Genomic DNA, 72,089 nt, shown 5'->3' with positions numbered 1-72,089 from the left:
TTAATGACATGCTCAGGTACACCCAAAAATTCAGTGTCAGAACTGAGCTTAAAACCAGTCTCCTAATTCCCACTTCATGCCTTGTCGACTTAATCACAGATCCACAATCCAAGTCACTTAGGCCAAAAATTTCAAATTTCCATACCTAAAGTTGGGCACCCAAATCCATCATTAGGCACTTACACCTTTCAATAATGTGGAGACCACATATTATGTGCTGAAATATGGACTTGTAGAAAAATATTAGATGCCCATCTCTGAAAATCTGGTCCTAACATTTCTGAACCTGTTTCCAAATCTTTAAAAATAGAGATGACAATCCGTACCCACTCCCCATGGAGTGAACATCACTGGTGAAATCCTGCCCCATTTAGAGAAATGGGAATTTTGCCATTGGCTTCAATGGAGCCAGGATTTCACCCCTTATATGCCTATTCAATAATATTAATAATAATATTGTCTCCCATTTTAAAACCAGGTTAACTCAGAGAGGATAAATGATTTGTCTGAGAGAACAGTGGTGTAGAGATAATCTTCATCACACAAACACAACATAATCAAAACTGTCAAAAGATTAAACAAACCAAAACTGTACAATTATCCTAACAACTGTGACTGGAAATTTATCTTGAAAAGCTTAACGGTCCCTGTGGCCACAGAAGCTGAGGAGTGATTGTTCTGTGTTACGGCGGTGTTGCCCAACAACCCAACTTTGTGCAAACTGACATACTTGGCTGAATTATCCTGCGAACTGTTTAATTCAAGCAAACAAACAAAAACAAAATGAAAACCAAAAAATGACTTGTCCTGACCCAAGCTAGATTGCCTAGAGTGCAACACTGATCAGAATATTTCTCACCAAAATGAAATGTGTATTTCTTGGGCTTTTTGGCAGTGAGAAAAAAAAGATTTAAATTTTTCAGCTGCTAATGTCATTCTGTCTTCTCAGTCAGTCATAGTTAATTGTTGTCCCCCTTTCTTCTTCCTGCCTCCCTTTGATTTTTTTGCATCGACTCTTATAACATGAGTAAAGTATCTTCTCTTAGTTCTCTTTAATTGTTGTTGCTTAGATAATGTAACTAAAGCAAAGTTTCAGTACATCTTCTGCATATTGATATTTTGGACACGAGCATGTACCGTCACAGATTGGCTACCATCTAGAGCCAGTGATGATCAGCAACAGACTGAGCAAATTCAAAATATTGGACCATATCTTCAACTAGTGTCAATCAGCATAGCTTCATAGGACATCCATGGAGATATGCTGTTTTAAACAAGCTGAGGATCTGATCATGTGACTTTTCCCGCATTCTTTTCCTGCTCCATACTAGGAAATTAGAAACTGCAAATCTTTCTAAACATGCTTAGGGATGTAGAAAGCCCTTTCAAAAGAAAAAAAAATGCTTCTTCTTAAATGCAGCATAAAGACAGATTCTAAACCCCAACCCTTTTGCCCCCTCATTGTCACATTCCATTCCCAGGCCTGGCTGATGAGGTGGTCTGAGAACTATTCTGGCTGGGACAGAACACATTGCTGAATAGGGACGAGAAAGGGAATGTGGTTTCCTGAAAGGTTTCCAGAAAGTATATGGGAATGGAACTCTTGAAAGAGACATGGAGCTGGAAGCACTTCCCTTCTAAGAAAAACTTCCAATTTGTTCCCTGGGCCAAACGTAATAACAGCTCTGACATTATTATTACAAAGAGGGGGAAAGTCATTCATTCAGCTAGTTGCAGTAATTTCTGTGTTTATAAAACACCTACTTTTAGACCTGAAAGTCATGTGGTTTTAACATACAAGCCCACACAAAAGAGACGGTTGTTAGGGAGATCTCAACCAGTAGTTATCACTGAGTCTTGCTGAGGGTGCCAGGAATGCTTTTGGCAGGAAAAAAACTCTGAATTTAAAAACATTTTTTTTTAATTTTTGGCCCTCTCCCACCACCCACTCTCTTCAGACTTATGCAGAATACAATTCCTTGGATTTTCTACCATATGTCACAAGCTTTGCTGTTTACCGATCATGAACCAGTGCTCCACATATGAGGAAAGACCTCTGGTGAGTTCAGGACACCTGGCAGTGAGGCTTGGGAAATCTCCAGATCAGTAGGATTTTTCCACAGTTGCAGGGTTCACACACACACACACACACACACTGAAAATGTCATATTTTATAACAAACTGACAGAAGTATTTACAACCCCTCACAGTGTAAACACATTGACCCGCCTGGGCAACCACTGTTGTTGGAAACACACAGTAATGGAGTTCTGCTCAATAATCTGTGTGCAACTGCTACAAGAGTGAGAAGAGGAAGTACAAAGGAAGAAATAAGGAGCAATCGAAGTGAAGACCCAGGTTCTTTCTCTCATCTCCCAAGCAAGTCTGGACTGGGAATACTGTAGACTCCTGCTGACAGAACAAGAGCAACTGTTCTGGATAGAGAATTGCTGGGGACACAACAAAGGAGAAAATAAAGGCTTAAAAAAGGTGTATGTTTAATAAGGACTTGTCTACACAGGACAATTATACTATCTTCATCAAATCTCTTCAGAAACTGACATTGTTAAGCTAAATCAATTTGAGACACTCTTAAACCCACTTGTGCCCCCATAAGGGATACTCACCAATTTTGCTACAACAGTTTCTAAACGTATTTAGTTAAATCAGAACAAGGTTATGTGTAGACTAGGCTCAGACTCGCTGACTTTCTGCCCACATGTTTTCCAGCCTGTGACAGAGAGGGATGTATCACAAACAGGCAGAGCCAGACAATAATTGCATAAGACGAACGAGGTTCTCCTAAAAGCAGCAAAGAATCCTGTGGCACCTTATAAACTAACAGACGTTTTGGAGCATGAGCTTTCGTGGGTGAATACCCACTTCTTCAGATGCATGTGGTGGAAATTTCCAGGGGCAGGTATATATATGCTAGCAAGCAAGCTAGAGATAACGAGGTCAGTTCAATCAGGGAGGATGAGGCCCTGTTCTAGCAGTTGAGGTGTGAAAACCAAGAGAGGAGAAACTGGTTCTGTAGTTGGCAAGCCATCACAGTCTTTGTTCAATCCTGAGTTGATGGTGTCAAATTTGCAGATGAACTGAAGCTCAGCAGTTTCTCTTTGAAGTCTGGTCCTGAAGTTTTTTTGCTGCAGGATGGCCACCTTAAGGTCTGCAATAGTGTGACCAAGGAGGTTGAAGTGCTCTCCTACAGGTTTTTGTATATTGCCATTCCTAATGTCTGATTTGTGTCCATTTTTCCTTTTCCGTAGAGACTGTCCAGCTTGGCCGATGTACATAGCAGAGGGGCATTGCTGGCATATGATGGCATATATTACATTGGTGGATGTGCAGGTGAATGAACCGGTGATGGTGTGGCTGATCTGGTTAGGTCCTGTGATGGTGTCGCTGGTGTAGATATGTGGGCAGAGTTGGCATCGAGGTTTGTTGCATGGATTGGTTCCTGAGCTAGAGTTATTATGGTGCAGTGTGCAGTTACTGGTGAGAATATGTTTCAGGTTGGCAGGTTGTCTGTGGGCAAGGACTGGCCTGCCACCCAAGGCCTGTGAAAGTGTGGGATCATTGTCCAGGATGGGTTGTAGATCCTTGATGATGCGTTGGAGGGGTTTTAGCTGGGGGCTGTATGTGATGGCCAGTGGAGTCCTGTTGGTTTCTTTCTTGGGTTTGTCTTGCAGTAGGAGGCCTCTGGGTACACATCTGGCTCTGTTGATCTGTTTCCTTATTTCCTCGTGCGGGTATTGTAGTTTTGAGAATGCTTGGTGGAGATTTTGTAGGTGTTGGTCTCTGTCTGAGGGGTTAGAGCAGATGCGGTTGTACCTCAATGCTTGGCTGTAGACAATGGATCGTGTGATGCGTCCGGGATGGAAGCTGGAGGCATGAAGGTAGGCATAGCGGTCGGTAGGTTTTCGATATAGGGTGGTGTTAATGTGACCATCACTTATTCTCCTAGAGAGGACAACAGTTCCCAGCAAAAATAGGGCCAGTTTCTGGCACCCTTCCTCACATAATGCAATTGATTTACATGGGACTACTACAGGACTAAGTTCTCAACATGAGTTTAGGAGGTAGAAGCTCATTCACAGAGAATAAAACAAACAAAATTAATGTCTAACAGCCATAAACAGAGAGTGATCATTCTCCAAATCTGTCAGTAAATATCTGTCAATCAATGAATGCAATGATTTTCGAAGATGAAGAAACTTCAAGTAAAATATGTACCTTGTATGTCTTCTGTTCACATTTCTGTGACCAATTTTGTACCTATTATTTAACCTATATATTTTTATTTGCATTTTAAAGAGTATTAGAGAATGAGCATAAACTGACTCCTTGATCCTGATGCAGCAGCCCTTTGCTCATAAGAGTAGTCCTACTGACGTTAATGGCTTCATCCCACTTATTACAGTTGGTTTCATTGACTCCCATGGGATTACTCACATGAATAAACATTGGAATTGGGTCTTTTGTCACTCTAATTGTATATGCCTGTTCCTGCAGCATTTCCAAACTGGTCAAAAGCAGACCTTCACACAAATTCAGTCTGGTTTTCAGATCCAAGAGGTATGATTCAGTCTGAATACTTCTCAGAAAATACACCATATCTTGCAGGGGTGAGCTGGGGCCGGTTCCCACAGGTTCCCAAGAACCGGTTGCTAAAATTAGACCTCCATGGAGAACCAGTTGTTAAAGGGCCAGGAAATGGGCAAAGAACTCTGGTCCGTGGGCCGGACCATCCTGTTGCTCCCAGGATTCCCAGATGGGGAGGTTGAGGCTCCCCGACCCTTCCCCCACTTCCCACCAGCTGCAGCGTGGCCAACCACTAGCATCAGCTGGGCAGCTCAGCTGCGCTCCAGAGTCATCCTGCTGCTGCTTTTTGAGAGGCCTGGCAAGATGTGGGGGGTCTGCTGCAAGCTCCAGGGCTGGCCAGAGAGGAGGGGAGGGGGCAAGTGGGTCAATTGGCATGGGCCCTGCAGGGGCCCCTGGCCCCACGAGGATGTCTCCCCTGGGCCCTCCCCCACTTCCCCCACCACTAAGAGCCGCAGCATGGCCAGCAGCTGGGCAGCTCAGCTGAGCTCTGGGCTGCCGGCAAGGTAAGGGAGCTGCAAGTTCCAGGGCCGCGGGGGGGGGGGGGCAAAGTGGGGCAATTTGCCCCGCGCCCCTAGCCCCATGAGGATGTCTCCCCGCAGCCCCCTCCCCACCCCCGCAGAGCTGCAGCGTGGCCAGCAGCTGGGCAGCTCAGCTGAGCTCCTGAGTCCTCCCACTGCTTTGAGCTGCCGGCAAGGTAAGGGGGGGAGGGGGCTGCAAGCTCCAGGGCTGCCGGGGGGGCAAGTGGGGCAATTTGCCCCCGGCCCTGCAGGAACCCCCGGCCCTATAAATATGTCTCCCCCTCCCCCAGCCCCTCCCCTTAAATCAGAACTTTTTATAGGGAACCGGTTGTTAAGATTTTGGTGGCTCATCACTGCATATCTTAGATATCTATTTGAATCAGACCCCACAAAGCTTCCAGAGTTCTCTCATCACTAAGGGCTAGACTCTGTCAGCATTACTCATAGTGCTTTATTCCACAAGTAGTCCCATTGCAATCTGTCTCTAAAAGAAAACCCACTACAATAAATTAAAAGTGCAAGGAAAAATATAACAATTCTAAATGTAAACACTATTCCAAAACACAGAAGTAGCAAAGGCCAGTGATATAATATCATAGCGTCTTGTTCATTAAGGGTATGGCTAGACTTAGAGGTGAGGATGTAATTCCCAATTTGAGGAGACATACCTAAGTGCTAAACATAGAATGTAGCCTGGAGGGGCTAATCACCCCCAAGAACATAGCTATCTGAGACTCTAGGAACGTATTCCAGGCAGCTAGCTTAGCCCCTCCTGCTGCTCACACTGCCACCAATGCACTTTATTTTCAGCTCACTATCTGGATCAGAGCTAGTGTGGATATGTCTCCTTGGGCTGAGAATCACACCCTCAACTCGCAGTGTAGACATACTCTGAGAGATCAAGAAAACTATCACTCCACAAAATACGTCAACCACAGTTCTTCCACCAGATGAAGTGGGCTCCGCAAATAAGCCTAGTACCTGCAGTTGATCTAGTCCAGTGAAGAGGATGGCAAATACGATATTGTTTTCAGGTCCATTATATAAAGTCTCTACATTTACCTTTATTTATTTTTTCTGCTGAAAAGATACTGGAACTGGATATTGTAACATAGCACCTTATTACCATCCTCAGTTTTATTAGAATGGTGGTTCGCCTGGATGGCGGCACAAGTAGTGAAAGATTTACAGATCAGACCGGCATGAAATTGACCTTCTGAATGGCCAGTTACTTTTAGCAACCCTGTAGGCTTCTTGCAGGATCTCATAAAACCAGCATGTGTGACCATAAACATACAAATGCCATGAGCTCAGTCGAGGAAGTTGCCACTCAGACCTTCTCCCTCTACACCCAAGAAAGTTGTCTTAATGCAACCTTCATAACTGCAGAGCTGCATAATTGCAGGCCCTGCTCTGAAATTCTGACAGCTCAGTCTGTGCACAGACTAGAGAAAGGGAGCCAGAAAACAGCTGATCAATAATCGTAAAATATAAGGGCAAATGACTGAACAGAAGCTAATTAAACTGAGTTAGGAAATTAAGTTATCCACTTTGGCCCCTATTGTTCTGCTACCATAACACTTATCTGCAAATATTCCATATAGGCCTCATTGATCTCAGTACATGCACTCACACAGGCAGAGCTCAGAAGGGAATTAGTGATAAGCCACTGCTGGGTAGTCAGAGTACCTGTCACTTATATAAAGAAGAAGTTCAGATAGTTCAGCCCATTGAACCTGGTAGAAACCTAGTTACAGTGGTCCTAAAAGGCATCTCTCAGATTTTCGGCTCCCAGCATTAGCTAATGCAGCTTTTTCAATGTTCCTGCAGAGAAAGACAGTGATGATAGCCAAGTAGCCCCACCCTTTACTGTGAGTCTCTGCTTTCTTGTAGAAGAGGAAATGCATGCTAAAGCAGCAAGTAAGGTTCAGTCCTTAACAATTGCTAACCATACACATTTTTGCTCCATGTTATAGAAGTCCTTAGGGTGCAATTCACTCACGTGTGGAGAACACACGTAAGACCCTCTGCCACAATTAAGTCTCATGACTGGGCTACAAAGAATGGTTCAATCATGGAAGAGGATCCCTGCACTGCCTATGTACTAGGGGTCTCCACTCCATTCCCATAAGGCTGCCACAAAGAGGACTGTTGGAGGTAGAGGAAGGATGACCTTAAGGCACAATTCCCTGTCTGCAAAACAGTGATATCATTTCCCCACTTCATAGGGATGTGGTCAGGTTTCATTTACTAAAGTCTGTGAGGAACTCAAATACTACCATGTTGGGGCCACGGAAGAACCTAAATGGAGGTGGGTCAGGGATGAGGCACTTGTGGACCTAATGGCCCACAACCCTGCACAGAAGAGCAGTGGCTGTTACCTGCACATAGGTTGCAATAGCAACTGCAGGAGGACTGCTTTGCTGCCTTGCATTTTGCCTCTGGGTTAAGTCCAGCCCCACCAAACCTGGATAGTTCTCCACTTAGAGCCTAATTACCTGAGATTTGCCAGCAGGGGAGAGAGGTGACTTTCAAACAGCATAGGGATTTTCAAATTAATTAGGCATGCAAGTTCATGCACAAATATGGAGTTTAATTTACACTGGCCCACTACAATTTTGCATATGCAAGTTGGGTAACAACTTCTCAGCGTATGCGCAATGTGCCTCAGGTGGCACATGACCAGGATTCATCACTGAATTTGGTCTGCTGGTTGGATCATTAGCATCCCCAGCCCAGGCTGGGTACTGACAGGGAGTGCGACGTGAACGCTGAGCCATACTTACACATACAAGTAGACAATTAGGAAAAAATGTCCCCCAATTATCCATTTGGAATATGCAATCATGGTAAGTATATGTGAAAATTTGACTCTCAGTTCAATATGCGTTTTGTAGGCACAATTGTGAGCCTAATTTGTTGGAAAATCAGGCCCTACATTTCTAATTAAAGTGAGTTTTAAAATAGTCATTTCACTAAGAGAGAACAGTTAGAGGCAAATCAGTATTACAGTTTACAGGGGCCCAAGTCTTATCTTTTTAGCTGGCTTATGCCCTGGGCTAGTATATATTTTAAAACTGCTTTTTGTCCTACTCTAATACAGATTTATCCATGAAAATGAATGCTTGATATTAAGCAGTGTTTTGCAACATAGAAAGCCAGATCCTCAACTGATGTCTATCAGGGATACTGCATTGAACTCAGTGGAGATATGCTAATTTACACCAGTGGATGATCTGGTCCTAAAGTTCTTTTTCTGACTGTAAAATCAGATTAATGCAAACTGATTTATACTCTTCCTTGAACTCCTATGTAATTAAGAGCCAAAATGACATTACTTTTCATCAAATCAGCTTCAAAAATTGCTAAGCTTAAGTCTGCTCTTATGAGATTTCCAGCCAAATTTTTGTGGACTATGATGTTTAGTTACTGTGGTTTGGTTCATTAGCTAAATGAACCCCAACACCAATCTTTTGGAAGTTCACTGATCACCACTAGTGAAAAACCATGGAGCCCTTGCTCAAGCTAGTCCAAATTCCCTGAAGCACTGTTTTCAGGTGGGGAGAACTGTCTTCACATACACCTGTTATTGTCAGATAGGACAATGGTGAACACATTGTTACTCTACCTCAAATCATCTGAGAATTCTGTCACTCTACCTGGTCCATGTACCCACTGAACTTTTAAAGCAAACACACAGGAACTATTTGTGTTTTTGTTGATTATGACAGGGTTTATAATAAATCTCTTTGGAAACACTTCAGAACAGGTATCAGACAGAAAGAACATTTAGTGTGCAAGTTTTGCCAAGGAATTGTGCCAGTTTTTACCTGTTGCAGCTGTTGGGAAATGGACCTGTACTTGCTAGAAATCTACTTGTACTTGCATGTCAGGAGTGGGAGTGTGAGCAGGTGTTTGCAAATCACAGTAATGTTGCTAACAATACTTGATATCACTTTTAAAAATAATAACAATAATGGCTGGTATCTAAAATATCTGGCAGCCTAAAAATATCTCCTTATTTTGGATTGTCTGAGAGCAATAATCAGAGCAGCCCTGCAAAATGAAAACATGTGGTACTAATTCCAGTATGCCACATGATGTGACTTCCCTTTAAAGCCAGTTAATGTTTGACGTCTCTCAATACTCCTTCTTGCCTCCAGTCAGGAGAGAAGGAAAGGGGTGGTATGCAGAGCCCTGAAGACACTAATTGTGCTCAATCAGCCCTTTGTCTTTTGTGACTGGCTTTATCCAGGGGCAACAGTCTCTTTCCATTACTAATAAAAATGACCCCCACTAGGGGTGATGAAGAAACAATAAAACTAATCATTAAGGAGACCTGCTGAGAAGTGAATTCCAGTCCCAGGTCAGATCTAATTGCAGCTGGACAGTGAACCAGTGCCCCGGTCATTTATTTTAGCTACTTCACATCTATTTTTATGTATTTGTTTCTTTCTCTCTCTCCATAAAGAAAGAAATAAAAATACATATATCAATGAAAAAGATACAGACAGAGATAAAAACAACCGCCTCCACTTTCACATGTCACGCAGACTTTCTAAAATATTCACTATTTGGCCAAGATCAATCATAGAAAACTTCAAACAAAATATAACTTTCCAAAATGTTACAAGCAGCTAAAAACAGGAGGTTATCATGAAAGTCATGCTATGATACCTACCAGGAAATACAGTGCACAGGGGGAGAGCGAGCACACATACACACAAGGATCCATATGTAGAGCTGCTGAGATTTTCAAAGCAGTCTAGAGATTTAGATGCATATCTGTGATTAATTTTAATGGAAAAGTATTATTTCCAATTTCAATATGTATATACCAGTATATATACACATACACACACCAATGCCCATATGTATTGTTCATTTACATAAAAAGAATATTTTAGGCCTTTCTCTCTTCACCACTCTTCCCTCTCCCTGTCCATCACTATCAGAACCTAATCAGACTACTCTCCCTTTTTTCCCCAACTTCTTCCTTAACTGTCCCCACGACTCTTTCGTCTAGACTCCCAACCAGCTACCTAGCCTTTAATATTTCCTTCTAGAATCCAAACAAGACCCCTTTGCAACTGATTGAACACAGTGACCCTCTCTCTTCAAACCCAAACAAAATTTTTCCTAGCACTCTTTTAGGGGAAGAGTCACTCTGCATCCTGTTCAGATATTAGGGTCATGGGACAGTATAAGATCATAGACAGACATAGATTTACCATCATGGGCAGGTTCTTAAAATTGAAACAATCGTTTAATGACTTACTGAGTCCCTCAGTGAGTGTTTGTAACAAGTTGAGTAACTGTTTTATAAATAAAAGATCTCAGCTTGGCAGCTAACTGTGAGTCAACCCAATCCTCCTCTGGTTTTTTTCCCCTCTATGGCTTTTATGACTTGTCCGATCTGGATATTGAGCTCTTTCTTGCAAATATCTCAGTCCAGTCCTCCTGATGTTATCCAGGGCTTAAGGCCCTCAACATGTGCTTTGGATCTGATCCCCACCTGAGTGCTGTGCTGAGGGGGTGTTTATCAACTCTGGCAACAACAGATCAGGACACAGGAAATTTATCACTGAAATCTGGAATTGTTCCATCTAATTGTAAGCAGACTTTAACAACTTGTTTACTGAATAAAACTTCCTTATCAGGTAAGGATGTGTCTAACTTCCACCCAGTCTCAAATTTATGATTCTTATCTAAGGCTTGGTCTACACTAACTACTACATCGCTCAGGGGTGTGGAAAATCCACGTCTCTGAGTGACGCAGTTATACTGACCTAACTCCCGGCATAGACACCGACACCAGTGCAGACACCTGGCGTTGACAGGAGAGTTTCTCCCATCTACATAGCTATGGCCTCTCAGGGAGATGGAGTACCTATGGCAACAGAAGAGGCCCTCCCTGACGCACTATAGCATCTCAGTGGCATCAATGCAGCTGCACTTCTACAGCCTTCTAAGTGTAGACAAGCACTAAGACACTTGAAAAGGATTTTCATTCACCTCTGGGATCATTTCTCAAAATTCAATTTAACTGAAAAATGACAGTCAGTCCCACAGCATAGTGGCAATTTTGCCTAAGGCTTATAGTGAGTTTAATATTCTAGTAGTAGTGACTCTTAGATCTTGTATAGTGGCTAGGATCCAGGACTAGAGGTGTATCTACACCGCAAGTGGAGGTGTGATTGCAGTTCACATAGACATACCCACGCTAGCTTTAACCTAGCTAGCACAGTTAACAGTAATAGTGAAGACATAGCAGCATGGACCCTAGCATAGGCTAGCTTTGGGAGTATACATCCAGTGTTCCAGTTCTTGGACAATCCGTGCTGACACCCACACCACTGTGTTTTTACTTTGATTTTTAGCTAGATTAAAGCTAGTGTTGGTACGTCTACTCAAGCTGCAATCTCATCTTTGACTGCAGTGTAGACATACCCAGAGGTGAAAGTAAGCCGGTACGGTCTGGTGTGGCATACCAGCTCTTGCACCTGGTGGTATTTTAAAGGGCCTGGGGTGCTCCACAGAGGCAGGAGCCTTTGGCCCTTTAAATCCCCACTGGAGTCCAGCAGCCAGGCTTGGGTGGGAATTTAAAAGGCCTGGTGCTCCTGATGCTGCAGCAAGCCCCGGGCCCTTTAAATCACTGCTGGAGCTTCATCAACAGGACTTAGATGGCGCTTTAAAGGGTCTAGGGCTCCCCACAGCAGCCGGAGCCTCCGGCCCTTTAAATCCCCACCGGAGCCCAGCAGCCGGGCTCAGGTGGGGATTTAAAAGGCCTGTGTTCCTTTCACCCCTGGACATACCCTAAGACTCCTGGGTTCTACTCCCACTTGTGCCAGTAAATTAGAGTGATTTTGGGCAAATCACTTAACCTGTGCCTATGTTTAACCCATAAAATGGAGTATAGTATACTTCCCTATTTCTCAAGGGTTTTCGGGGGCTTAATGCACATTTGTAAGGTGTTGGAAGGAATCATTAGATGAATGGTGCTATGGTAGTGTTAAATGTTTGCCTTATTATTAGAGAAAAGGTGGGTCTCTTTCACCAACAGAAGTCGGTCCAATAAAAGATATCACCTCACCCACCCTTGTCTCCCTAATATCCTGGGACCAAAATGTCTACAACAACACTGCACACAGCCTTATTATCAAACATTTGAGGGATATAATTCAGTTATCAGTGACTCCGAGACTGTGAGCTCTTTAGGGCAGGAATTCTGTCTTCCCGCATGTATAGGCAGTGCCCAGCACATTGTAGGCATTACTGGAATATACATAAATAGCAAATACTAGTAATGTTAAAATAACTGTACACTAGGCATTTTTCATCCAGAAGTCAAAAAGTGTTTCCAAACACTAATGAATTAAAGATTCACAGCTCCCCTGAGAGATAGAGAAGAGATTTCCCTGCTGAAAGTCAGGGTTTGTTTAATGGGGTGCAACAAGACCCCAACACAGCTTAGCACAGGAAGCAGAAAAGAATATCACCCCCCCTTCCCATTGAAATTGCTGAAGGAGTTTAGGAAAAATTTAATAATCCCAGTTGGAACTGGGTTAGGGCACTTGAATTAACAACCCCACTCTTGGAAAAAAAATATTATGGGATCTTTAGCAACCACAAATGGTAAGGAACATGATTTAATACCTGATCCAAAAGACAGCACCTGTAACAGCAGTGTTCCCTGGCCCCTTGCTGAGACTTTGGTTCTGTGCTGACTCACATGAAGGCATTCTACCCATAGAATAACCAACACTGCTGAACAAAGTTGTTCATCTGATGTCTTCAAGTACTAATCCAGCCCAACCCTTCTTAGCTTGTGAGATCCAATGTCATCATAGCCAAGGCGTCAAAAATGTCAGTTTGAAGAGTAGTTTTTATAGACCATTACATGGGATCGACTGCTTTGCCCTCATTATAGATAATAAGACAGAAAATATCATAATACCATTACAGAAATCCATAGTATGCGCACACCTTGAATACTACATACAGTTCTGGTAGCACCATCTAAAAAAAGGAAATATATGAATTGGAAAAGGCACAGGCAAGGGCAACAAAAATTATTAAGGGTATGAAACAACTTCCATATGAGGAGCAATTAAAAAGACTGAGAATGTTCAGTTTAGAAAATAGACGACTAAAGGGGAAATGATAGCAGTCTATAAAATCATGAATGATGCAAAGAAAGTGAATAGGGAAGTGTTTTTTCCTTCACAAAACACACAAACCAGGGGTCACCCAATGAAATTAATCGGCAGCAGGTTTAAAACAAACGTAAGGAAGTATTTCTTCACACAATGCACAGTCAACATGTGGAACTCATTGCCAGGAGATATTGTGAAGGCCAAAAGTATATCTGAGTTCAAAAAAGAACTAGATATGTTCATGGAGGATAGCTCCATCAATAGCTGACAAAATGGTCAGGGATGCAACCCCATGCTCTGGGAGTCCCTAAACCTCTGTATGCCAGAAGCTGGCATGGGACAAGAAAGGATGGATGGTTCAATAATTGCCCTATTCTGTTCATTCCCTCTGAAGCATCTGGCACCGGTCAGTGTTGAAACATAGAATATTGGGTTTGATGGACCATTGGTCTGACCCAGTATTGCAATTTTTATGTTCTTATGATTGGATTGCCACAGTTCTCCACACAAGAAATAGGGAGAGATTTATTAGTATAAACTGGTTCCAGTCCTCTTAAAATATTCTGCAAATCTGCCTTGAAGGGACACAATCAAAGTAAAAATCCTATCCTTATAAAATACTGTGCCTGTTTTACTAATGGCAGCTTACATTATTAAAAACTAAAATAATTTTAAAATACAATTTTTACTATTTAATTTTTTCATTTATATATATATACACTCCTCTACCACGATATAATGCTGCCTGATATAACTCGAATTCGGGTATAACGCGGTAAAGCAGCGCTCCGGGGGGAGGAGGGGGCTGCACACTCTGGTGGATCAAACAAGTTCGATAGAATGCAGTTTCACATATAATGTGGTAAGATTTTTTGTCTCCCAAGGACAGCGTTACATCGGGGTAGAGCTGTATATATATTCACTTCACTCATCTTGATGCAATTACACCCGACATTTTTTCTTTCTGTATAAAATCAGTTTAATTTTCTGATCTCATGTCATTAGTCCAAAGACATTATTATTACTAATGGTTTTCCAGAACTATAGGGAGATGTTTATAACCAAAGTAAAATCTGTTTTCATTGATTTTTTTAAATTTATTAAAATAAAACTATTTGAAAAGATATTTATAGGTTGGTTTGTTTCTAACAAAAAAATTAACATGCTGTGACTAATCTATTGGACATTATTCCTTAAAAAAATAAGTGGAAAATTTCCATTTTATGATTTTTTTGCTGCAACATATTCATCACCATCATTACACAAATTTAGGTGTGATTTGGGGACCAAATTTCAAAGGACCCCAAAATTCAAGGGTATTTGGCTTCAATGTTCCAGTTTGGACCACTAGGCCCTGATCCGAAGCCCAGTAAAGTCAATATAAGTCCTTCCATTGACTTTTATCAGTTTTGGACTGAGCTCTTAATAGAGATAATCAAAAATCGTGAATTGTGGAGTTGGATTTTGAAATACAACCACTACCAAAGTTCAAGGGTGTTTGGATTCAAGATTCCAGTCTCAGATGCTGGAATGGATGATTTATCCAAAGAACAGGCACAGTACAGACTACAGAAGCAAAGATACCCCATATTGCCTTCAACAATTTACCTTTCTGTCTTAGAGGAACCACCTTTGTGGACGAAAAGGTAATCCAGTTTCTACACATAGCCATTCACCATGCTGGCAGAGTCTCAAGACTCCTGTTTTCCTGGAAATATGTTATTAATTTTGTATTCAGACACTGACATTCTAAACTATTCAGCAGCTGGTTCTGCTCATTTGGCAACAGCACGCACATTGAAAAGCCAATATATGTAAGTGTGAAAAGTAGAGATTTAGTAGGAAAATTCTTTAATGACTTTGATATAGTTAAAAATTATAGAGATAGAGAGGAAGTGTTTCAGGTTCCCCTGAGTACAACTGAGAATATGTAGTTTTCCAGCCTCTTTCCAAGCACCTGAACTTGGGAGCAGCAAGGGGCCTGTTTGATTACAGCATAATTTAGAGCAACCTCATGATGGCTCTAACTTACGACAGTAATAACAATTCCGTAGGAACTTTTTCATTCACAGGTTCATAGATTCCAAGGCCAGAAGGGACCATTGTGATCATCTAGTTTAGACCTCCTATATAATAGGCCATAGAGTGTATCTTCTATAAAAACATCCAACCTTGGTTTTAAAATCGTTAGGTGATGGAGAATCCACCACAACCTTTTGTAAATTATTCCAATGTTTAATTACTTCCATTATTAAAAATGTATGCTTCATTTCCAGTCTAAATTGATCTAGCTTCAATTTCCAGCCACCGGATCATGTTGTACCATTCTCTGCTAGACTGAAGAGCCCATTATCAAATATTTGTTCCTTATGTGGGTACTTACAGACTGTAATCAAGTCATCTCTTAACCATCTCTTAGATTTAGGTCTTTGAGTCTATTGGTATAAGGCATGTTTTCTAATCCTTTAATTATTCTCATGGCTCTTCTCTGAACCTTCTACCACCACAAGATCACTGGAGTACATCATGCTTTGGTTATGGCGCCTATATACAAGAGCCAGGAGTGGGTGATGTAGAGCCAGTTACATTGGCTTTATATCATTTGAGGATTCTCAGCTGTTTAAGCCAGCTTTCCCCTATATTTACACCACTGAAGTACCACTGAAAGGGTAGCTAGGATCTGGCCCATAGATATCAAGGTAGAAACAAACACAGAGATGTCTATGGGACTTTTTATTGCATATTCCGGCTGGGATTCAAGTCAATAGCAAAACTCCTCCCACTGGCTTCAGTGCGAATAGGAATAGGCTTTTGAAGGATCATGCTCTCCCACAGAAAAACCAAAGGGAGTGCACTTTCTTATAGGGTTTTTGGGGTAGAATCGTTGAGTAAAGAAATGCAGAAATTAGACTCCCAAACTCTACTGCTCCACCAAGATCTGCTAGAGGCACAGGGCAATCTGTGAGGAAGCCTTGAATTCCGATACTGACCCAAGTCACCCCCTCCCTGTTTGCTGGCAGCATGGTACTGTTGGACCCCCTGCTGCTGCTGGAGAGAACACTGGCCTTTGATGAGAACCTCCCAGGGTTTTCCTTACACTTCTGCAGCATCAGGACATTAAAGGGCCTATGCTGCTATGCCTGTCCTCCTCCCCCTCCCCTGCAACAAATTCTCATTTTATGTTGCTTTTACTTTAACACAAAAGAATGGCCTTTTATTAGAGCTTTATCTTCACTTAGGCTTCTAAGAATCCATACTGAACATTTTGTTGTTATGGCCCCTTCTGGGTTTGGAGACATACAAGCTTTGTGTGTTTGGCTTCATGCACTGGCATTTTTACATGCCTTTATCTGTACAGTATTGCTGAGTATACTTACAATTATTTTAAAAAATCTTAAGAATTCATTAAAAATAAATCTGTAGAAAACTTGACCCGCTGTACACATATTTCCTCATCACTTGAACTTTCACATTCGGCTGCATTTTGTATATTTAATTTTGGCCATTTGTCTCACGCTGTTAAAAGGCCATGTCCCATATTTGGCCCAGGGTACACTGCAGTTTGCTCCATTAACCAAGTGTGAGGCATAGCATTTTCACATAATAGAAATACTTTATTTTAATGTAAATTTTGCAATGTTAATTCCTTGCATAAGAGACCTAGGGATAAATAGTGGATTATAGTTCAACCTTCCCCTGGTGTCCATAAATATTTACAGTTTCTTACCCTGTTTCAAGACACAGATGAAATTCATCTTCCTGGGGGAGAGGGAAGGGATGTGGAAGGGAGAAAATCATCTTTAAAGTATAAATGTGAAGAAAATGAAAACAGATGCATGGAAAGGAAAAGAGAAGCTGGTGGGAACATAACTGAACTGAAACACATTTTCCCTAGGAGATGACAGCATTGTGCACTTCCTTAAGGCTTCCCACAGACAGACAACTCCCCTGTGGAAAAGCTCTCAGGAGGAGGTGGAACATAACCTCAGGGAAGAGAAACAAATTGGAAATGTGTCACATTCCCAAGTGAAACTTCTGAGTTTGCATTGTCCCATCTTTAATTAAAACTCACTCCTTTCCAAAGAACCAAAGGAGAATTGTCTTTAAGTCAGAAAACAGAAACATGTTCTAATCCTGTTTATTTGCAGAGGCCTGGCCGGCAACAGACGTGCAACAGGGTGATCCCAGTCTGCTCTAAACTGACACAGTGACATGATGACTGGGCTTTGAAGATAGAGCAGCAATGTTTATGTAGTAAGCAGCCGTGGTGGAGAAGGGAGGAAGGGGGAGGAGGATCGGGAAACTGTAACTCATTGTGGATGGGCTGAACTGGCCTGGGTGGCAAGCTCTTAAAGCTCAGAACATTCATCAACCTGCCGAGCGGGCCCGACAAGCTGGAGCCACAGTTGCTCTTGCTCTCTCCCTCTCTAACTGTGTCAAGCATGATGTAGTCCAACTGTGCGGAGACAGCACAGCCAGGCCAGACAAGCTCTGGTCAGTGCAAATAATCACAGCTCTGACTCCTTTCTCTGTTACTCAGCAAAGCCTGGCCACAGAACACAGAGTTCTCACAGGAAGTTTACGTCAGTTCTCTTTTACTCTTACCCACACACACGCATACGCACACACACACACATACACACACACATAGAGCCAAATTCATTCAGAGTCTAACTTCATTTAAGGTACTGGAGTTACACCCAAGATTAGTTTGACCCAGTCTCTTTAATATTGCAAATACTTCAGAATTTGAGCCCCAACTCCAGTGTCACTTACATCAATTTTACACTAGCACAACTCCACTGGCTTCAGTAGAATTACTCCTGATTTACACCAGCATGAGAGGAGAATCAGGCCCCTAAGCCTTTCTATAGTGTTTTGAATAAGACAAACTGAGTTTTCTGATCTCTTCCATTTTTCTGAGGTAATTTGGGTTAAACTACTGAGTTCATTACTATTCTAATTCAATGGAATCCTTTTCAAATATGAGATTTCTAGTCTTGAAATGTGAAATACTTGAGATTTGTTTAGTTACTTTTCCTATAGAAGCACCTCAAGCCCTAACATTTGCTTCCTGAAAAAGCTGTGCAATGAGAGTGCAGTATAGCTAAGAGATGGTTTTCCACATGCAGCAGGAATTTAGCTGTAACTGTCTCATTAACAGAGACCGTATGGTTAAATTCCAATGTATCATGCTTCATATTTACTGATAAAAATTTGGCATGAGCCTAAAAAGGCCAAGCAGTTCAGAGGTTAGGTTACCACCATTTATAATACATTGTTCCTAAGTATTGTGGCTCACTTACAATATGAAGATGCTTGCCTTTTCGAGGCTCCCTGATACACATCAGCTGCAACACCTGGCCATGTCAGAGTGAGCGTCAGCTCTACAGATCCAGGCTTTTGTCTTTTTAAACCAGAGCCAGAACACTACCTTATTTTGGGGGATGGAAGGAGGATTTGTTCAACTCCAGAGCTTTTATTTTAAAGATTTTTGTTTCTTTTGTAGACCCTTATTTAAATAAGCTATTTTTAAAAAAAATGCACATAATAGGACTTTCTAAATTAATATGATTTTTCCAAATGACTTCTGCCAGCTTCCATACTATATAAACCCATTTCTGGTATTTTTTCCACATTATTTTCCAACTTTTCATTGAATGCTAAAAGGTTTGTTGGACCTCATACATTCTATGATCATTATATAGGCCTAACAGATTTCTGTGTTATTATTATTATTATTTATTCTATGGTAACCTATAGTGAAATATGAGCTATAGTGCCCTTCTTCCCAAAGAATCCACACACCCTTTGTTCATATAGGAAGCATCTCTATTCAGGACAGCACTTAAGCATGTGCTAACCTCTAAGCCTGTGTTTAGATCCCCTTGAAGTCAGTGAATCTCATGCTCTTAGTCTGAATAGGGATTGACGTACGCACACGCTTAAGCACGTTCCTGAAACAAGGCCTTAAAATGATACACGAAGTACGAACAGGGATCACTTCACAGTCATTGGAATGCAGTAATCTCTGGGCTAGGGTAACCAGATGTCCCGATTTTACAGGGACAGCCCCAATATTTGGGACTTTTTCTTATATAGGAACCTATTGTCCCCCACCTCCTGTCCCGATTTTTCACATTTGCTATTTGGTCACCCTGCTCTGGGCTGGTATCACGGCACTACACAACAGTTCAGCACAGTAAGTGAAATAGAATCCTTTATTCAAATGACATGATAGCAGAAATAGTAGGTGGACAAAATGTAATTCTCCAAGTAGGCATCATGCAAGGAAACAAGGACTAACATTTGAGGAAAATACTTAATAACCACAAAGGTTCAGGATCTCAGTACCTCCAGAATATGGCACCTCCAGCAGCACAGGTTAATGCTTGATCATTGGTTCAGTACTGACTCAGAAGAGAGAGTACCTCCTACTAAGATCACTTCCTGTAGTACCTTATGTATTTGTTGGAGGCCCTCAATTCCCAATACCAACCTGATTCAGTCCAGCTCAGTGTGCAGGACCCAACAGGATGACATCCCAAAGTAGTATGGCTCCAGTAGAGAATCCTCCAAAAAAGAAACACTGCCACATGTGTAATGCTAAATATGGCTTCTGTGCTTGTGCGCTAACACTGATTAGCATGGTCAGCCTCAACTCCAGCATTCTGCTCTTTCAGTATGTACAGAATCATAGCATTGTCAGCCCAGTATTTACCTAAGAAAATGAGCTCAATTCAGCAGACTGCATTTCAATTCCATTATTACTAATTTGTTCAAGATTAGAAGCTGTGGCAATTAGTAGTCAATTTAAGGAAATCCACATTGCAGGCAGCAAGTGCAACTATTTTGGGAGGTGGGGATATGTGAGAGCAAAGGAAGGATTAGATTTAAAGTGACATTGTTCCAATTCATGGAGTAAGATGCTGCATCTTTAACAAGTATCAGGCTTTGGCTGCTGTCTAGAAAACTTCATCTGCTGTGCAGGTGCTCTCTAGATCAGCTGTTACAGGATAAAGGGCAATACTGAAAAGTTGCATAGGATTTGTCACACAGAATCAAACCATTGTTACATCTGCCTGCTTCTCTACTTCAGGCAGCGGGCAATACTGATGTTTCACAGAAAACTGAGACACAAAACTATAATGCACATGTCCAATTGGGTGAGGTTGTATATGGAGGTGATCAGGACTCAAAGCCAGGGTACACAGCACAACCTGCTTCCCCGGAGGTGCCACTTTCTGCTCCAGAATCTTAGATTTCATCTTTTTTAAAAAGTAATTATCTAGGTTTTACGTTTACAAAAAAAACCTTGAAAACATGAAGTTAAGTGTAACCAAGACAGTAATATCACACTGTCCCAACTACACTTCTATTTTTAGCACACTAGCTTGATCAGAGCTAGCAGAGTATGTCTCATGGTGGGAATTACACCTCCAGGTCCAATGTACACATACCTGAACTGACACCTAAAGTTAAGTAAATGTGTCCAGTGTCACAGAGGATGTCGGTGCCAGAGCCAAGATTAGAACTTCTGGCTGGCTTCAAGTCCTGTACCTAAATCACTGGACCACTGCTCTGACTGTTAAACCTACATTTTTAAAACTATTATTGTAGATTAATGTATCTCTGTTTAACTAAAGCATGCAGTAATGTACAGCTGGCCACTAGGCCAATCAGAGTGCATAGGTAAATAATACTACAATTCTCAATTCACGCACCCAAAGCCATTCAGTTAAGTAGAAATAAATGCATTGTAACAGAAGATTGCAGTAAGATCCAGGTCTGTCGCTTTGAAAATGAGCATGCCTTGATGTTTAATTTTCCATGAGTGCCTCAGCATTTATGTAGCAGCAGGCGACCATTATCCTGTGACAACATTCTATTCTGATGACATTATCTTAACCCTTTCACAGTTGGCACTACCCAATCCTGTTGTGCTGTCGGCATCCATTAACATTCCATTGACATCAATGAAATGTTAGGACAGAGAAGATCCATTCTGCAGCAAAGCGGGTGCGTTCTTACCTTGACATACCTGAGAGTTTGGCAAAATTCATGAAGTTAATTGTAACACATTCTGCCAGCTCTTCATCGAGCTCAGTTCAGAGGCACGTTTTTGTTTGTAATTAGAGTAAGAAGGAAGGATTAGATTATCTAGTCTGATCTCCTGTCTGACACCGGCCTTAGAGTTTCATCAGGTTATTCCTGGGGTTAGCCAAACAACTTGTGCTTGACTAAAGCGTATCTTCCAGAAAAGCATCCAATTTTGATATGAAGACCTCAAATGATGGTGAATCCACCACTTCCCTTGGGACTTTGTTCCAACGGTTAATCATCTGCACTATTAAAAACAAGTGTGCCTTATTTCTAATTTGTATTTGTCTGCCTTTAAGCCATGGGTTCTTGTTATGTCTTTTTCCACTAAATCAAAAAGCCCTTTAGTACCCAGAATTTTAACTTCATTAAGGTACTTATACACTGTAATCAAGTCACCTCTTGATCTTTTTTAAAAGCTAAATAAATTGAGCTCCTTCAGTTTCTCGCTCTAAGGCATTATTTCCAGACTTTGAATCGTTTTTGTGGCTCTTCACTGCACCCTGTCCAATTTTTCAAAATCCTTTTTAAAATGTGGACTCCAGAAATGTTATCATTGTTATCATCAGTGCTACGTAAATCACTTCCCTACTCCGACTCCCTAGTCCCTGCTTATATATCTGAGGGACTAGGGACTAGTCCCTCAGATATATAAGCAGGGACTAGGGAGTCCCTAGTCCCTGCTTATATATCTGAGGATCGCATTACCCCTTTTTGCCACAGCATCTTACTGGGAGCTCATGTTCAGATGTTTGTCCACTATCACCCTTAGCTCCTTTTCACAATAACTGCTCTGACAGGATAAAGTCCTCCAGCTGTTGAGATAGAAACTGATAGTAACTTTTCTAAAACATCATGTTATCCTAGAAGAAAGGATCATTGCCATCTATCACCTGGGATGGAAAAAAATATGCTAGAGCTAGGTTTTCCAAGCTCCTTGAGAGAAGGAGGCAGGAGGAATTACATTTGGAAAATTAGGGAGATATTTTGCACTTTATTCTTAATGCTCTGGTACATTTTCACTGAACATACCTTAGCGATGTTAATATTATTTAAATTATGCTTCATCACCATTTAAGAATTCAGAGAGGGGAATAGCAGAAAATGGTGTTTCACGTGCCTCGTATATCTACCTCTACAGATCCAGCCATCTAGAACAAATTCTCTTTAAATTGCACTCTATCAGTTTAGGCCCTGATTCTGCCAAGATTTATGCACATGCTTAACTTTATGTGATTACTCAGAGTGAGTAAAGTTAAACATAGGTGTAAATCTTTGTAGCATCGGGGCCTTATAATGTATCTTTCTCCTGTGCCTGCCGTTATGACATTTAATTTTAAAATTAGTAAGAATAAAATTGTGATGACTGAATGCTTTATTCGCTGTACAACAACTTCACTGTTTTCTATACTTTTTACCAGAGGTTCTCATATTATTTAATTCTGCAGTTACAATTTGTATAGAGATGGCAATGGAATATAACAGCTCAATTCTCTTTTCCAACAAGAAGCTCTTGTCTGTCCTGCAGATCACTATCAGAATTCTGCAACTGGGGCTAAATCCTCAGACCTCAGTGGTTCAGGAGCCAAATTAGTGATCAACATTACCCAAAAGAGCCACAGAAGTGTGAATTCATTGTTTCATTTACCAGAGTACTATTAGTATTTAAACAGTATGACAGGAAAAATATTTAGTTTTTTTATATATATAACTATTATTATTATTATCACAGCAAATAACTTAACAATATAGTTCAAGCTGATAACTTAATTGGTTAATAACACAGTAAAAGCATCCTGATTAGTTAATAACTTGGACTGGTTAATAATTAAATCACACTGTGTTTTAATATACACACACACACACAAAAAGTCCAGAGGAAACTGGGGACTGATAGTCAAATTGCTGTTGGATGAACCCTAGAATTGTTACCAATGTTTAAAGCAATATACTCTGGGCCTGATTCTCATTCACAAGAAGGCCAGTACAGTGTAAAAAAGCCATATTGTAAATGAGACTCAAGCCCTTGAACTATAAGAGAGAAAGTACAAGTAACTTTGTATTCACGGTTCTGGCTGAGTTTACAGTTGTACAATAAAAGCCTGATTCTCCACACATTAATGCAGGTGACTCAAACAGGACCACGTACCTGCATAAAGTTATTCAGATGTATGAATATGTGTTAGATCAGGGCCTAAGAGGGTAGCATTTGTATGGTTGTTGATGTGAAATAACAAAACCAATAAAAAATAAGTTTGTTAAAACAGACATAGTTGCCACTGAGGCAGTAACTAAATCTGCTGAGACTCCACAGCCTGTACTGAGTTTACTGTGTTCATGGAGAAAGAAAGACAAGGCAGGCTCCTAACTCAGAAAATTAATTAGCCCAGCTTTTTGCTAGCAGGGTATTTCTCTTTAATTCGCCCCTAGGTTTTAGGTTACAATGATTTAGGATTAGAGATAGAAAAGTATAAAAGGTAAACTTGGCTCAAGGCCTTGAAATAAAAAAAAAAAATCCTTCTGGTTAAAATCCTTATGCAGTACCAAAGATGTAGAGGTGTGTTCCTTCTAGTCATGCTTATAGGGATATTTCTCATGAGATTAAAAACAAAAAAGACACATTCGTGCACTAGGGATTAATTAGGAACATATAGTTCCCATGAATTGCACAATGCAACCCGCTCTCGTAGCATGATTTCTTACTAGTCCAAGAGTTTAAAATTATATATATGAAATCTTTCCTCATCCAAGGACAAAAAAAGGCCTCCATTTCTACAGAGATATGTTGGAAATCAGCAGGGCAACAACCATGTCTGAAAACCTGCACATTTCTGGTCTTTTATTTTATTTTATTATTCTTTTATTTCTAACTTTTAATAATGAGGTTTGGTGATTTCCTTCTTGTATTTCTAGCTTTGGGACCAACCTATTTGAACTGAAGTCAATGGACACTCCAGGTGCTTGAAACTCTGAAAATCACAGTGTAGGGATGAAATCCTGGTGACACTGAAGTCAATAACTTCCATGGCACCAGGATTTCAGTGTAGGTTCTAAATTTGATACCCAAAAATCAAAGCACCCAAAATTAGCAGCCACCTTTGAAAATTTGTCCCTAAGCTTATCCGTGGCTCAGCTTCCTTATGCGTAAAATAGGGAGGATGTTTATCTGCCATAGCCAGCTATTCTGAAGCTAAATATATGTTTGCAAAGCAAACATTTTGAGGTCTTTGGATGGAACAGGTTACAGAAGTACAATGTACTTTCATCTTGCCTAGATACAATGATGTTTGAGCACATTATAAATACTTACATAGAGAGATGCAGGAAGGGGGAAAAGGTCCTACGAGTCATTCATTTGATTGAAAATCTGTGGCAATCTTTAGCTGAAAATGGCAGTCTGCCCTAATGAAATTGAGGAGGAGTATACTTATCCTAATCATTGTGCAGTGAAATAGTAAGGAAGAATGGTATGCATGTCCCGAATATCTTCATTCTTACATTTCCCAACATAAACACAGGTTTGCAGTCAGGTGAAACATCAGGGTTTTTTTTTTGCCCATAGCAACAAGTCATCCCCTCATAAGCAGTGACGAATTAAGTGTTAATGTTAGTAGAAATGAGATTTTTATTAACGTGCGTTTAACTTCTGTTTAAAGATAGCAACCGCTTATTTCACTCTCTTTGGGGTCTAGTCTCCTACTGCTGATTAGGAGTTACACCTGCAACTCCCATTAGGTTAATAAAGTTACACTCCCTATTCCCCTGAAGACAACCATGGAAAAATAGACCTCATTTTCTCTAAAGGATTTGTGTTCATCCAGGCTGTGGGGCTGTCTGTGGGGCCATGAGAAAGAGGAGGGCAACTGTTTGGTAGTGTGAACAGATTACTCAAACAGAGACAAGACTTTCAAACAGTTTCAATGAAGACTTATTGCCACCTACAAATAGCTGTTCTTAGAAGGCTATCATCTTAGATATTTCCGTATAATAGAATGTTCATCATGGGTTATTAAGATTAGGTTACTTTGTAGGTGGAGCAAAGACAAAGCACTGCTACTGTGGTACACCACCATCACTAATTTCAGGAATAGCCCTGATTTTGTCCTGAATTTCTTTGATACCAGTTTAATCCTTTCACTTTCTCTCTGACTCACTCAATCTCTTTCAGACCCTCACAGACACACCCCAGTGCCATTTAGAATCAGAAAAAAATGGACAAAAAGTTTTTAATGACTTTCCCTACATTTTTATCATGCCTTTTGACACAGTATTAAATTAAGGTAATCCTAGTACATAGAGCTTTTCAATGAGAATTTAATACTATAAACACCATTAAAATCATTTGACAAAAGCATGGTTTCCGTGTCACACAGAAGCTAATGTCACTAAATCTCTAGAAGTATGATTGGGTGAGTTGATTTTGTGTGTGTGTGTGTGTGTGTGTGTGTGTGTGTGTGTGTGTGTGTGTGTGTGTGTGTGTGTGTGTGTGTGTGTGTGTGTGTGTGTGTGTATATATATATATTCTCATAGCAGTGAGAAATCCCTTTGGGCATAAATGTGTCTTTTGTTTTGCTTTAATTTTTCCTTAAGCAAAAAGGAGTGGGACCCATTCTTAAGGCGTGTGAGACTTTGTAGGTCTGGTTTTACAATACAACTTTTTGTCTATAGAGAGACTTGTTAAACACTGAAAGGAAAGTCACACACTGAATGAGTGACGCCACCCTAAGATTGATTCCCAAGGGAAAAAAAGGAGACAGTGCTGCATTAGAATCATTAAGGTGACCGACAACACCTTACAGCAAGCAGGTGATAATGTACAAAACCTTGGCAGGTTGCATAATAACATTAAACCTTATGATCTAATTATTCACCCCTAATATAAAGGGCAGGGTTCCATGGGAAATACATATTCAAAGCCAGGCTGGGAAATAGTCTTAACAAATAGATTTCACAATAGAAAGGGAAGCGCAGTCAAAAGTCTAACATGGGAAAGTTCACTGATGAGATGAAGCAGTTTAACATAGTTTGAACTGGAGTCCTATAAATCACTAAAATTCTGTGAGCCTAATTCTGCATAATAATTTCACATGCCTTATAAAAGAAAGAGGTTTAAGTACAGAATTTGCTGTCTTGAATCCCTCGTTGTAACCATTAATATTATTTTCATTTGAGGAAGGAGGGTGATTTTTAATTTTAAATTAAAAAAACAGTGAAATTTTTTTCATGGAAATATGTACAGTTGCAATTAAAAATAATATTGCTGACCTCTGGACAACAGTGAAATTTATAAGGGCTGGAGCAATATCTTCTGTTCAATCCAATGAGAAATTCCACAGGAGTCATGAGATCTTGTTCTAAATTGGTGATCCTATTTAATGGCCACTCCTGTATGTCCCACCACATTGACTTTAGCATTTTGCATATACCAAAAACATACAGCAAATATTTAATGAAGCCTCTAAAAGTGCATGCATAATATTTGCAAGTGCATTCATTCTCATTCATTCAAAACCCCATATTTGTTTGCAAAAAGAAAACTGTGCATGTAAAATGAGTAACTGTTGCATAATTATCCCTCTGTGCATGCAAATACAGATTTTTGTGCAAGTGCACTTCAAAATGTAGCAAATTTGAATGTGGTCTGTAGTAACTACCTGAGCTACTGCAGTCCACTGGGAAAGTACGTATTAGAACATGTAATAAAATAATCTCTTCCAAAATGCCATTAAAAACAAATGACAGATTTTGAGCCTGATCCTCAACTGCTATAAATTGGTGTACCCTGACTGACTTCACAGCTAGCCTCCTGTGTGCACAGTTTCATTTCCAAGAGGAATTTTACACTGAAACTACAAATTACTGAAAAATAGGGTTCAAAGTACAAACACCGGTATTGCTAGAGATGGATGGCTATATCAGGCCAAATCTTCAGCTGCTGTAAATAATATCTAGCTCTTATTTAGCACTTTTCATTGGTAGATCTGAAAGTGCTTTACAGCAATATTATCATCTCCATGTTACAAATGGAATAACTGAGGCTCGGGGAGGGGAAGTGATTTACCCAAGATTACCCAGCAGGCTACTGGCAGTGATGTGTATAGAATCCAGGTCTGCTGATGCCCAACCCAGAATTTCATCCACTAGGCAGACATAGCTCCATTGATGGAGAAACTCCACTGTACACTAGTCAAGGATCTGGTCCTTTATTTCTAAAAGCAACAATTAAATGCATACAACCTACCAATTGCTGTACCCATTTTTGTATTTTTTTTAATTTTTCAAGAATGCATGTATGTTAAATACAGTCACTCAAAACATTTTTTAAAAAAACTTGTTTTTTATAATAAATGATGACTTTTTATATATAATAATGGTCTTAAGCTCTGTAGTAACCAATTATCTAACACAGGGAAATCCCAAACTTTCAACTCTATAGTATAATTTATACAATATGCTCAACATTTTCCCACATAATAAACGTGGGAATCCCATAGAACCAGTCCAAGGTCTGAGGGCTTTTTTATGAATCATGTTTGCTGCCACACCCCCATCTATAGCACTACTCCTAGGAGCCAAAGAGTTTCTGCAATCAGCACTGAAAGGAAGTGCAGTGTGCAAAAGCAAAAGTAAAAACTGAGAGACAGCGTATGCTAACCTTATCTCAGAGGTTATCAGAGAAGCACTCCTAAGATAGAAGTGCTCTAGCCCTATCAAAAGGTAAGTTTGGAACATCATTATGCTTCAGCAAAAGGGAACAAATCAATGAATAAATTAAGATATATTCTCATTCAAAAATTGCATTCTTGCTATGAGAAAATCTTTGTCTTAACTTTTAGCTAGGTTCTGTTTGTCTAAGGTGCTATTCATTAAAGCTGGTTGGGGGAAAAAAAGATGCTCTTTCATTGTACCTGTTACTTAATTTGCACAGTTTATTGCAACAACGGAAGGGTGTCATGTTAGAGCACATACAGAGAAATCCCATTGTCTTGTCTTTAGAAAAGGTATATAAGATTCTTCAGATAAAGCTCACACACATTTAGCCTAGCTGGCTAGCAATTTGCTGGCTTGTCTGGCAGTAGTTTTCATATGAGAAAAAAACCAAAGTGCTCCATTACCTGCTTCTAATGTGATGGTTTTAGTTAGCACACCAAAACTGATTAGTAGGCTCTGATTTGTGTTTTCAGAGCAGGGGATCTACCAGAAGAATGGCTTTATTCTTAAGCTAGGTGTACTTACTATATATTTACTGTCTCTTCTTTTTTCTCCAAATCTGTGAAATACTTCAAGTGCCATTGTTTAAGTCCTTCATAGGAGTATAAATATACTGTAAAAGAAACATTTGAAAAACAATATGAATGTCTGTCATACATAGTAAACCTTTTTATATGTTGTACCAAGCAGCAGAAACCTATCCCTAACTTTTCAAACCAGGTTGCAAGGGTTTGTCCACACTGATTTTAATTAAATCAATGGAAATAATACATCTATTGCCCTGTGGACACACTACTTTGAAAAGGAAAAAAAAAGGGCAGGGGAGGAAGGCTCCAATACATATATAATATACGGCGGCTGTTTTTGAAACTAGGAATTGCAAGTGTGCTACTGGCTCTGTGTGAATCTATGGGTCTTCCTGTGCACAGCCAGCTGCAGCCTTAGAGACCTAGTAGGAATTAGTGCTCAGAGTCTGGAACTAGAAGTTGGGCTCCCTGGGTTTGGTTCTTAGCTCTATCATTGATTCAGTGTGTGACATCGAGCCAGTTAATTAAGTGGCGCAATAAAATTTAGCACATCACAGGAGCACTGTTAGATTTAATTCATTTGTGTTTATAAAGCTCTTTGGATAAGAGATGCTCTGGAAATAGATATTATATCATAAATGGGCATTTGTCCTAGATTCCAGTGGAGTTGGGAGGCCAAATAGGTCCATGAAAGATGGAGGAGTTCTGGCCAGCAAAGGTTGGGTAGCATGGTATCTTTCTTAGGTCCGCTCCATTAGTCTGTCATCAATCCTAATGCAAAGATCAGTTAAAGCTCCTTGGCTTCAGAGGTTCCACTCATGCTGGTTCGTCTTTCATAGAGTCATTGACCCCCTGCCTAGAGCGGTGTCACTGCACAGCGTCATTCCAGTGGATGTCTAGGCCAGACATAGAAATTCACCTGCATACTTAGCTGGTGGGAAGCAACTTCTGCAGTACATTCTTATTTAAGGTCATCAAAGATGCCCACCATTGCCTGAACAAAGTTTTTGTACAGGAACGGGGACACCCATTTCTGGACCTCTCTGGTGAGCAGACTAATTACTAATCCTACTTGAGACCAATCTGTGGGGTACGACTGTGAATACCACATGAAGATAGGAGACAGGATTGATTAAGGAACCCACAAAGCTTGGCACGGTCCCCATCAAACTTAATGGGTAGGAGCACCTTGGACTCACGGGATGTGGATGAGAGAGTTGGGGGAACAGAAGCCACTGCCTGGGCTTGTATCTGAACCTGAGAGATGGCATTCTGGTCACACAACACAGTGACGTCCTGCAGGGCCCCAACAATGTCCAAGAGGGTAAGCTGAGCTCTTTTTGGGTCCCTTCTGGAGGCGACCTCCAGGCTTTGGGGATGATGTCCCTTCTTATCTTTTAGGAGGCTGCTCAATCTGTCACACACCAGGTGGTGTGACCTAGTGGTCAGAACAGGAGTCAGGACTAGTGGTCAGAGCAGAGCCAAAAGGCAGAACCAGAGCCATGGTGGGGGAACAAGCCAATGCTCAGCACAGAAGTCAGAACAGAACTGGAAAGTGGAGCTGGAGTCCTGGTCAGGAGACAAGCCTTTGGTCAGAGCCAGGCAGGGCCGGCACTTCCATTTAGGCAACCTAGGTGGTTGCCTAGGGCACCAGGATTTGGGAGGGCGGCAGACTGCTCCGGTGGACCTCCCGCAGGCGTGCCTGCGGACGATCCACTGGTCCCACGGCTCCGGTGGAGCATCTGCAGGCAGGCCTGCAGCAGGTTCCACCAGGGCCGCAGGACCAGTGGACCGTTCACAGGAACGCCTGCGGGAGGTCCACCGGAGCCGCGGGATTGGCGAGCCGGCCCTGTGCCTAGGGCGCCAAAAACCCTGGCGCCGCTCCTGGAGCCAGGCAACTGAACAGGCAACTGGAGTTGTGTGCAGGAGACAAGACAGTGGCCAGAGCAAGGAATTTGTGGTTTGGAGGAAGGTAAAGACTAGGGCCACGTCCAGACTAGATATTAAAATCGATTTTAGATACGCAACTTCAGCTACGGGAATAACGTAGCTGAAGTCGAATTTCTAAAATCGAGGTACTCACCCGTCTGGACGGCGCTGCATCGATGTCCGTGGGTCTCCGTGTCGATTCCGGAACTCCGTTCGGGTTGATGAAGTTCCGGAATCGATGTAAGCGCGCTCGGGGATCGATACATCGCGTCCAGACTAGACGTGATATATCGATCCCCGAGCAATCGATTTTAACCCGCCGATGCCGCGGGTTAGTCTGGATGAGGGCTTAGACTGGAGTGGGAACAGGCACGGGCTGGAGCAAGGACCAGAATGGGAAGCAGATCTGGCACAGCTGTGGGTGTGGAACACATTGAGCAGCCACTGTACTGTTGTTAAAAGGCTTAAATGATAATCTGCTGGCTCTTCTGTCCCATCAGGGAGCACAGCTACTTTTAGTGAGTGTTCATTGGGCCCAGACAAGCTATTTGGGTTGCCAGATGACCACACCCGGAGACAGCTGAGTTCCTGACAGAAAGCAGGTGCTGTCCCTTTCATAGCATTACTCAGTTCAGGCACTTCATCCTTGATCTGTACCATTCCCCCGATATTCCAGCCTCAAGTCTCTTTTGAACAGACATTGCCACTCTTTCCAAACTGAGATAATTTTATATGTAGTTTCATGTTTGCTGGAACCAGATGGAGACAATCAGGGTATGTCTACTTTGCAAAGAAAAACCCATGGCACCAAGTCTCAGAGCCTGGGTCAATAGACTCAGGCTCACCGGGCTCAGGCTGCAGGGCTAAAAATAGCAATGTAGGTGTTTCCACTTGGGTTGGAGCCCAGTCTGTGAGACCCTTCCCCCTTGCCAGGTTTCAGAGCTTCGGCTCCAGCCCAAGTGAAATATCTACACTGCTATTTTTAGTCCCGCAGCCCAAGCCCAAGTCAGTTGACCTGGGCTCAGACACTCAGCACTGTGGGTTTTTCTTTGCACTCTAGCCATACCCTTAGACTCATTTTTTCACTTCTGACTTCAGTTACATTTTAGCCAAGCTCTGCAGTGGTAAAATACAACTGCGCTGCCTCAGCTGCGATAATTATCAGTTTGTTTTCCAGCGTTTATCAGGCCAAGGCTCCTGCTTTTTGAGTTATGTTTATTACTACTTATTTTATGTTCTCTTTGTCAGAAATGTGCTACAGTTTGATCACTATTTTGATTTAAACTAGTGAACTGAATTTCTGGAGAAAGATTAAAGGTCATAGTTTCTTCAGTTAGTCTAGAAACACCATGGCTATGGCTGCCTATGAGGAGCTGTATGAAAAAGCCGTTCTACTCTGAGCCATCTAAATTACATTCAGCAATGCCTACCTAGGAGGAACTTGGTGGAAGCAGACAAAGGAGTTGATGGGTGCTTCGCCATCTGCTCTGACTGAGGGTGTATGTCCATGTTTGTGACCAAAGTCCACCCTCTGGGGCTATGATTATTTGATCTACTACCTTTGGACTGTCACATAGCACAATTCACATGTAGAACTCATTGCCACCAGATGTCATTGAGGCAGAGCCATCCCTATGGGGGTCTGGGGCCCTGGGACAAATGTATGAGACCCCCCTTAATATTTTTTATACAGGTGAAATCTGGTTACAGTGAACTTCAAGGGCAGCTGCTGGCTGCAGGTAAAATATTGATAGTGCCCAGCTGTATAAATATAATGTTGTTATATTATATTGTAGTTCATTTTAATAATTATAATAAAGTTCAGATAATTAAAAAAAAAAACCTCAATGATCACGATCAGTATCGCTCCATTTACATTCTGAACTCCACCTTCCTGGGCTTCCTTGCAGCAAATTCACTTCCCCAATGGATTTTTTTTAAAAGTAATTACACATTCACAACACTGAGCACCCATGTCTCAGGAACTGGGTGGCTCTTGGAGGGCTATATGTGCCCTGGTGCTGGAGGACCCCAGACTCTCCCGCATGGAGGAGGGGCTCTAAGATCTGTTTTCTCTGGGGTCTGGGAGAGGGAGGGGAGGTGGAAAAGCAGATGGATGGAGGACCCCAGTCCTGGTGAGTGGTGGAGAGAGCAGTCCTGGTACTACAGGGAGGGGAACCCCAAGGCTGGAGAGATGAAAGGCAAGGACCCTGAGGCAGGGGGGTGATAAGGGCTGTCCCTGACCTGGAGGTGGCATTAGAGAACCCTACCCAGTGCTGAGAGAGGGGAGAAAGGGCAGTGGAAGGAGGAAGTGTGGGGCACTGGGAAGACACTAGTGCTGGGCAATGAGCAAGGGACAATGGAGACTATTGGATGGCACTCACCTGTGCTGGAGCGAGGGGGGGCCCTGTGCTGGTGGAGGGTCCCACTGGAAAAGGAAAGGGTCAGTCCAAGGCAGGAGGGCAGGGTCAGGGTCAGCCTGGGTCATCCTGCCCAGGCAGTAGTGATTGGGGGTGCTAGGACCCTGCAGCAGCAGGCGACACCGGGAGTTGGCAGAGTGGAGCAGAGCGGGCTGGGGCCAGGTCGCTCACTGCTGCTGCGGCAGAGACTGAGACTGAGCCCAGGGGGCTGTGGGCAAGAAAAGAAAAAATGCCCAGGCTGGTGAGTGTAGGACGCAAGCCCTGCTACCAGTGCCAGACTCCCCACTAACCCTCCGGGCTGCCCCACCCCCCCACATCCCTCTGAAGCACGGGGCCCTCCAGAGCGCGGGGCCCAGGGCAGTTGCCCCAGTCTGACCTATGGACGGAACAGCTCTGCATTGGGGCCAAGAGTGCAGAAGGATTCAAAAGAGGAATTAGACCTTTATAGGGAAAACAAGAAAATCTGGAGTTATAATAATAAACACTAGAAAGAAAGAAAAGAGTTTTGGAAAGGATATAAATCCTCATCCTGCGTGGGGTTAGCAGGAAACATTCCCTACAGGCAAGTTATCCCATAACTGCCACCTGCGGGGTTCTGAAAAACTATATCATTATTTTTATAAATCCAGCAATTATACATTACTTACTCATAAGTATTAAAAATGCATTACAAAAAATCTATTTTCAAAAGAGTCACAAAATTCAGCAGTGTTCCAATTATTTATTTACATTGGGACACTGCTGAATTTTTATATATTAATATATATACATATGTAGGGCTGTTGATTAGTCACAGTTAACTCATGTGATTAACTCAAATAAATTAATCATGATTAGTAACAATTTTAATCACACTGTTAAACAATAGAATACCAATTGAAATTTATTAAATAGTTTTGGACATTTTTCTACATTTTCAAATATATTGATTTCAATTACAACACAAAATACAAAGTGTACAGTGCTCACTTTATATTATTTTTATTACAAATATTAGTGCTGTAAAATGATAAAAGGAATAGTATTTTTCAATTCACCTCATACACGTACTGTAATGTGATCTCTTTATCATGAAAGGGCCACTTACAAATGTAGAATTTTTTTTGTTACATAATTGCACTCAAAAACATAAAAATGTAAAACTTTAGCACCCACAAGTCCACTCAGTCCTACTTCTTGTTCAGCCAATTGCTAAGACAAACAAGTTTGTTTACATTTACAGGAGATAATGCTGCCCTCTTCTTATTTACAATGTCACCTGAAAGTGAGAACAGGCATTCACATGGCACTGTTGCAGTCAGCATTGCAAGATATTTACATGCCGGATGCACTAAGATTCATATGCCTCTTCATGCCTTGGCCACTGTTCCACAGGACATGCTTCCACCTCTGGCTACAGCTACAGCTGTCCCCATACCCCCATTCATCTTCAGGGGGATCCCTACCCCCTGCTTAGCAAATCAGGTTCAGTTTAGGGTGAAATCCTCAATCAGAGCATGCTACGTATAGTTCTGCTACCCTTCATACAATAAGGATAACAACGTTTCATTATCCCAGCATTCAATTTAAAGCTAATATTAAAATGATCTAATAGACAGATTTAAAAAAGAGATTTTATACATCGGGGTATGATGCTTAAATTTTCCAAGAGTCCAAAGTTTGGTTTATAAAGTGATAAAAATACATATAATACATAATCTGCAATAACCCAAATTAAGGTTAATGAATTTAATAATACAGTTTAAATATTACCATTCAAATATTTGGATACATCACTAATAAAAAGTTATACCAAGAGTAGCTTGTGGAAACCAAATATAGCAATGAGTGTAGATTACCCCTCGGCAATTGAGAATTTAGGCTAGGTTGTCCCTCAGTAAATACAATCCATCAGAGAAGTACTTCAGTTACTTTCCTGACTTTGTTTCTCAGTGGCTCTCTAAAGTAAATTGTAATCCAAATCCAGCCATAATTGGTCACGTTGGCAAAGCAGATCTATCTGCCAAACACCTAGGCAGAGTAGGTGTGTCTATGCAAATATGGATTGCTCAAAAGCTTGTCTCTTTCACCGACAGAAGTTGGTCCACTAAAAGATATTACTTCACCCACCTTGTCTCTCTCTCTCTCTCACTCCTTCTACGTACACACACACACACAGTCTCCTGTGTTTTGTAAATACACTTCTTATGGCATATTAACTCATTTCCTGTACTCTTATGGAAGAAGACAACTATGTTTTAAAATTCTAAAATCTGTGAACAGATGTAAGATGATGCAATTGATTGTAGACCATTTTACATCATCAAAAGACTTTGGAAATATCCACAGATATTGGCACACTGTACTTCTTATCTTCTATATTTCCTTGCTTTTCTGTAATATTATGAGCTTTGAATCCTGATAGTGTATTAATCACCTGATAGGAATACCACAGATTGCAGAGATCTTCTGGGAAAGAGATTTCTGAATGACTTCACACTGGTCAGAAGTTCATGATGTCTGTGATTTATTGACTCTGGTGAGTTTCTCATTGCTATTGAGAATGTAAACTATTTCAGCTGCTCTGAGTGATGAAGCATGGAAGGAGAGTGCAAGGCCACAGCAATGTCTATGAAGCCCAAGTTTGGAAAGAGACTTCTCCAGAGTGTACTGACAAATTATGCATTTAGCCCTCAGGTAAATAAGAGAAGCTGATGCTTCAGCTGTTGCGACATTTCTTCCTGGATGTGCCATAAAGCACTACACATATCAGAAGAATAAAAGACCCTTTGGCTTTCCCTAGGCCAAATCCTGAGGTTCTTCTTCAGTTTTTATTCAGTTCTTACACGGCAAACTATCATACCCACCACATGCTTCTGTGCAATAAGAGTGAGAGGTCCACTCATGGGTATGACCTTGTGTGTGTAGATCTAAAAGGAAAATATCAGGCCCTGGGTAAAGATCTCAAGATCTGAGCCCTGAAAATTCCTTGAGAGGGAGACAGTTAGGAAAGCCCAAAGACTCTCTATGGAGCAAAAGACATCATTTGTGTAGTTTGGCCAACATTCTTCAAAATTACCAATTCACTTTTAAAGCAATTTTTGTTATTAATATTTTCCCCATCATAGAGCTTTGTTCTTTAACTTTTTTCAGGCTTATCACTCTAAACTTTTAAATATGTCATTAATATTTTCTTCCATTTTTGTGCATGATTAGAGGTAGTGTTTAATTATAGAAAGCTATTGCATAAGATTTTATGTAAGTAACCTGTCACAGTATCTAAATAAACCTCACGGAATCAGATTGCCTTCGGAATAGATATTAACCCAAAACAGCTTAAAAGGCTGTTTTTACATGTTATAATAGAAGGATATAATAATAGAAGAAACTATTAATGACCTTCCAAATGTTTCAAGTAATGATACAAAAAAATCCAGATCCCCAAAAAGATTTTTCATTTATAAAGCTAATATATTTCTTGTTATTGTATAGAAGTTTGAGCGTACAAAAAAACCCAAAGGCCTGATTCTCTACTGCCTTGAATCTTGTTTAGTCATTTGCAAAGTAGGTATTGAATACTACTATTCTGATCTGGCACAAGTGTAAATGACTAGACAAAGTGCAAAGTAGTGGAGAATGAGGCCCTCTGTACCCAATTTATAACTGGTAGTAAATCAAATCAGTGAGTCAGATCATTATCTTTTCATAACCATCATTATACAGGTATAAGTCTCATGAAATTGGGGACATAGCAAAAGGATCTCTCGTTTAATTGTCAGGAGATAAGAAACCACACAGGGAAAGAAGGCACTGTTGCATGAATGGGAACCATGATCCAGGTAAGAAATTCTTCCTGGTATTATTTCTTTTCTTACCCTGATGTCTTTGTCCTCCATTTTAGGAAGCTTTGCTGTCCCCCTTCAGTAGAGGGGAGGTTTGAGACACTTCTTGCTGCCATAATCTGCCATCATATCCACCTCCCTGGTAGCCTTTCAACTGCCCAGGTCCTTATGACAGGGGGTGAGTGATATCCTGACCTCACTGAAGTCAATAAGAGTTTTGCCATTGACAAAGTCAGGATTTCATGAAAAGTTTATATTGGTAAAAGCCAAGGCTGAATGTAGCACATTGCTTGTAAGGTATTTTGAAGCTGGATGCTACAGCACTGCAAGTATTGTTATTGTTGTTATCTATTATTATTAGAGCTGGGCTGTCAAATGATTAAAAAATTAATTGTGATTAATCATGTGATTAAAAAAATTAATAGCGATTAATTGCACGATTAATCACACTGTTAAAGAATAATTGAATACTATTTATTTAAATATTTTGGATGTTTTCTACATTTTCAAATATATTGATTTCAATTGCAACACAGAATAGAAAGTGTACAGTGCTCGCTTTATATTTATTTTTCATTACAAAAATTTGCACTGTAAAAAAAACCAAAATAAATAGTATTTTTCAATTCACCTAATACAAGTACTGTAGTGCAATCTCCTTATCATGAAAGTTGAACTTACAAATGTAGAATTATGTACAAAAAAATAACAGCACTCGAAAATAAAACAATGTCAAACTTTAGAGCCTACAAATCCACTCAGTCCTACTTCTTGTTCAGCCAATAGCTCAAACAAGTTTGATTACATTTTCAGGAGATAATGCTGCCCGCTTCTTGTGTACAATGTTACCTGAGAATGACAACAGGTGTTTGCATGGCATTGTTGTAGCCGGCGTCACAAGATATTTACAGGCCAGATATGCTAAAGCAGGGGTAGGCAACCTATGGCACAGGTGCCGAAGGCGGCACGCGAGCTGATTTTCAGTGGCACTCATACTGCCCAGGTCCTGGCCACGGTCCAGGGGGCTCTGTATTTTAATTTAATTTTAACTGAAGCTTCTTAAACATTTTCAAAACCTTATTTACTTTACATACAACAATGGTTTAGTTATATATTATAGACTTAGAGAAAGAGACCTTCTAAAAACCTTAAAATGTATTACTGGCACACAAAATCTTAAATCAGAGTGAATAAATGAAGACTCGGCACACCACATCTGAAAGGTTGCTGACCCCTATGCTAAAGATTCCCTTCATGCTTCAACCACCCTTCCAGAGGACATGGGTCCATGCCAATGACTGGTTCTGCTCAATAACGATTCAAAGCAGTGCAGACCGACTCATGTTCATTTTCATCATCTGAGTCAGATACCACCAGCAGAAGGTTAATTTTCTTTTTTGGTGGTTCAGTTCTGTAGTTTCCACATCTGAGTGTTGCTCTTTTAAGACTTCTGAAAGCATGCTCACACCTCGTCCCTCTCAGATTTTGGAAGGCACTTCAGATTCTTAAACCTTGGGTCGAGTGCTGTAGCTATCTTTAGAAATCACACATTGGTACCTTCTTTGCATTTTGTCAAATCTGCAGTGAAAGTGTTCTTAAAACGAACAACATGTGCTGGGTCATTATCCGAGACTACTATAACATGAAATATATGGCAGAATGCAGGTAAAACAGAACAGGAGAAATATAATTCTCCCCCAAGGAGTTCCATCACAAATTTAATTAACGCATTTTTTTAACAAGCATCATCAGTATGGAAGCATGTCCTCTGGAATGGTGGGCTAAGTATGAAGGGGCATCCAAATGTTTAACATATCTGGCACATAAATACCTTACAATGCTGGCTACAAAAGTGCCATACAAACGCCTGTTCTCACTTTCAGATGACATTGTAAATAAGAAGCAGGCAGCATTATCTCCAGTAAATGTAAACAAACTTGTTTGTCTTAGTGATTGACTGAACAAGAGGGAGGACTGAATGGACTTGTAGGCTCTAAAGTTTACATTGTTACGTAACTGCACTCAAAAAACAAAACAAACATCTACATTTGTAAGGTGCACTTTCACGATAAACAGTCTGCACTTGAGTACTTGTATGAGGTGAACTGAAAAGTACTTTATCTTTGTTTATCATTTTTACAGTGCAATTATTTGTAATAAAAATAATAATAGAAAGTGAGCACTGTACACTTTGTATTCTGTGTTGTAATTGAAATGAATATATTTGAAAATGTAGAATAAATTCCAAAAATATTTAATACATTTTAATTGGTATTCTGTTGTTTAACAGTGCGATTAATCACAATAATTAATTTTTTTAGTTACTTGGATGAGTTAACTGTGATTAATCAACAGCCCTAATTATTATTATTGAGTGAATGACAAAGAAGAAAGGTAGACAACCTCAGAATGAACTGGAAAGAAATGCTGCTTTTTCAAATCTTTCTCAAGGGACTGTTACATGAAATTTTTCTAATCATTTCCTTTAAATGTGTCTAGTAAATTTCTCTTTCAAACTAAGTACTTTGTTGGCATGTTAATCAAAATCAGACCTTTCCACTAAGTGCAGTCATCCTGACTGAAAAAAGTCCCATTTTCTCTTTTGCCTTCTTTTCCTGGACCCTTGTTATTGCTCTCTATGGATTTACTTAAAAACTCTACAGTCAGAGTTAAAGGCCAGAAGGGAACACCAGATCATTTAGTCTGGCCTCCTGTATAACACAGCCCACTAAACCCAACAATCAAAATTAGACCAAATTATTACAGCCCACAGGAGACTAGACTATGATGTGTCACAGGCAGAGAATAGGAAGGACTGAAGTGCAGCAGTGCCTGAGGCCCCAGAAATGGCAGGGAAATGATTAAGTAAAATAATCCTGGCAAGTGACCTGCACCCACACTCTGCACAGAGAGGTCATCTAGTCCAGTCCCATGCACTTGTGGCAGGGCTAAGTATTATCTAGACCAGTGGTTCCCCAACTTGTTCCACTGCTTCTGCAGGGAAAGTCCCTGGCGGGCCAGGCTGGTTTGTGTACCTGCTGCGTCCACAGATGCGGCCGATCGCAGCTCCCAGTGGCCATGGTTAGCTGTTCCAGGCTAATGGGAGCTGCTGGAAGCCGCGGCTCGGCCTGTGCCACTTCCAGCAGCTCCCATTGGCCTAGAGCAGCGAATCGCGGCCACTGGGAGCCGCAATCAACTGAACCTGTGGACACGGCACGTATACAAACCGGCCTGGCCCGCCAGGGACTTTCCCTGCAGAAGCAGCAGAACAAGTTTGGGAACCACTGATCTAGACCATTCCTGACAAGTGTTTGTCTAACTTGCTCTTAAAAATCTCCAATGATGGAGATTCCACAACCTCCCTAGGCAATTTATTCCAGTGTTTAACCAACCTGACAGTTAGGAACTTTTTCCTAATGTCCAACCTAAACCTCCCTTGCTGCAATTTAAGCCATTGCTAGTCAAGCTAGAGCAGGACTAGGAACAGGATAAGAGCAGGCTAAGGCTTGTGGAGTCTGTTGCCTCTATCAGGCAAGGGAGAGTTCCAAGCCCAGGAGTGATGCTGAGCAGACTGAGTTTCTTTTCCTTTTTTGAGGATTATACTCCTGCCCTGAGAATCACGAGGGCAGTTCCTGGCTTGTGGATTGGCAGGAGCCTAGCACAGGAATGACTCATCAATGCATGTGGTTTAATCAGGCTCTAGTTCAGGGATGACTCCTCACCTTACAACATATGGTGAGCAGTTAGACCCTGAGCATGTGGGCAAGAACGAGCCAGCCACGCATCTGAGGGAGAGAATACTGGGTGCCACCTCAGATCATCCTCTACCCCATATAATGTCCCATCTCCAGCTCTGGCCACCCCTGATGCTTCTGAGGAAGGAGATAAAACAAACAGGACATTGGGGGTGGGAGAATCCTGCCTGACTGCTGCCCTTGACCAGCTGAAGCCCTGAAGCATGAGCTTTGGGAATTTAGGACATAAACTGGAAGTCAGTCTTGGGGCTGTTGAGCCCTGCCCCCCACTATCATAAACAACCCCATCAGACAGTTGCACTCATAAATTTGTCCAGCTTCCTCTTAACTAATTAAGTTGGTTGCCTCCACAATTCCTATTGAGCAGCTGTTCCAGATTTGTTCATGGCCAGTTTATATCCATTTGTTCTTGTGCCAGCATTGTCCTTTATCTTAAATAGCTCTTCTCCCTCCCTGATATTTATTGCTCTAATATATTTATAAAGAGCAATCATATCTCCTCCCAGCCCTCTTTTTTTAGACTAAACAAGCCAAGCTCTTCTAGTCTCCTCTAATAAGGTAAGTCCTCCCGTTCCCCTGATCATCCTTATAGCTCTCCTCTGCACCTGTTCCAGTTTAAACTCATCGTTTTTTGGACATGGGTGGCCACAATATTCCAGATGAGAGTTTAAAATGTTTTCAGCAACTGCAAAACGCAATTGAGAAGGGAGTAACAACGGTTTCCTTTCAGCCTGTTAGTTGATCTTTACAAGTACAGTGTGGCCTTTGCAATCCAGGTCACTGGAATGGAGAGCTTGAGATTCAGTAAATGCTACGAATGATGAGTTATTTCAGTAATTGGGGTCTGTTACGTATTATCAGCAGAGAAGACAAGAGGTGATCGTCAGAAAGATAAATTGTCCCAATTGGTTCTGTCACAGATTCATTCAAAATGGTTTTCTAGTTGCATGGACATCAACGTAATCAATGAAATGCACTAGCTGCTACTGTAGGAGCTTGCATTTAGATCTTGTCTGACTATCATTTTCAATCAGGCTGTAGCATGGGATCTCTTCCCAATATCTTCAGCCTACAAGGGCGTTGCAGTATCTCTTTGTTTCTTGTTCATTAGCAAAGAACATCTGGATTTAGATACCCAGGGGCAGATCCTCAGATAGTGTAAATTGTCAGAGCTCCATTAACATCTATAGTGCTATGACAGATTTTCACCCGCTGAGGATCTGTCCCCACATGAGCAGATGTGAGCAAAGGATAGAGTTAGGTCACAGAGTCTACTCCAGCAATTGTGATTCAGTCACTGGCACACCCGCTCAGTTGAGAATTCCCAACCACAGCCTGCAAGTGGGAGTTTTTACATCTTGATTCATCACATATAGTTTGCTTCTTTCACTCTCTCCCTTTTTTGGTCATCTCAGTACATAGGAACACTCCCAGGGGTTGAAAGCTTCACTGATCTTAGTCATGTGGCCCATGCTGAGAGACACATGAAGGGTATCAGAGTCAACTACATTAAAAGGGGACTCTGACACACTCTTCTATGATTAATCCATGGTACAATAACCTGAATAGGGCCATTTGAATCAAGGAATAATTTGTCACTAAGTATTAACTAAATATTTAATAGATTTAACTACAGCTGAACAGAAACCTTAACAACCACAAGAACAACACCACATTACTATCAAAAGAGTTCCTTAACATCACCTTCCTCTGACTTAAACCTAGCCCAGTAACATTCTACTACTGCCGATGTGCAGGATGTCTGGATATAAGTTGGGAAAACCCATGCATGTTAAGCACCTAGAAAATGAGATCATGCGAAATTGATTGAGATTCAGATTTATAAAATGTATGTTACAAGGCCAACAATTTCAAATGTGGGTTTCTAAAGTCAGGCTCTCAAATCCACAGTTAGACACCTCAATAAGTAGCTTGATTTTTAAGTGGCAGATTTCAGTAAGTGTTGTAGAAGCTCAGTATTTCTGAAAACCAGGGCACTTATTTAGGTGCTGAAATAGGGATCTAAGTGCCTAACTTTAGACATCCACATTTGAAAATATTGGCCTCACTGCTTGAGGCTCTGGACATATGCACAAGTAGCGAAACCAAAATGAATCACATTTTTAAATAGTTTATTGGCAATAATTGGCTATCAAAAGGATATGCTCCACGGTGAAAATTAGTCCAATAAAAATGATAAACTCAAAGGCAACATCCTAGCCAATGGCCGGGACCATTCTTAGGCCATGTCTACATCTAAAATTTTGCAGCGCTGGTTGTTACAGCTGTATTAGTACAGCTGTATAGGGCCAGCGCTGCAGAGTGGCCACACTTACAGCAACCAGCGCTGCAAGTGGTGTTAGATGTGGCCACACTGCAGCGCTGTTGGGCGGCTTCAAGGGGGGTTCCGGGACCGAGAGAGCAAACCGGGAAAGGAAACCAGCTTCGCCGCGGTTTGCTCTCTCGGTCCCGGAGCCAGCCAGCAAACCGCGGGGAAGGAGACCTGCTTGCTCGGGGTTCCGGGACCGAGAGAGCAAACCGGGAACGCCGCGGTTTGCTCTCTCGGTCCCGGAGCCAGCCAGCAAACCGCGGGGAAGGAGACCTGCTTGCTCGGGGTTCCGGGACCGAGAGAGCAAACCGCGGCGTTCCCGGTTTGCTCTCTCGGTCCCGGAACCCCGAGCAAGCAGGTCTCCTTCCCCGCGGTTTGCTGGCTGGCTCCGGGACCGAGAGAGCAAACCGCGGCGTTCCCGGTTTGCTCTCTCGGTCCCGGAACCCCGAGCAAGCAGGTCTCCTTCCCTGCGGTTTGCTGGCTGGCTCCGGGACCGAGAGAGCAAACCGGGAAAGGAAACCAGCTTGATTACCAGAGGCTTCCTCCTTCCACGGAGGTCAAGAAAAGCGCTGGTGAGTGTCTACATTGCATTACCAGCGCTGGATCACCAGCGCTGGATCCTCTACACCCGAGACAAAACGGGAGTACGGCCAGCGCTGCAAACAGGGAGTTGCAGCGCTGGTGATGCCCTGCAGATGTGGACACTCTCAAAGTTGCAGCGCTGTAACTCCCTCACCAGCGCTGCAACTTTCTGATGTAGACAAGCCCTTAAAGACATAACCACAGCCTTTTTTACCACCTTGTCTCAGGCAAACAAGATGACATTGTTAGTTTTGTGATGGTGGAGATAAGTATTGCAAAACTACTCCTGGTGAAGCAATTCATGGAGTAATGATAATGAGGAGGTAACAGGATTCGTTTTTACTCTCCCCTCATCCTTTCTTCAGAAGAAACAGAATGCCATACAGGTCAAAAAGGTCCCAAATGCAGCAAATCACATAAGCATGTGAGTAGTCCTGTTGATTTCAATGAGCTGGGTGAAGAAAAGTTGGAGGGAGAGGGAAGGAAAGTGTCCCTAAAAAAATATTGGACTTGAAAAGGTTACCTAAAAATGAGGCAGATTAACAGCTCCTTTTACCATTGACTTCAGTGGGGCCAGGATTTCACCCTACCTGTTTTGCCTAATACAAAAAGCATTACCTTTTGCTGGAGTAAGTCATTTTGCAGTGTGTAAGCCATAAAAGACAGACAGATGAAAATAGGCTCCAGTATGCCAATCTAAAACACTAGACTGTAACTGGAGCTTCCAACCCCACTGTGTAAATGGTCTCACACCTGTTAGCAGTAACAGTGAGTAAAGATTACATTGTGATGTGTCAACCCTCTCTCCCCTGCTGCTGTGGACACACTGCTGTCCTCTGGAAATGTTACTTATTTCCTCTGCAGCCCTGAAGGCCTGTGGTGGGTCGGCTCCACTGATCAGCTGGAGATTTTGTTTAGAAGGCTTCTTCATGCTGTTTATGTTGCTTTCAAGCCCAGCTCACCACAGACCTAACACTGCCACCTCATTGTTTACATACCTCCATTCCAGGACATTACCATCCTCAGCTACTAATGTGCTCAGTGTGTGAGAGAGCAGTTGCTCTTTCTCTCTTTTTTTAAATAGGGTTTGTTAATTACAGTGCTGTAAGATATGCATTGAAATTCCACCCAGAGAGACCTCTTGCTATCAATGTATAATTATGCTCGCATTCCTATGTAAATAGAGTTTTAGCCAGAGAGCTCTCCTTTTATGGAAGATAAGGGCAGGAACATCTTTACAAGAGAAGTATCAGAGGGTAGCCGTGTTAGTCTGGATCTGTAAAAGCAGCAAAGAATCCTGTGGCTGTTAGTCTATAAGGTGCCACAGGATTCTTTACAAGAGAAGGAAGACTTGGGAGCTTCTGTACTTTGACAAGAGTAACTTTTTGAATGCAAAAAAAGTATAAACTGGAGCAAGGTCTGCTAAACACCGACCAGTCCTCAGAGTAGCTCTTATGCCTTGCGCTGTGCATCTTCCGCATCTGATGGGCAGTTTTATAAGACATATTTAAAATGCCGTGGATATTTATGATATATATTTAGATTGTCTCTCTTTAGGACTATCCATGAAAAATAATGCAGTCTATAGAACATCCCTTTTTAAAGGATCCACTGCTCAGGAGAGATTTCTCCAGGATAACCACTGCTTTTCCCCCAAGCTGGGTATCAAATGATTTAGTAGAATCTTCACTATTCAGTTATTGTATGTAAAAACTTCTGCAGAAACACTATGTTGCATCTCAGTTTAACCACAGGTTGTATATCACAAGATAAATATATATTTTAAAAACTATAATAATCCTCATATAAGACTTCAAATACTGAAAGCTCACAAACTCAAATGAATTCCCAGTCTTCCAAATTTAGATGCATACTACACTGCAGATTTCTTGGTGCTGGTAATATATCCCTTCAAGTAAGAATTCCAGCCCACAATATCTTTGGATTTGGAGAAATTGTGCCAAGCTATTTGGGACCTTTCCTCATGGAAAGAAGTGGGGTGCCAAGTCTTCATTTATTCACTGTAATTTAAGGTTTTGCGTGCCAGTAATACAGTTTAATGTTTTTAGAAGGTCTCTTTCTACAAGTCTATATTATATAACTAAACTACTATTGTATGTAAAGTAAATAATAGTGCAGCAAGGTGAGCGGGACCGGCAGCTGGTATCCCAGGCCGACAGCAGGCTGAGCAGAGCTGGTGGCCAGGACCTCGGCTGGCACAGGGCCAGTGGCCTGAACCCCAGACAGTCTGTGGGCTAAGCTAGGCGGGCGGCCAATATCCCAGGCTGGCAGCGGGCTGAGCTGGGCTGGCAGCCGGGACTCTGGCTGGCAAGGGGCCAGCAGCCGGAACCCTCGGCCAGCAGCGGGCTGAGCGGGACTGGTGGCCAGGACCCCAGCTGGCAGCCGGAACCCCAGACTATCAGCAGGCTGAACGGCTCAGCCCATTGCCAGTCTGGGGTTCCATCTGCCGGCTCCTGCCAGCCAGGGTCCTGGCCGCTGGCATAGTTCAGCCTGCTGCCGGCTGAGGGTTCCGTTCATCCAGGCAGGCAGTGGGCTGAGTGGGGCTGGCGGATGGGACTCCGGCTGGCAGCAGAGTGCCACTAAAAATTGGCTCACATGCCACCTTTCGCACGCATGCCTCAGGTTGCCAGCCCCTGCTTCAAAGGATAGTACAGAACTGATGCAGAATGTTGTGGCCCTCTCTTTTGACTACTCTGGGTCCCTAAGGCTAAAATCCAGATTCCTGCACCCATCCTGAATAGCCATGCTGAATGCTGGGAAGATGAGAGGCATGCAGGTAGAATCCTGTAGTACAGCTGCAAAACTATTCCATGGATGGGAGATAGTAGTTAAACATGTATGTAAGTGTTTTCAAGAACAGGCCCTATGTGAGGATGATGTTTCAGCCATTGTACAGGTCAAACTCCCATTGAGTTCAACAGGAGTTACAACTGCAGACTGGACTTTACATTGATGTGAGCAACCGTTACTTTATATATGAAACTGACATCTTTCTGCACTTGAAACCTACGGTCATACCTCCAAAATACATCCAAGATCTCATTGTCCAGAATACCAAAGACCTGGGATTCAGCAAAACTGATACTGTTTCGTGATACATTAATCTGAATTATTAGAGACACATTCGGGAACTCATAATTTACAGCCAATGGTTCTGATTTCTTTCAGCCAGTTCTGGGTTAAACTTATAGAAAGGAGAATTAGAATCATTTTTGCTGTGCAATCTTATAATACCCTATTCCGTATACTTAAATATGTGATAAATTCTGCTCTCAGCTGCAACATTGCAATCTCAGAGCAGAATCTGACCTGATATCTACTGCTTACTTTGCTTATAGACCCCCCTAGATGCCCTAGAAATTGATCCCTGTTGGGACTTTTCAGTGAAGTCTTTGTAATTCGTTAATTTCAATGCTGGGTCCAATTCATGTGATCTAATATTTGTCTATGTATTTTGACCTAAGATTAACAGTAGAGTGCATTTATTTAGAGTTATTTGTGTGAAATTGATTTTATATTTATATGTAAATTTTGTTTTTACACTCTTTTAATAGGGAGTCATGGGGTATGTTAAGTAACGTAGACAGGGGCTGTGAAGAATATCTCACAGCTGTTGCTATCAAAACTAGGGCATGTCTGCTGCACTACACTGCAGTTTGAACTAAGCAGGTGTGAATAGTAGTGAGCACCAAAGGGCTTCATTGTAACTTTCCCATGTGGATGCTGTGTGCACAAACGTAAAGGTCTGTGAGTTCACACACAGGAGTTACAGTGCAGCACTTTGGTGCACGCTGCTATTCACACACTCCCACAGGCCAAACTGCTGGGCCGCATAGACATGCCCTACCTTTGGTAGCTGCGGTTGTGAGATATTCCTCACAGCCCCCATCTGTGTTACTTAACATATCCCATGACTCTATTTAAAAAGTGTAAAAACAAAATTTACATATAAACATCAAATCAGTTTCACACAAAGAACTCTACATAAATGCACGCTGCTATTCACATTAAAACAAAAGGAATTTTCTTTGGTTGCAAAGGGTTTTGTAAACAAGAGATCTTATTGATGGTGATGCTGACATGCCCTAATGAATTTTTAATGTATTTGGTTGTTTTTCTGGATCATATTGCAAAAAAGCTGAAGACACAGAAGTGTGGTGTTTCTTCTACTGACCCATGTAAGAAATCCAGTAGGAGGCCAGAAAATGTGATGCAGTCAGAACAGGACTTTGAAAAATAACTCAAGGAAACATTTAAAGAAAAAGTGTTTTGTGCTGGTTTTTAGAGTTAAATTACTATCATTGACTTTAAAATCTGTATTTCTGTTTCCTAAGACTGATTGTGCCTCTTCGGATTTTTACTTCATTGCCAGTATGATACATGGGACTATGATTTGCTGGCAAGAGGTAGGAACTGCTCAGCTTTGAAGACAAGTTAAAGGGCACAAATTGACGATGATGTAGGAGTAGATTTTCCTAGTAATACTTGCATGATTTTCTCTTTAAAGCCAATGGGAGCAATACAAGAACTTCAAGATGAGGGTATACCTCATATATTATTGTTACACTGTTGACAGACTATGCAAAGGAAATTCTGTCAAGGGATCCCACGTTAATAAAGAAGATTAAGAGGATTAGCCAGCCACAAGAAATCAGTACGCTGTCCACCACGGAAGTGAAGATGTTGAGATGGTCAACTGGTTGGACACTCCGTGGTAGAAAACTAAATGAGGTTGTGAGGGGCCAAAGGTGGGTTGGCACAATTGAAGACAAGTTGAGGGAGGCAGTGGAAACCTGAGAGTTATATTGGTAGGATGGCCCTTGCAATGATCTTGTATGGAAGACAACCAAGGGGAGACCAAACACTTGGTGCATGGACCAGATATCAGCAGTCCTTAGAAAGACCAATATGAATGATAGCCAAGCATCCAATCAATCATGACTTTTGGAAGAAGGCTATAAAAGTTGCCAACCCTGAATAGGGAAGTGGTAAGAATGAAGAAGATTGAGAGAGTCAAACCTTAGAACATATCTACAAAATTTCTTCATATATCACTTTGTTATTAGCATTCTGATGTCTGTGTTAGGTTTAAATCTCATACCAAATACTAAGCAACATCAATCTTGGAACTTAAAGCAGAATAAATTATTATATACACATCAATCATCCCATTTTTTTCATTGACAGATCCCATTTTAAGGATTCCTTAGCAACCTGCCAGTTATACTTTGTAAAGCTTTCTAGTTTGCCTTGAGATTTGCTGGAAAAACCCATGTCATGGGCTCAGGGCATAATGGTAACACATTGCATAGTCACAGAGAATAGCCACATTCAGAAAGGGCCACAGGCACGTGATATAGTGAGTCTTTAGAGTGTTAATGCCGGAGGAATTGACATGCCAGCACTCCATTCAAAGGGCTGCTCCTTCTGGCTGATCTGCAGAGTACGATTAGTACTGGTCAGGAAGCCAGGTCACTTGCCTAACTTCCTCATGAGTGTCATGGTATAATCCCCACTCTGAACCTTAGCGTCCAAAAGATGGGGTACCAGCATGAATTCCTCTAAGCTCAATCCCAGTTTAAAACCTGTAGCGCTGCCACCAACCAGGAATTCCAGTGCCTGGTACACTCTGGTCCCCACAAAACCTTGCCCGGGGACCCCCAAGACCCAGACCCTCTCGATCTGAACACAAGGAAAGTAAACCCTTTCCCCCACAGTTGCTTCTCCCAGGCTTCCCCTCCCTGGATTACCCTGGAGATCACTGTGTGATTCAAACTCCTTGAATCACAAAACAGAGAGGACAATTCACCTTCCTCTCTCCTTCTCTTCCCCCCCCCAGACTCTTCCTGAGAGAAAGTAATCTTGGCACAAAGAGAAATCAGCCTCTCTCTCCCTCTTCCCTCCTTTCTCCCCAACAATTCCCTGGTGAATCCAGACCCAGTCCCCTGGGGTCTCACCAGAATAAAAAAACAATCAGGTTCTTAAACAAGAAACTTTTAATTAAAGAAAGAACAAACAGTAAAAATGATCTTGTAAATTTAAGATGGAATAGGTACAGGGTTTTTTAGCTATAGACACTGAGAACACCCTCCCAGCCTAAGTATACAAGTAAAAATTAAAATCTTTTCAGCAAAATACCAATTTGAACTCCTTTCAGCCAAATACACATTTGAACTTCTTCCAACCAAATACACATTTGCAAATAAAGAAAACAACCATAAGCCTAACTCGCTTTATCTACCTAGTACTCACTAGTCTGAACTTATAAGAGCCTGTATTGGAGAGATTCGAGAGAAACCTGGTTGCATGTCTGATCCCTCTGAGCCCCCAAAGTGAACAACAACCAAACACTAACAGCACACACAAAAACTTCCCTCCCTCAAAATTTGAAAGTATCCTGTCCTCTGATTGGTCCTCTGGTCAGGTGACAGCCAGGCTTACTGAACTTGTTAACCCTTTATAGTCAAAGAGATATAAAGTACTTCTGTGCTATTAACTTTTCTTATCTGTTTATGACAATGAGAGAATGGGTTTAGAAATAAGAGAGGGGCTTCATCGCATACAAAGACATGGAAATGGTGTCCACAAGTAAGCAGAAGGGGGAGCCTTCACATATTGGCTTTCAGCTGAGTGCCAGGCATTGTGGGAAAGGGCACACATTCAGATATTCAGTTCTTTAGTTTAAAGAAAAGTAAAAATGAAGAGAGTCTCCTTTCCCCAGAACACAGTGAGGATTGTTTCATTGTTTATCTTAGGAATGGCAATATACAAAAACCTGTAGGAGAGCACTTCAACCTCCCTGGCCACACTATAGCAGACCTTAAGGTGGCCATCCTGCAGCAAAAAAACTTCAGGACCAGACTTCAAAGAGAAACTGCTGAGCTTCAGTTCATCTGCAAATTTGACACCATCAGCTCAGGATTGAACAAAGACTGTGAATGGCTTGCCAACTACAGAATCGGTTTCTCCTCTCTTGGTTTTCACACCTCAACTGCTAGAACAGGGCCTCATCCTCCCTGATTGAACTGACCTCGTTATCTCTAGCTTGCTTGCTAGCATATATATACCTGCCCCTGGAAATTTCCACTACATGCATCTGAGGAAGTGGGTATTCACCCACGAAAGCTCATGCTCCAAAACGTCTGTTAGTCTATAAGGTGCCACAGGATTCTTTGCTGCTTTTACAGATCCAGACTAACACGGCTACCCCTCTGATAATTGTTTATCTTGTTATCCCTCCACGTTTGTTTTATCCACCTATTCTTGTCCTGTGTTTGATTATAAATTGAAAATATGCCCCTAACCTGCAGTCTATGATTTTTAAACTGAAATGTTTAAATAAGGCCCATCAGTACACAGAGGATGTAGGGGGTACTATATTCCCCAGCTGCCTACCATCTCTCCTCCTGCAGCCCCAGGAGTAGCTCTGGTGTGAGCTGAGGGAGCTCTACGAAGCTGCTGTCCCTTCCTTGTTTCAGCTGCTGAGCCGCTTTCCTGCCAGCTGCCTGCTGCATCACAGGGAACAGAGAAGAGAGCAATCCTGGTTGCTCTATTGCCTGCTTCCCTGCTGAGTTATAGGAGCCCCAAGGGAACTGGGTAGGAGTATGATTAACTCTGCCTGAACCTGAGGGTGCACAAGCAAAAGCTAGCTCCCATCCCCCACACAGCCACCCACAAGTCCAGGATATCAGTGTACAGGAGATGGGGAAACAAAAGGAAAAGCTGAGAACCAATAACCAATTATGGCTCCCTGATTCTCTGCCCCGGTCCCAATGCTGTTTAAGGCAGCCTGATTGAAGGAGCTGCTCTTAACTTCAGCCAGCCTGCTATAGTCCCCAAGGACCCATAAACTGGCTCCCCACTTGCAACATGCTTCCTATGGCAGGGGCTGCAAGGATGTAGGCATAGGGGTGGGATATGATGACATTACACATACTTGGGACTCTCCCACACTACAGAAATTTCAAGCAGGGATTTCTGGGGTGGTTTCTGCTCTCTGGGCACTGCCTGAAGTACTATGTTGAGCCCTTAGGCTGGAAAGGCTGGCCACCATCGCTCTAAACCTATACCTGATGCACTCTTGAATGCTTCTTTACAGTCCAGACCACGTCCCTGAACCGTCAAACTTGTTAGCATGTGACACAAAACATCAAACTGCATAATAGATAACAAAACCATTTGTATTTTGTTGTGCATTGCTCTCTAAGTGTCAAATTATAATGTTTTTTAAGTATAAAATCTGTTTCTAAGGAAGTTTTCTCATTTAAACCAAATAAGCCTCTCTTGCACTCCCTACCCACAGAACAGCACCCTCTATATGCCAGACACCAGCTCCATTAGGGGATGCACAGCTCAAGGCAGTGCAAGTGAGAGATCTCATACAGACTCGGCATGGCCAACCTCTTAAAGTTCAAAAATCATGGGACAGCCCCCGCCCCAAAATCATGAGATCCCCACCAAATAAAATCCAATATTTGGACCAGAGTGGGAGATTATATTGTGGTTTTGGTCTGTGTTAGGTCTGATTTTCAACTCCCCTTGCCCACCCCAGTGTGTTTGAGGCAATTACAGTGTTGCCAGCTCTTCCAATTCTAGAGAGTAAGGTGATTTTGGTCCCTGCAACAGGAGCTTTCACAGGCCACATCTGCCTACCTCTTGGTCCTTCAATTAATTGTGTACTCCCCAACTTCCACATCAGTTCTGCCCTATCAGTTCTGGATCTGTCTCGCAGCCAGCAATTAAATTGTCATCCTCCAAACCCCATATCAAGTTCCCCTCCTCAGCCTCACATCTGTCCCTTTCCCCTCAGTGCACTCCTCTCCACCTGCAGCTCCAGGCTCTTCCCACACCCATTCCCCAGGCCTGTGAGGCACAGGTAGAATGGGTCCCCTTCTCCCTTTTCCCAGTCCAAGTGGTGCAGCAAAGCTATGGGGAGGAGCAGAGAGCAAACTGACCCAATGTTCATACAAGGGGAGGAGAAGGAGGGACAAGAGGTGACCTGACCTTCTATGCTTTTTCTGCTCCCTCCTCCCCTCCCGTGAGAACAATGTCAGCTGCTCCCGCTCCCTACCCAAAAACTCCTCTGGGCTCCTGACAGAAGGAGGAAGAGCTCTGCCTGCCTCCTTCAGAAGCCCAGAGTGGCTGCTCTTTCTCAGAAGGCAGCCGGACAGGGGTTTTTTCCCCCTCAGGCCATGCTGGACATCGTTTAAAGGGTGGAGTTTCCATGTCATAGTGTTAGGTAATAAAGCAAGTCCTCACTCACCTCTCCAACACCCGAGGTTGTGCGGAGTTGGAATATGGGCCCACAATTCTGTCAGAGACCAGACACAAATGCGTTGATCAACGGGCTCACACTAACCCCAAAGCTTTAGAATAAGTGTGGCCCCTTTATTAGGGGTGAGCATCAATATTTATACACAGAAGTAAACAAAGTGATTAATAAAAGATAATGGTCATGCATAATCAATCAAGATTTTACAGGAAGAGCAAGTTTAACAAGTAAATGCATAGAGATAAAAGGCTAATGGCTACTTGAGGAAGGGGGTGTCATGAGTAGTTTGCAGGTCAGTGCTTTGTTCAAAAAAAGGTTCAGAAAGGATTATGCAGAGACGGCCAGTCTGGGTGTTTTTTGGCTCCAAAGTTCACCAAAAGTTTAGACCCAACATTCCTCCATTTGTAGCTTTGAGATAACTATTAATCAAAAAGCTACACCCTATTTCAAGATCTCAAGGGCCGCTTGGCAATTTCAGCCTGGGCCAATTCGAAGAGAGTAAGGCTTTTAGCTGAAGTGGGAAAAGAATAAACTGACTTACATGAGTTTATGAGGGAGGGGACACACTGAATACAGCAACACAGTATTATAAGGACTACCATGGCCCCAACAACACCCACCAAGAGGTTTTTAACCCACCCAAATCCGGGCAGCCAATTCCATAAGGCTCCCCACCAATCATAAGGTGGCTGGCCAGAGGAGTAGTTTTTAGCCATTTCCCTTAGGTGTTTGGTACGTTGAAAAGTGTCAGAGTAGGTATCATTTACAAAAACACAGCATTCTTCATTTATGAGGGCGCAAGTTCCTCCCTGGGCTGCTAACATCATATCTAAAGCCATTCTGTTTTGCAAAGCCAACTGGCGCAGCTGGGACATTTCCCCGGCCTGGTTCTCAAATAGGGTTGCAGTTTCATTGGTCAAAGATTCTAATAGTCCCTGTAGACGGATGATGGCACCCTTCAAGCTAGTGTGACCAGCCCACCGCTGCCAGGACAAACCATCACGGAGATTAATATCTCTGTCAGTTTCACGGATGTTACGAACGTGGGGAAAATGAGGGGGAGTGAGGGAGATCCGAGAAGGCGGTGCTAGCCATGCCAAATAACATGACCCTGCCCAATCAGGGGAGAGAAAATAATAAGCCTTGGGCCCGCACACCCAGTATGTTCCATATAATGCGTTTTGGGTATTCCATTTCTCAAAGTAGGAGGTAACCCACCACCCGTTGTACCACTGTTCCCCTGGTAACGCAGAGGGATCGTTGTGTGAACTGCAGAGGCACAATTTGGTAGTGTTGTCCTCAAAGGGCAGTGTAGTACTGCTTGAGCAGTTGTAGAAGGCAATTGTGTATCCTTTAACAATTAGTTGGACACCTTCGAGATCTGAGCAGGGCTTTTTAAAAACTGACTCTGAAAACCTGCCCCTCCATGAAAAAGTTGAAAAGGTTGGATCGGGGTGAGGGATCCACATATGGGATAAGTGGGATGCGCAAGGCTTGAAGCCAAGATTTTTACTAAAGGCGGTGCCATTAAAATATATGTTGCATTTACTTGTTCCCACAAAAGTTGACCCTTTTTCTTTAACAAAACACAGTGATCCTGTTTGATTGGTTACCCTGAGATATTTGTTAATTGGCACTTCTGTTTTGTCCCATGTAAGATTGGGTTGGACTGGATCTTTTATTCTAGTCGGTGGCATCCAAGTCATATTAGCAGTGGTTAGGGGAATGGGTGTGAAGGGGAGTCCCTGTGCTGCATTTACTGGAAATTGAGTACATACCCAGCAATCACTTCTATTTCCTAAAATACGAGTTTTAACCTCGTGGGAATATCTAATAAAAGCATTATCTTCATAAGCAGAAAATAAACTGAAAAAGCATAAAAAACATACAGTTGTCAGAATAAAGGGTCCTCTCATTTTTTCGAGTTAATTTAAGTCTAATGTCTGAGAGAGGTAAGCTGGTCCACTGGTCGAAGGCAGTGTCCTCAGTGGTGACAAGAGCTGCTGGTCCGTCACTGTGGTCCACTACGGCTGGCTTGACGTGGGAGTGGTGGATCCAAGATTTGCGTCCTTCCAGGAACACTGCAGTCTGGGTTGTCAAAAGAACCTGGTGGGGTCCAGTAAACCTTGGCTGGAGGGTGTCGTCACGAACGAACTTTTTGGCCCAGACGAAGTCCCCTGGTTGGAACGGGTGGATTTGTTCCTCCAGCGGCACGGTCTGGGAAAACTGCGAGGCTTTCCAAAGGGTACGGAGGCGAGCCTGTAGGGAGAGAAACTGACACGCAGTCATATGATCCCCTCCCAATAGTGAAACATCAGCACGTGGTAGCGCCCCGCCTTTGAAAGGGGGGTGTCCATAGAGCAGTTCAAAGGGGGATAATCCCAATGCGCGGGTTGGGCGAGTACGAAGGTGAAACAGGACCAAGGGAAGTACCTGAGGCCACTTTAATCCTGTTTCCTGACAGTATTTAGCCAATGTAAACTTAAGTTCCCTATTCATACGCTCAACTTTCCCGCTAGACTGGGGGTGGTAGGGTGTATGAAAGGAGTGTGAAATGCCCAGTCCTTGTTCTAAATGGCCAAGGACATGACCAGTAAAGTGAGGTCCGCGATCTGAGTCGAGCACAAGAGGGATGCCAAAACGGGGTACAATATCTTTAAGGAGAATCTTCGCCACTGTGGCAGCAGTACAATTAGCAGTAGGAAAAGCTTCGACCCAGGAAGTCAGAGGGCAAACCAAAACAAGGAGGTGCTTTTCCCAAAAGCCTTTGGCATATCTACAAAATCAATTTGAAGATGTTGAAATGGAGCAGCAGGCGGAGGTCTTCCACCCTTAATTTTGTTAAGAGGTGGAGCAGGTCCATTACGCTGACATGTGCTGCATGCTTTCACTATTGATAGGCAATAGGGTTGAATGCCTGGAGCATACCAAAAGCGAGCGATAGTGTCCACGAGGGCGTGCGTGCCGTAGTGACCCCCTTTATCATGGTGCCAGCGAACTGCCACAGGGTATGTGGAGCGAGGGAGGCAGGCTCGGCCATCTGGCATAAGCCAGGTCCCTTTGACCAGAGTGGCCCCGAGGCTTTCCCATGATTTTAGTTCAGCAGCGGGTACTGGTACGGGGTGCGGTGGAGTAAAGGAGGAGGTTGCAATAGCCAATGTGGGCATGGCTAAAGGTAAGGTGGCAGCCTTCTTGGCGGAGGCGTCAGCCAGGGCATTCCCACGGGTAACGGGGCTGCTATCTTTAGTATGGGCCCGGCAGTGAACTACAGCCAGGACGGAGGGTTTTTGGAGGGCGTCCAAAAGCTTGTGGATGAGGGGGAGGTGCTGAATGGGTTTACCGGCAGCTGTCTGGAAACCTCGAAACTTCCAGAGGTGGATATGACAATGCACAACTCCAAAAGCATATTTGCTATCAGTAAAAATGGTAACGGTCTTACCAGCGGCCAACTGGCAAGCTCGGGCCAGGGCATAGAGTTCAGCGGCTTGGGCTCCCCAGTTGCCTGGCAGTGAGGCGGCCTCTTGAATGTCCCATTCAGAGGTGACAGCATAACCAGTGAAACGCTTGCCATCAACATAGAAGGAGCTTCCGTCCGAGAAGAGGATGCAATCGGGGTTGTCCAGTGGCACGTCAAACAGGTTGTCTCTTATCTGTAAGATGCTGTAAACTACTTCCACACAGTCGTGCTGGTCCTGGGGGACTGGCAGGTCAGGAAGCAAGGTAGCTGGATTAAGGGGTCCACACCTTTCAAAAAGTAGGTTAGTGTCTTCTAAGAGTTCGGCCTCTAGCTGTTGCTGACGATGGGCCGAAAAGACTTGGGTTGTGCCCCTACGCAGAAGGGCTGACAAGGCATGAGAGGTCCAAACCGTGGTAAAATGACCCAGGGTTAGGCTCTTTGCCTTTGTGATCAGCAGGGCAGCTGCTGCCAGAGTCCGGGTGCAGGATGGGGTTCCCTGAGCGACAGGGTCGATTTGCTGAGAGTAAAAAGCAAGCGGGAAATGGTGGGGCCCGCTTAGCTGGGTAAGGACACCACTAGCAATTCCGCCCCTCTCGTGGACAAAAGGTGAAAGGGTTTGCTGTAATTGGGGGGGCGGAGAGACATGGAGGAGGCCACACTGTCCTTGAGTAACTGAAAGGCTTGAATAGTGTCCGGGGACCACTGCAAAGGGTCAGGAGCAAGGTTAGCAGTGAGTCGGTGGAGCGGTTTGCTTAACTCCCCGCAGGACGGCAACCAGGGGCGACAGAAGCCAATTAATCCTAAGAAACCTCGAAGTTGTTTCTTGGTGTTCGGTAGAGGGCAGTTTTGAATAGTCTTTATGCGGGCTGGGTCCATCTGTCTTCCTTCTGGGGTTAACAGGAAGCCCAGATATCGGACCTTCTGTGAGACCCACTGAATCTTTTTAGGGTCTACCTTGTGGCCTCTGGTGTGTAGGTATAATAAAAGTGCCTTACCATCGATGCGGAGGGCAGCTTCTTCGCGATTACCTAATAGGATGTCATCTACGTATAGGACCAATGTGGATCCCTGCGGACTGGTGAAACCTTCCAAGTCGTGGCGGAGGCACTGGCTGAAAATCGTGGGGCTGTCTCTGTAGCCTTGAGGAAGTCGTTGCCAGACATAACTTTGTCCCTCCCAGGTGAAACCAAAGAGATACTGAGAGTCTGGGTGCACAGGAATGCTGAAAAAAGCTGATTTTAAGTCAATAACAGTGAACCACTCAGCATCCCAAGGGATTTGGCTGATGATAGTAGCTGGGTCAGGAACTACTGCATGAAGAGGGACCACATACTGATTAACAACTCGTAGATCCTGTACAAAGCGCCAACGAACAGGGTCTCCGTCCTTTTTAGGAGGCTTTTTGACAGGCAGTATAGGGGTGTTACAGGGAGTGCGCTGAGGGCGGACTAGCTTTTGCGCAATGAATCCCTCGATAATGGGGCGGATGCCCTCCCGGGCTTCCAGCGACAGGGGGTATTGAGGGACTGACGGGGGGTTAAGGAAGGCTTTACCTGAATCCTTACGGGCTCTGCCGAAAGGAGCAGGCCAACATCAGTGTCAGAAATTCCCCAGAGGGTTGAAGGCAAGTCAGTGAGGTCAGGGGAGAGAGAGAGAGGTGTTTCCCAATTACCCTGAGTAGGGGCCGAATCTCCTAATACTGTCATCAATAATCCTACCCCTTCAGGAGTGCAGGTTAAAGTAGCCTCAAGCTTACAGAGTAAATCCCGGCCCATCAAAGGGATCGGACAAGCTGGGGAAAAAAGAAAACGGTGAGAAAAACATTTATCAGCATAAATAACATTCAAAGGCAAAGTGAGTCCCAGAGACTGTGGGTTGCCCTCCACCCCAGTCGCAGTTTTAACCTCAGAGGATAGCCAGGGAGAGGGGGCATGATTTAAAAGAGAGAAAGTAGCCCCAGTATCAATGAGGAAAGAGACAGGCAGTCCCTGGACTGAAAGGGTTAAACGAGGCTCTTTGCTGGGAGGGCAGAAAGTGAGAAAGGAGCCGGCTAAAGACATTAAGGAAATAAGACCATCACATTGTTTGCCTTCGCCCCCGGGGTACCGTCATTGAGGAGGCTGAGTTTGCTGCGGCTGCTGCTGTTTCCCGTAGTTGATCCAGGCCTGGGGGATGGGCTGAGCTGGTGGTGCAGGGGTGTATTCCTCACTTGTATAAGCATCTGCGGATGCAACCAGACCCTCTGGGCGTCCCCAGGGGCATTCACGTTTAAAGTGACCAGGCTGTCCGCACTGAAAACAATTTCCTGATGGCTGGGGTCGCCAGGACCCTCTTCCCCGGGCACCCTGGAATCCCCTGCCACGGCCACGGCCTTTGCCTCGAACACCACCGTGAAAAGCTAAAGCCATCAGCTTATATTCTTCCTTTTTCTCTTTCTTTTTACTACTTTCCCTTTCTTTCTCCCAGGCAAAATCAGCTACTTCCAACACTGAAGTGACTGACTCACCTCCCCAACCAGGGCGAAACTTTAAGAAGTAATCCCTTACAGGGGGCACCGACTGATTCACAAAAAATGAAATAAGAGTAGGGTGGTCTGCTTCTCTCTCAGGATCCATCTGAGTGAACATTCGGGCCCCCTCCAATAGCCTCGACCAGAACTTTCTGGGCGGCTCATCAGATTCCTGCCGAATCTGCATGAACTTAGCCTGATTAGGCGAGCGGCGAGCCATTTCCTTGAGTCTCTCTAACAATCGCTCTCTATCTGTTCGCAGCTGAGTCAGCCTTAGCTGAGTCCAGTCTAGGGGATTCCAGCCAGCGGCCAGATCCCGCCTATCCATCCAAGTAACATTAGCTGCATTGCTATCTCCCCATGTCCTTTCTGCCATCCACAATCTACTACGTTCTTCTCCAGTCAAAACTCTACTTAACAACTGATCCACATCCGTATAAGTAGGATTATAACTTAAAAACAATCTTTCTAGAAGTTCTATGATCTTTCGGGGATTTTCCCCAAAAGACCCTGACAACTGTCCCCACTCTTTCAAATCCCATTCTAGCCATCCTTTATATTCCACAATACTAGCATGTTGCAATCGTCCATCATTGCTCATATAAGGTTGATCGTGCACCTGTAAAGGCATCTCTATAACCATACTTTTATTATTCGCAAGAGATTTGACAGAGACATCCTCTGGGCTATCCTCAGGGGGGGGGCATGCACCCTGCTGTACCTGCTTGGACCTAAGCCTAGTAACTACTCCTCCTGAGGTTTGCCCGTCCAATTCCTCCTCATCCTTCTGCACAAATTCCAATCTGGGATCCTGCAGATTCCCCTCTGCTACAAGGAGAGAGTTCCCCTGCGGAGGAATAGGGGCAGGTGCAGAGGGGACCAGCTGACGAGTCAAAACACGCCGTGGTCTACACCCTTCATCGAAATAACCTGGAGGGGGTTCACTCTCGGGAGAGTACCTGACTGCCATAATTTTTAAAGATTTCCACAGCTCTGCTGCTGTGTCCCAACAAAACCAGTAACATAACTGTCCCGGATGGTCTTTTTCGATCTGGCTCTTTACTCCTCTTAAGGCAGCCTGTTCGAAAGAGCCATACGAAGGCCACCTCATCTCCGAGTCGGCCAATACCGCGGTATACCCAGTCCAATTCCTTACACATAGTGTGTACAACTTCTTCCTAGACATTCCTGTCTGTACTGGGAGTTTCCCTTCGTTCCATAACTTATTTACAATCCCCAACGGACTCTCAAGAGGCACGCTAGTCCCTTGACCCATGGTGTCTGACAGGAGCCCTCCAACTGGCGTTTACCCTGCTGTCCAATACACGACCCCTCAATATTGAATTGGCTAGGAGAAATCTCCTGTGGCGCCTTGCCAATTCATATATGAGTGGTCCGACCACTGGACAGAGGTACCGCACCAGAAGGAATCCCGGACGAGCCCCCAAATTGTTAGGTAATAAAGCAAGTCCTCACTCACCTCTCCAACACCCGAGGTTGTGCGGAGTTGGAATATGGGCCCACAATTCTGTCAGAGACCAGACACAAATGCGTTGATCAACGGGCTCACACTAACCCCAAAGCTTTAGAATAAGTGTGGCCCCTTTATTAGGGGTGAGCATCAATATTTATACACAGAAGTAAACAAAGTGATTAATAAAAGATAATGGTCATGCATAATCAATCAAGATTTTACAGGAAGAGCAAGTTTAACAAGTAAATGCATAGAGATAAAAGGCTAATGGCTACTTGAGGAAGGGGGTGTCATGAGTAGTTTGCAGGTCAGTGCTTTGTTCAAAAAAAGGTTCAGAAAGGATTATGCAGAGACGGCCAGTCTGGGTGTTTTTTGGCTCCAAAGTTCACCAAAAGTTTAGACCCAACAATAGCACTGGCTCATTACAGTTAACAACACTGCAGACTTGCCTTTGAATTTCTAGAAACTGCTCAGAATTAGCTAGATGTTTAATTATTCTTTTTATTTTCTATATCATTCCTGTTTCAGAACCTGTGACTTTATATTTACAGATCCTACTAATTGCATGTTTGTGTGATCCCACCTGACCAAACCGCCGGAGAATCTAAATACTACAGTTGTTTGGAAATGGCCTTTACTATATTTTCTAACCTTTTCCTTAGATCATTTGCTGGAAGATGCTTGCACTTCCATGTTTCTCACACTCAGAGGCACGTTGGGTTAGTACACAAGAGATTTGCCTTGGCAACCTGCTTCACAGGAGAGACTAAAGTTAAATTCTCACTGCAGCTGTCTGAATCAACAATCCTGAAGAGCTGGGAGGAGCGAAGCGGGGAAAAGGGGGTTGAGTGTTCTGCTCTAAAAACCAAGCCAGGCAGCGGGTAACAGAGATGACTGAATACATAGTTTGAAAATGTAACATTCTGTAAAATTGCAGGATTTATCAAAACTTATTAGCACTTATTAGCAACAGTCATGACATTCACAATGAATGAATGAATGAATGAATGAATGAATGAGCGAGCTTTGGGCAGAAAATTAAGTGGGAAGTATGAACAGACTGAAAAGCTCTCTCTCCTCAGCCTACGCTTCCCAAGTGATGCTTCCCAACCACAAGATCTGCCTAAACCCCTTGACTTCAGAATCATTTACATTTGCAAATGCTCCTCTCCAAACCAACTGAAATACAACCAGTAAGATGGAATCCACCTCCACGGCACTTAGGAGATGCAAAGTGCATGCAGGACTTCCGCAACCCAGAGAGCCTTGTGCAGGCCATTTCCAAGGCAGTAAATTCTGTCCAAAGTTAATTTATTCACACGGTCACAGACACACCAAAAGGACATTTTGCAAAACTTTTTGCTTGGGTCTAACAACAGGGCACATCTCCTTAGAGAAGTGGCAAGCTACTAAAAGAGAAAATCCAAAGGGATTGATACCAGATCAAACACCAATTAATGTCCAAGGAAGATTTCATTTAGGGTTCTAGACCAAGATTTTGGAACAAGCCAAACAGTAAAGAAACTAAGGAATCTGTCCCCCATTTTATACTGCATGCTGAAACATGACACTCAGCTAATCTAAGTATAAACATCTAGTCAGAATGGACATGATGAATAAAGATACTAAGTCATTACCTTGATAGAGAGTATATTAAGGATCTCAGTGTTTTAGGACACAACTTGGAGCTGGCAAAAACAAGATAGAAATGGGAGTTGTTCTCTTCCATTTGAAATCAAAATTGGGCTTCATATATGATGCAGCAACATGGATTGAGAAAAACATATCCAAACACACAAAGGGTAGCTTCCTTCAACTCCCATTTGATTCCTACATTTTAACATGAGGGCCCAATTTGAGTCCCTTAAATAATAACCTCGCTAAGGTGATTATATCACATAATCCGTGTTATCAAGCACCAATAGTGGATCACCAGGACAAGAACTCCTTAGCCATTCTACAGGCCACTTCCTGGATGAGATTACCTTTTTCTTTTTTAAAATGGGAAATTATGAAATCACACTGAATAAACTTATAATGTTTAAGTGTTCTGGAAAGGGGAGCCTGCTGCACTTGTAAATTCTGATATCATAATAGTGGAATGCCACGTATCCATTACGCAAGCTTTTCCATACCACAATATGTCACCCTTTTCTCCAGCTGATCGTCTTGCTTAACTGTCTGCAGTTTCCATGACATCATGAAGAGTTTGCTATATAGTAATATTTACTTTTCCCCATCTTATAAAAAGTATCACCCAAACCTTACTGATTTAGGATTAGTTCATGGCTGGTTCCTTGCATGGGTGCTCTAGGGAAGGTTCAAGGAGTACCCACTTTTCAAATGCACTGCCTACACTTTTCAGTGCATGTGCACTGCTCCCTACTAGTGCTCCATGCGAAGAAAGGCAACCCAAAGAAGATAGGAAGGTTCAGAAAGGAGGAAGGGTGATGGCTTCCCCCACATTGTACTACCCAGGAGGGGTGGCTAACCAAAGAAGGGAGCATACACTGCATCCTCCTACTGTGCAGGAGGGAGCTTAAAGTCTGGTGGCTACTTGAAGAGCAATGCATTCTGTGCTCCTACTAAGTGCTATGTTGCACAACTTCCAACACAAGGCAATGATTAGCTGCCCATTTGGCACTTACTGTTAACTAGGTAACTGGCTGAGTTAATTGCTGCTGACATTTTCACAGTATTACTAAATACCAAAGGTAGACATCATTGTAAGTATAACATGCATGTGCTCCTGACTATATTGAGGTATATTTTCCTCCTTATGCCTTCTCATAACTGTGCATGTAAATATGAGTTTCCAGTATGTGTCATGGGGTGAAAAACTTTAGTCTCTGGGGAAGAGAAGAAAGCTTCAAGTAGACTATTTTCACCAAAACCAAGATTCAGAAATAGATACCATAACAAGTAAAAGCCAGAAGTATATTGACCTTGCTTCCAAGAGCTGAATGGAGGGCTTCTATTTGTTAGTTTATTTTCACTATATTGTCAGAATGGGTGGGTGCCCAGAAGAGCTGGATAAACTCATCAACTTTGGTAGCTCTGTTTTCACCAAGTGAAATTCATGTCATGTAATTATTGTTAGAAATCTAAGGATACAGTTTGTATTCTTCAGACCTTGACAAATGAGTGGTATGGTAGAGTATGCTCTGAGATATATGCACCTCATTATCCTGAATCCAGCCCTGATACATATAACAGTTATATCTAGTGTAATGTTTCCATTTTGCAAGAAAACTCCAAGAACATATGCCTTCCATATTGTGTGTCAGAACAGAGGTGTCATAAAACTGCCAAAGCTGCATGTGTCACTTTTTGAATTGTAAGAAGAAAATTTGGTGTTAATGGATATTATGTGCATTACAGGTTCTGTGCTTGGCAATCTGTTCCCCTATTCTGGGGTCACCTACAATCTCTGCCTTGGAAATAGAATTAGAATGCAGAAATATAGTCTAAGAAAATATTGAGACAGAGAGTAAAACCTCCTGAAAACGGAAAATTCCTGCCATCTTTGAATGTATCAGAATCTGAAAAGAACATGGAAACTTTCCATTAGCTTTCCATTAATGGAAGATAATTAAGAAAAGATAGAGTAATGATGACCTCTGAAACAGTCTTTGCCTTTGGTAGTTGGATGGAATAAATAGAGCAACAAATACAATTCAGGAAGATTCAAAGAGACGATTATGTTTCTAAATGTTACTGACTACTCTGAACTCCTGAGCTCTCTCCTGACTTTATTTTGACAATGAGAAATTCCAATATTCAAAAAGCCTTTATCTCTTATTTTCTGACCATCAAAGATCAATCCTATAATGACGAAGTGTTCTATTGGATAGTTACCAATAATGTAGTGATTGTGAAACCAATCCTCCAAGGATCATTTTTAGGTCAGTCAGACAAATGCAAGCTATCCTGTCAGAGAACAGTAAATGTTATTTGTGTAGGTGACTGTGTGCATGTATAAATTCTACTAAGAAATAGAAATAATTACCAGATGTCGGAGAGATTACAGACAGATTACATAGGCTTTAAACGCTCATATTTCCCTGTCTGTATGGCAACTCAGTGTGTTAAAATGTAATTTTTACTCCTACTTCTCTCTCACTTCTGTTGGGATTTGAGCTCAGGATTTCAACTCTTTCAGATACATCCCAATTTTTGGCTGTTTGAACTCTCTATTCTAGATCTTTGAAAATAGGGCTTTTAGGCTTTTCAAAAGTTTTCAAATTTTTCAAGTTTGATTTTTCATCAAAAAACTAAAAAACCCCAAAACAGGGGAAATTTCCAGGTCAGTTGTACACCAAAATGTTTTCAGTTTTTAACTGAAAATGTTGGGGGTTTGGCTTTCTGACAAAAGATTAACTAACTGAAAATTTTCAAGAAAAGCAAATACTTTCTGCAAAAAATATTTTCTTTATTTATTTATTTTCTGTGTGGTCATTAACAATGGCATACATACTCATGAAACAAGTCTGAAATGTTCCTCTAAGTTTCCAGTCTATCAAGAGAAGACAAATGGTAATGCTTTTTCTGCCTGATGGGGTGGACTAGGCCTTGAGGCCCCCTGTTGGAGGCACTGTGGCCCTGCCACATCCCACTCCAGAAAAGGGCAGTGGAGAGGTCCTCCAAGCTGCCTCTGTGTGGGAAGCAGCCAATCAGAACCCAGCAGACTAATATAAGAAGAGGTGCAGAACGATAGCAAGTTCTGTTCCTTGCTAGAGCTGGAAGAGAGTGGATGGTGCTTTGGGCTGGCTGCTGGGACTCCATCATAACAAGGTCCTGAGACAAGGGTGAAGAATGTGCTGGAGGCATGGGGAAGTGGCCCAAGGAATTGTAGCACCAATGCCATTTATTTAAAGGGACATGGTGGATGGCTTCTATCTATAGGGTCCTTGGGTGGGACCTGGAGTAGAGGATGGTCCTTGGTCCCACCAGCCACTGGGGAAGTGGCCTGGACTTTGATGCAGCCCAGAAGGGGAACTGAACTCTCTTAGTGGCTCACCGGAAGAGCTGGGGGCAGAAGGAGCCCTGGGGGATGTGGCCCACACCAGGGCCTGAACTGTTTAAAGAGCAGGGATAATTCAAGGGAGCCCAGCAGAGGCTGAGAGACAGTTTGGACCAGGTTACTGTGGCCCTGCTGGACTGATTGAAAAGTGATCCCCAGGATTGGACTGTAAATCAAAGGACCTTACAGAGGGTGCTGAAATAGGCCCCTTGTTGGACTTATACCCCAGAAGGGGTTTGCTTTGCTTTTCTCATGCACACAGACTGTGTGTGACTCAACCAGAGGGCTGAGTCACCGAAGACCCATCACAAACAGGTAGAAAGAGAGTGCGGGCACACACAATTGGCCAGGGGGTAGTCATGAGAGATGATTGCGACCCCATTACACTGCCTTACAATATCATTTCATTTTGAGAACAATTAATGTCAGAATTGCCATTCATTTAAGTTCAGTTCAGCGGTATGTTAGGTTTTAGTATGTGTAGTGGATTAATGCGGTGATTTAATGCAGTGATTTGCATTGCTAAAAGCAACACCTGAATGCAGACTGTATAACCCCATGACAGAGGATCCTAACAGAAATGAAGGATTTGTTCCCTTCCTGTTTGGAATGGGTGCTGCTGGGCACAGCTTTCCCACAGTTCTGCCTGACTACCCAACCATATACGGATCACATAAGCCATCTATGATGTGAAATACATCATCAAAGCACTGGAAAAGAAATGTCAAATAACATGTAGTCATTGACATTGCACGGGGATCCAAGTAGGCAGAATGTAAGTTACCTGAGTTGGAACGGGCCAGGACACTGACACCCCTTCTCTAACTACTCAGAGTACAGTTGTCAGAGCCATATAAATGCATTAGGCTGTTAGGTATAAATAAAACTGTTTGGTGTGTTTAATTGGTTGTTTAATAATACGTTTATAAGGTAATGTTAAGTAAAGTACTGGCTTGAAATAAAATCCAAGATGGAGTATATGCACTATTGACCCTAGGACTCCATCTTTAAGAGTGGACTTGTTTACCACTAAGACACTAAGAATCCCTGGCTCAGACTGGTCAGAACCAGTTTTTCCCACTCTGTTGCTGGCAGAGAGACACTCTGGGACGATGGCCACCAGGATTCTCTTCTCCACAGACAAGATGGATTTGATTTGTTGTAGTGGGGATGGCAATGACAGGCCTCTCCTTCCTCAATCTTGCGCTCCAGAGCCAAGGAGAAGAGTAACATCTATCCTGTGGTGGCCATCGTCCCAGAGGGTCTCCCTGCCAGCAACAAAATCCAGCTGTCTGGACTCCCCAGTGTTCCTCCTCAAAGGCTTCCAATTAGACAGGGAGTGGAAGGTCCTGGGCTTCGCACCTGTACGTTGTGTCCATTGCACTTAACAGTAGGAAAGGTTTCTGTGTTGGGGTTTCCTTTATTGTTTTCTGAATACCAAGGGAGGTTTTGTGGGCCTGAGCTTCAAGCTCCTAAAGCCAGTCACTGTGTCATAATTTGTATCAAAGTTTGCACTTTTCTCCCCCCCCGCACTTTATCCCAGCTTCTGTACCATTACCCTTAATACACTCATCTTTGTTTGCACCATATTACATTGTCTTGTCTTTATTTTTTATTATATTAAACAGGGAGGGAGAGATATTTTATCTGGGGAGCTAAATCCACTGGTGACAGACACGGAAGGGAGTCGAGTCTGTGCTTCTGAGAAAAGGGGCTTTCCTTTTCTATCTTCCCGCTCTCATTTCTTGAGTATTTCCTTCTGAAGCGTTTCCTTACTCCCCTTGAGGTAACAAGGCAGATTAGATAGAGAGATGATCAATACTCTCTTATGAGAAGCTAATTGAGATCTCTCATGGCCGCAGATGGTTGGAATCTTGGTTTGTATCAAACCAGTAGTGCCATTAAGAGATATTGATCTGTTGTTTCAGTGAATCTGGCTGTATTCGGTCATCAGAACTGCAAAATTTAATAATACCTCTTCTGCCAATTCAGTCCTATACATAGGTGCATTTATTCTCAATGAAACCTGACTTTTGTTTTATATCGATCACATTCATGTTCCCAGGGATTATATTTTTCAGTTGCTGGAAGTTGCTGGATCATTCAGCAGGCTTTCCAGAAACATGAAGTCCTTGAATAATCTACTGTCATTATCTCTTTTCAAACATCACATTCATCCTTTATCAGTGAGGGAAAAAATAACATCAATGCATCAAGACCCATTGCATCTTAGAGCAGATTATATGGGAATTCAAATGTCCTTGTAAAATTCACAGACTCCTAAGTTCACAGAAACAGCAGCAGAAGAGGAAAATTGCTCCACATCCTGTAGAGAGGAAATGAAAGGTATCAGGGAGAGAAGAATGTGCAGTGCGGTGCGAAAACTCTATTTTGATCGTTGATGCTGCACATCTGCCACATTTTTGTGTGGAATCACCCAACTTAGTGGGAGAATATAGCATCTTCAGTCTCACATTCCAGACTCTATCTGTCTAAACTGCCAGCTGTGGGAACACCGACTGGAAGCATTGGACCCTGGAAGAAAGTGTGGGAGTACATCCTGTGGGGACAGATAAAAAGTCAGAGCAGGGCTATGGGAACCTCTTCAGAACAAGCATGCAAATATAGTTTCACAAGTTCAAGTCCCAACTGTTTGTTTAGGGATTTTTGTTATTTGTTGCTTTTATTTGGCTTTCACTCAATTTCTATAAATGTATCTCAGTAAAAGATGAATGCAATCAAAACCATAAAGCATTTCTTTATTCTTCTCTTCGCTGTCAGTTCAGCTGACTGCAGAAAATGCCATACCTTTCTTTTTTCACACTTCAGGATAGAGGAATTGCCACAGGGCACGGACCATTGGCCCATCTATTCTAATATCCTATTTCCAAGAAAGACCAGTTTGGTTAGTATTACAGCAGAGGTACCTGCCTTTTTTTCATAGTGTGGAACACACCTTAATAGAGAGAGTGTCTCAAGGTCACCACTCTCCCACACCTTCCCCCCTCTGCCACCCAGTAGGCAACCACACAATTATCCTGGTAGCAACTACAGCAGAGGTCCCCAAACTGGGGGGCACACCACCTATAAGGGTTCAGAGGAATCTTCGGTGGGGGCATGGCAGGGCCCTCCTTTCCTCCAGTTCTGCTCCAGTCCCCCCACACCCTGCAGCCGCATCCCTGGGTCCCGACCCTGCTTCTGGTCCTGTCCCCAGCCTTGGGGCAGCTCCCCTCCAGCCTCCACTGCTGGCCATGGCCTGTTCCTGGCCTGGAGCCAAGACTGGGAGCAGAACCAGGAGCAGAACCACACCTGGTCCCAAGCCCAGCTACCGGCCCCCACTGCAGCCCAGATGTGGCTCTGTCCCTGCCCCCAGCCTCGGCCCCCGGATGCGGCTCCATCCCGGGCCCCATTCCCAGACCCAGACCCACTCCCAGCTGCAGTCCCAGCCTGGGTCCCTGTTATAACCTTAGTCCCAGATCTGGACCTTAGCGTCCAAAATATGGGGGTTAGCATGAAAACCTCCAAGCTTAGCTACCAGCTTGGACCTGGTACCTGCTGCCACCACCCAAAAAATTAGAGTGTTTTGGGGCACTCTGGTCCCACTGAAAAACCTTCCCTGGGGACCCCAAGACCCAAATCCCTTGAGTCTCACAACAAAGGGAAATAATCCTTTTTCCCTTCCCACCTCCAGGTGCTCCTGGAGAGATACACAGACACAAGCTCTGTGAATCCAAACAGAGTGACTTGCCCTCTCCGTTTCCAATCCTGGAAACAAAAGCACTTTCCTCTTCACCCAGAGGAAATGCAAAATCAGGCTAGCAAATCCAACCCACACACAGATCTCCCCTGATTTCTTCCTCCCACCAATTCCCTGGTGAATACAGATTCAATTTCCCTGAAGTAAAGAAAAACTCCAACAGGTCTTAAAAGAAAGCTTTATAAAAAAAGGAAAGAAAAAATACAAATGGTCTCTCTGTATTAAGATGATACAATACAGGGCAATTTCTTAAAAGAATATTGAATAAACAGCCTTATTCAAAAAGAATACAAATCAAAGCACTCCAGCACTTATATTCATGCAAATACCAAAGAAAAGAAACCATATAACTTACTATCTGATCTCTTGGTCCTTACACTTAGAAACAAAAGATTAGAAAACAGAACTACTTCTCCAAAGCTCAGAGAAAGCAGGCAGACAGAAAACAAAGACCTCAGACACACAATTCCCTCCACTCACAGTTGAAAACATCCGGTTTCCTGATTGGTTCTCTGGTCAGGTGTTTCAGGTGAAAGAGACATTAACCCTTAGCTATCTGTTTATGACACGCCCCCCAAATTGCAGACAGTGGGGAAGCTCACTGGCGGCAATTTCCTTCTAGAACTTGAAAATAAACAGATTAATACAACACATGCACCTTTACATATACTACTAAGTATATAACTAACAGACTTTTACATTTTAAGAACACTTTTTAACTACTGGATTCTGGGAAACTCTCACGGGAGAGTGCATCAGCAACTTTGTTAGAAGCTCCTGTGATGTGTTGAATTTCAAAATCAAAATCTTGGAGAGCTAAACTCCAACGAAGAAGTTTCTTGTTGTTTCCCTTGGCAGTATGAAGCCACTTTAGTGCAGCATGGTCAGTTTGTAGTTTGAACCGCCGTCCCCAAACATATGGGCGTAGCTTTTCCAGGGCGTACACAATGGCATAGCATTCCTTTTCACTGACTGACCAGTGACTTTCCCTCTTCGACAGTTTCTTGCTGAGAAACACGACAGGATGGAAGTTGTGATCTGTTGCTTCCTGCATGAGCACTGCTCCTATACCACGCTCAGATGCATCCGTGGTTACTAGGAATGGCTTATCAAAGTCCGGGGCCCTGAGCACAGGGTCAGACATGAGCGTTGCCTTAAGCTGGGTAAAGGCTTTTTGACACTCATCAGTCCACTTCATGGCATTTGGCTGGGTCTTTTTGGTTAGGTCGGTCAATGGGGCAGCGATTTGGCTGTAGTGTGGTACAAATCGCCTGTAGTATCCGGCCAAGCCTAAGAAGGATTGGACCTGTTTCTTTGACCTTGGGACAGGCCACTTTTGGATAGCATCCACCTTGGCCTGTAGGGGGTTTATGGTTCCTCGACCCACCTGGTGCCCCAGGTAAGTCACTCTGTTTTGGCCTATTTGACACTTTTTGGCCTTAACAGTTAGTCCTGCCTGCCTGATGCGCTCAAAGACCTTTTGCAGGTGTAGTAGGTGTTCGGGCCAGGAGTCTGAAAAAATGGCCACATCATCGAGGTAGGCAACTGCAAATTCTCCCAGTCCAGCTAGTAGACCATCTACCAGCCTCTGGAAGGTGGCGGGTGCATTTCGAAGGCCGAAAGGAAGGACATTGAATTCATACACCCCCGCATGGGTGACGAATGCTGACCTTTCCTTGGCAGGTTCATCTAGCGGTACTTGCCAGTACCCCTTGGTTAAGTCTATTGTAGAGATGAACTGGGCACGTCCCAACTTCTCCAATAGCTCATCAGTGCGTGGCATTGGATAGTTGTCCGGACGAGTTACCGCATTTAGCTTACGGTAGTCCACGCAAAAGCGTATTTCCCCATCTGGTTTGGGTACCAGAACCACTGGAGATGCCCATGCACTGGTAGATGAGCGGATTATACCCATCTGTAGCATGTTCTGGATCTCCCGTTCTATAGCAGCTTGGGCATGAGGAGACACTCGGTAGGGTGGGGTTCTGATTGGGTGAGCATTACCTGTATCAATGGAGTGGTATGCCCGTTCAGTCCGTCCTGGGGTGGCTGAGAACAATGAGGCGAAGCTAGTGCACAGCTCCTTGATTTGTTGCCGCTGCAGACGTTCCAGGGTGGTTGAGAGGTTCACCTCTTCCACGCCACCGTCTTTTTTCCCGTCGTAGTAGACACCGTCAGGCCACTCAGCATCATCTCCCTGGACTGTAAACTGACAAACCTGTAAATCTCTGGATCGATTAGAAGAGCTGAGAGGCGGTGGGGTGCTCCGTGCCGCCGCCCAAGCTTTCTGAAGGCTGTCATCCGCTTCCTGCTCAGTCTGGAACTGTTGCCTTGAGGCTGGGGTCACCAGTTCTTCCTCAGACTGTGGACTTGGGCTTGGTCCCTCTGGAAGCGATGTAGGTGATGGGGTTGTTTCCGTTGCTGGTGAACCGCTCTCCGCTGGTGCACCTGAGGGTATTTCAGGCTCTGGCTGAGCCTTTTGGGTATGGCTGTCTGTTGCTTCTGCCAGTTCTGGCTCACTGGCGCCCACTGGCGTTGAGTTTGAAGATGGGGTTGCAATTGCTGGTGCTGGTTGCTGTTCCAGTTCCGGTCCTGGGACTGGAGATGCTGTGGCTGTTTCAGTGGTAAGCATGGAATCCGGGTCCACTACCTCTGTCTGGGTCTCTGGTAACACAGACGGGGCCTCTGTGGACGGCTCAGGAACAGGAATGGGTCTGGAAGCTTGTCTGGTTTGGCTACGTGTAACCATTCCCACTCTCTTGGCCCACCTCACCTGGTTGGCCAAGTCTTCCCCCAGTAGCATGGGGATAGGATAATTGTCATAGACTGCAAAAGTCCACATTCCTGACCAGCCTTTGTACTGGACAGGCAGTTGAGCTGTAGGCAAGTCTACAGCTTGTGACATGAAGGGGTAAATTGTAACTTTGGCCTTTGGGTTGATGAATTTGGGGTCTACGAAGGATTGGTGGATAGCTGACACTTGTGCCCCCGTGTCTCTCCACGCAGTAACCTTCTTTCCGCCCACTCTCAAATTTTCCCTTCGCTCCAAGGGTATTTGAGAGGCATCCGGGCCTGGGGATCTTTGGTGTGATGGTAGTGTAATGAATTGCACTCGCATGGTGTT

Source organism: Gopherus evgoodei, chromosome 2 (genome assembly GCF_007399415.2).
Source record: "Gopherus evgoodei ecotype Sinaloan lineage chromosome 2, rGopEvg1_v1.p, whole genome shotgun sequence".
In the NCBI taxonomy this organism is placed as follows: Eukaryota; Metazoa; Chordata; order Testudines; family Testudinidae; genus Gopherus; species Gopherus evgoodei.
This window is presented reverse-complemented; position numbering follows the sequence as displayed.